This window comes from Pinus tabuliformis, chromosome 2_2 (assembly GCF_031772625.1).
Source record: "Pinus tabuliformis cultivar Carrire ecotype Pingquan chromosome 2_2, CPIR1, whole genome shotgun sequence".
NCBI classification, from domain to species: Eukaryota; Viridiplantae; Streptophyta; class Pinopsida; order Pinales; family Pinaceae; genus Pinus; species Pinus tabuliformis.
Window position 1 is genome coordinate 1,157,851,741 of NC_142300.1, and position 72,089 is coordinate 1,157,923,829.

Here is a 72,089-nt window from a genome sequence, read left to right on the forward strand (position 1 = left end):
ACGTCCTAGAGAGTTGAGCCTTTAACCTGTTGATCTCTTCCATGCTTTTGCTTGCAATAAGCATATCGTCAACATACAAAGCTAAGATAATGAACATGTCATTGAAACTTTTGAAGTACACACAATGATCATACTCACTTCTTATAAAGTTCTGGCTCACCATGAAGGAATCAAACTTCTTGTACCATTGTCTGGGAGACTGCCTCAGACCATACAATGATTTCCTGAGCTTGCAAACTAATCTTCTGCTGCGACCTCGTACAAAACCTTCTGGTTGTTCCATATATATCTCTTCGTTCAAATCACCATGTAGAAAAGCTGTTTTAACATCTAATTGTTCTAACTCAAGATTAAGCAACGCAGTTAGTGCCAACACAGTATGTATAGAGACAAGTTTTACAACTGGAGAAAAAATCTCATACCAATTGTAGAAAAAACAGCAGGAAAAATAGGAGAAGAAAAACAAAACAGAATGACCAAGAGATACAAAACTGAATTGGATCGGACTTTATTCAAGAATGATTCTACCTCTACATGAGCATTCGATATTTTTATGTCACTAACTACCGTTATATAACTAAACATTCGGTATGTAACTGTTTATTTACAATTTACCTAATTCGTTGTCAAAACTAACAAGGGTTTCCTTTGGAGACACCATTAAAATTAAATTTGATCAATCTTTGTAGAGAGGAATACCTGGGAGCTGGCAATGTTCAACATTTCTGAATATCTGTTCTTTATCAGTATCTTTGGAGGATTTGATTTTAATTAACTTCATGTGATTGATTTCTTCCTTTTGATAAAGTATCAATGTGTTCTTATCGATCTATTCAATTTTGAGCATAAATCGTACAGATTCTATTGAACTGTCGAATATCATTAGCATCATAATTCCTTATATAGCTGCTATGCAGTTCCAAACCTTTTGAATGCTTCAAATATGGTTGGCTCTTTCAATCATTCATTATATATGTAATAACATGACATTTCAAAAGGTATTTGTCGAAGGTTTAACACTACGCCCTGATAGTCTAATCACAATCGGGAATCTACTTCTACGAAGTACTTTGGGCAGTGTTTTTGCTAACTAAGATTGTTTATTTTGCAATTTGAATATCATAAAAAAAAATGGGTTTACTCTTAGAAATAGTTTTTCCAACTTAATATGTAAGTTAGGAAATTAAAACGATAAATGAATATAGAAAATTAAATAGACAAATGAATATAGTTTTATTTTTTGGTTCGGCTGAATTGTTTTTTTCTTCAAATATTTCCAACTTTATTTCTTTTAATATATACATTGATTATTATAATCAAAATCAGATATCATGTTGCTGCTAATAAAACTCTTAGTTTGATTTAATAATCCACTAGAATTATAGTTATATAATGTTGTTGTGAATACAACTTTTGGTTTGATATAATAACTCATAGAAAATAGAAACCAATGACATTATTACCACAAATTCTTATCTTAGCTAACCTACTTTATACAATATCATATGTTAATTTTATTTATTTTTTATATATGCTAATATTTATATTAAATTAAACAAAATGACAATTTTAATCAAATATTTTACCTAGCATGTTAGAAAAAACAACAGAAAAAAATGCTTTATTGGTGCTTAGATGTACATGCCATTCATTTCAAATTCAACACAATTACATGAGATAAACTTGTAATTTGAGTACTTTTAAAGATTTTAAACATATGTTTTTAAAAGATTACAGGTTTAATTAGAGAGGGAGGTGAGACATGTATATCTGCATTAACTTCAACAACCAAACTCCTTTTGGGAAGAGATGGTAGAATGCAAAGCCTCTAATTTTACTGTAATTATGATGAGTGATATTTTTAAAAAGAAAAACTGCAAATAAAATAAATGTGTTGTTGCTACACATCTCTGACACTTAGTTGATTCTTCAAAGTCTACTTTGAAGATAAGGTTGACATTATTTGCTAGAAATATCTGCCATTCATTGAATCTACTTTATTTCAATGCAATACATGTTACACCAAGTTGCATTGTCAAATGTACAATCATACATTTTATATATCTCAATTTTTTTCTCACATAATTTTTCTATAAAAAATATTTTATTAAAAATAAGAGTTCTTATATTTAGTGATTTCGATTTTCAAGATGATATTCCAAATCTCTTTCAGTGTACCTTTGTACCTTTAGGAACAATTGCTAGTTTTACAAATTGTCAATTTTATCTAAACACCAAGAGGGAAGAAATCGATAGATGTCAAAGTATGTAAATAGATCACACTTTGCCCTTCAAGAAGTATGTATGTAAATAAAGTGCAGTTTGTAATTTAAGATGATAATAACGAATGAACATTATTATGCAACAATTAAATCCAATTTAAAACAAATGTAACATTGTTGCTTAGTACCTGCCTCTTATGCAAAAAGTAATTCATGGCAAAGTGTAAATTAATCTTCAATTAAAAAATAAAAATATAGAAATCTAAATATGCATTATAATAGTTAAATATTCACACTTTTCGAATTGAAAATTTCAATTTGAAATTAAAATTGATATGCATGTAAACATAAAATAATATGTTTCCAAAAAACCAATTAATGAAATGCTATGATGGTTTAAATTGTTTAAATATCATTACTAAATATTTACTTTAAAGCTAGGCAAGCATTGTACCATAAAAAAACCATTAAAATTAAAAGATAAAGATATGTCAATAGTCTTGAGATAATGGAAGAAATGTATATAAAGGTAGAATAACAATGAATCGAAAAATAAATTAAATTGTTGTGTCATTAAATGATGTGTTTAAGGAGTGGTTTATTAAATTTTAATTTAATAGTTTTTAAAAATCTTATAGGAAAAAATATATTTTTAAAATTTTATTATCTATATATATATATATATATTATTTTCTATGTTTAATAGGTTAATTGATATTATTATGAATGGAAAATGAAGTTCATTCACACATATCAACTACTTTAATAATTTAGTTGTGTTAATTTCATTAATTTGGTGAAAATTGTTAAATCATGTATTTGGTAAAAATTGTCTAATTTAAATGGTTGATATTAAAATAATTTACTTTTAATAAATATTGAAAAATTCTTTTATTATTAATTTCTTTTAATATTATATGTAAACTCTATGTGAACATAAGAGTTATGCATCTCTTTCCCCCTGATTGGGGTGTAAGATGGCAGACATAGTCATTAAGGCTGTCATAATGATAAGGACAAGAAGGGATAGTGCCACTGCCTCCCACACGCTTGACACGCAGGGCGGGTGGCTAGTGGCAGGCTTAAGGCGACCAGGAGAATGGAAGATAGCATTTGCATGCAGTTGAGTTTACTGACTGCAAAGAGAGAGAACCGTTTGGAGAGTGTAAACACAAAGGCGACAACGACGAAAGACGAGCGACGACATCAGGAAGGCGAAGAGAGACTACATCTTCAAGCGCAAATAATCAAGTATGTTAACTGGCTTTGCCTACATTCCATTATGCTTCCCTACGCTTGGTCTGGTTTCTAGGTCTTGCATGGGGGCATAGGGTTTGTATGGGCGTGTAGCTGGGACAGGGGAATTAACCCTGAGGAGGCGGTCTACAGGAACAATTCTAGGTCCGAGGGTCTGTTTGGGTGTTTCTTAAGTTTGATACTTTGTTATCTTGCATGGGGATTATAGGGATGGGTTGGGTGGGAGTCAGCCCGAGGGAATTATTGTTTTTGGTGTGCTTGCCAAACCCAAGAGTCGAGGAGAAGAAAGCGGCAATTTTTTTTGCGGTCGACCCACCTCGTCTCCATAATAATGCCAACTCCAAGTCCCTAAGGAGCTGTAGACGAGAGAAGGTCGTTGCAGGTCGTCTTCTGAATTGGGGGAATTGGCACGTAGGGAAGGGTGGCCAAGATAGTCTAAGCCAGTCGTTGGGAAGGGGGATGGTGAGTATGCTATGGGCAGGGTGCCTTGTGGATGCCGAGGTCCAAATGTTAGGCTGCGGGGAGGCTTTTAGCCATGCTAAGCGGAGGCTAAGGAAGTGGGAATGGGGCAGAGGCAGTCATTGAGTGGAAAAGGAGAGGAGGAGTGTGGTACATGTGGGTTTGACCTCTGGGTTATAAGGTGGGTGGATGGCCATGCACCCAAAACCCAAGGCCACGGTTGCAACGCGAGCAAGGCAGGGGGAATGTAGGGGCGTTTTAAGAGTCTCAGGTGGAGGTCCCTTATGCTTGGGGGTTATACACATAAATCATGGGTGACAGATTTGCTGCATTGTCAGAACCATGGGATAAAGGCAATTCAGAATTTAACATTTTGGGAATTATGGTTTCTTGCTCACACAACAGGTTAGCCGGGAGGTAAATATCTGTGTCCAAGAAAAACACAGAGGTTTGGTTCTGAATGTAGGTTTTAACCCCGTACAGAAATTACCCGCATACGAATTATAAAATAGAAAATAAACAAAGGCGAGAGCATAACACATAAAACAAATATACACATAGATTTTCCCCTAGATCCCAAAACCAAGACTACTAGATTGATTTTTCATTATGTTCCTTTCAATGTTACAATACACACACACACACATATATATATACATGCTGAAGCATCCATAAACCCTAATCCATTAACCCTGGATTAGAACATAATTGTAGTTCCCTTGACCGGATCTACATAATACCATGGACCGAAAACCATCGCGCCCAAAACCATGTGCGAAATCCATGCACAAAACCATAGGTAATATAGGGTTCAACTTTTTTTTCCCTATGGCGCTGCCCCCTGGACCCTATGCAGGGGAGACCCCTGCATACCCCCTGAAAGGGGGGCTATCGCCCCCCCTGTGACCCCCCCTCTAGTCGTGAAAAGAATATAACACAACCAAACATCGAACAATTTTGGAGGGTGACCAGAAGGAACAGGGGAATTGAGGCTATGGATCGAGTAGCGACTACCAAGGGTCGCGGGAAGAGAGTGTGGGGAAGCAATGTCGAGGATGAGCTGAGCATTGTGGGCAAACGTCGGGGCAGGAAGCATGTGGCCAACCCGATACATGAAGGGACAACTGCATATTTGGGGGGCACGAAAGGGGAAATCAAACGACTCATAGCCAAATGGGAGGAAAATATAAATCGACAGGAAAGTGTGGAGGCCGCGGACACAGAGGATTGGAAGATCTTGATTCCGGACCCTGGACACACCAGAGGTCGAGAGACGCAATACAAACAATCCATTTATCTGTATTGGTTCATGAAGTGCCTCCTGGGCAAGGCCATGGAGCAAATCTAGATGACTGTTGTCTAGGATTTCCCAAATTATAAACAAGACTTTCAAAAATTGCAATTTCAATTTCAGAAGCAGGATGGTTGTTTGGATCGGATTGAAAAACATTTTCCTTGCATGTTTATGCCGACAGAGCTGCTCGACTCAAGCTTTAAGGATCCAGCCCCGATGGCTTCGGCTTCAGTCGAATAGGAGGATTAGAATGCTGACTCCCAATCTTTTTGTTTTGATTTGTTTTCATGCAGATAGCTTTTAATTTTCAGTATGCAGTCATATATATGTATAGACAGTTAGAATATGGTTGCAGACATGACAATCAAGTTCATATAGTTTGGATAGATAGACTAATTTTTTTTTTGCTTTTGGACAATTTATAATGCGGTTAGGTGTTCAACAGACTTGGTTTCCCGCTGTACAAGTTGAGACCACCTAAAGAGGATTTATATGTGTGTAACTTGCCTAAGACTAATTTTTTTTTTGCTTTTGGACAATTTATAATGCGGTTAGGTGTTCAACAGACTTGGTTTCCCGCTGTACAAGTTGAGACCACCTAAAGAGGATTTATATGTGTGTAACTTGCCTACTTATTTTATAATGAAAAAGAAGGATCTACCAAGCTTAACAAAAGAAAAAAGTTATACATCTTTTCCATATTGACTTGTAAAAATACATTTTGACCAAAAAAACCCAAAAACTAATTCATTTTAACTATAAAATAATTTAATGATAACATGTCAAATTTAATATTCACAATTCATAATTGAAATTTGGTGATAAATATTGACATCAATATATTAATATGTATACTATGATGACACTAGGTAGTATATCACTCTTTTTTTTCTTTATTTTTTTTCAAAATATTTGTTTTCGCTAAGCAATACTATTTATAACCTAGTAAAAATCAGTCATTTCATTTTATATAAAAAGACAAAAATTTAAAAATTTATGTTTAATTTTCAAAATATTAAATTTAATATTTATTTTTTCAAATTTTTAAAAACTATTTCAAAGTTAATTGTTTTAGACTATAAACCAATTTTTTTCTACCATAAACAAAAACTGCCATCCAAAATAACAACGCATTTAAAAGTAGAGGAGAAAAAATATTTTGAGGAAAATACACTTGGTAGCGAAGAAAATTTATTTTGAGGAAAAAGATGAGATAGAGTATTTTTAAGACGCAAAGGTAAAAGGTATGAAAGAATAGTCGTGGGCGATTTACTATTTCTCTTGTGCATCAGTGAAAGATCACAAGCTTTTTGAATGGCCACTGAGAAAATGTGCAAGGAGAAAATTAATGTAATCTGGAGAGTTAAATATTTCAAATTAATTCAAAATCAATTACTTTGACATATGAAAGTCATCATAGCATGGAATTAACTTCAACGGCAATACATTCACATTTGATGTCTACCCCAGCATTATTTCAGTCAAAGAGGTTCTGCTTTCACAAGGTACTGATTCATTACATAAGCCCCACATCCTTTTTACATATCTGCAAGAATTCATGTGGGTTGTGTGATATTAACAGTTTTCTTTTGGTTTATGCCTGTTGGATTTTTGGCATTGCAGGCAAATATTGGGGAGAAATTAACCCAATTCAATGTACTATCACGCAAACTGAGCGCAAAACCAAGTTTATGTAACAATGTGGTAGAATTATGTAAAGAAGGAATAGTGAATAAGGCTTTGAATACCTTTCTTGTCATGGAAGAGCAGGGAGTTCAAACAGGTTCTGATGTATATGTATACCTTCTTCAGAGTTGCATTAATAATAAAGATTATGTACATGGAAAATGTATACATTCCCACATGATTAAAATAGGATTTCAGCCTGAAATGTTTGTATTAAATCATCTTCTAAATATGTATGCCAAAAGTGGTAGACTTAAGGATGCACGCCAAGTGTTTGACAAAATGGCTGAACGAAATGTGGTCACGTGGACTGCAATGATCACTGCTTATGCTCAAAATGGACATGGTAAGGAGGCCTTTAAATTGTTTTCTCGAATGCAAATTTCGGGTGTCGATCCTAATCAGTTTACCTTTGCTAGTGTTCTTCGGGGTTGTATGAGCCTGGGAACCATGAGCCAGGGTAAAGAGGTCCATGGTCAGGTAGTTAAGACTGGATTTGAATCCGATGTTTGTATTAGGAGCGCCCTTGTGACAATGTATGCGAGATGTGGAAGCATAGATGATGCACAGAAGCTGTTTGAACAAATGCAAGGTCGAGATGTGGGGTCGTGGAATGCCATAATGTCAGCGTATGTGCTTAATGGTTGTCATCATGTAACACTGAAACTGTTTCATCAAATGCAAAAAGTGGACATGGAGGCTGACCAGCTTACTTTTGCATGTGTGCTTAGTGCATGTGCTGACCTACAAGCACTGCATCACGGCAGGGAATTGCATGCTAGCATAATCAGAAGTGGATTTGTGTTGCATATCATGGTGGGAAATGCGCTTATTACGATGTATGCCAAATGTGGGATTCTAGAGGATGCACTCAAGGTATTTGACCAAATGCCTGAAAAAAACATCATCACGTGGAATGCAATTATCTCTGGATGTGCACAAAATGGGCATGGAAAGGTAGCTTTGGAATTGTTTGGCCAAATGCAACTGAAATTGGTATTGCCAAACCAGGTCACCTTGGCTAGCGTTCTAACTGCATGTGCTGCCCTTGCAGCCTTGCAACAGGGTGAAGAAACCCATGCCTATATAATTCGATTTGGGTATGAGTTGGACATATCTGTAATCAATGCTTTGGTTACCATGTACTCCAAGTGTGGACATGTGGAAGATGCTTATAAAATATTCGGTAAGATGCCAGAGAGCGATGTTGTCTCATGGAATGCAATTATTGCAGGATATGCACAAAATGGAGACGGTGAAAATGCCCTGAAACTCTTTCGCCAAATGCTGCTAGCTAGCATGAAACCAAACGAATTCACTTTTCCCAGTGTTGTCAGTGGATGTGCCAGCTTAGGAGCCTTAAAAGAAGGCAAGGAGGTTCATGCCCATGTCATCAGAACAGGATTCTGCTCAGATATCTCTATATGGAATGCCCTCGTTACTTTGTATGCAAACTGTGGGATAATAAATAATGCTCTGCAACTGTTTGACATCATGCCTAAAAGGGATGAATCCTCATGGAATGCAATAATTGGGGGATGCTCCCATAATGGGCTTGCCGAAGAGGCATTGAAGTTCTTTAGCCAAATGCTACGTGCTGGCTTCAAGCCAAGTGAAATAACCTTCACAGTTGTCCTCTGTGCATGTGCCATGCATGCAGCCGTAGAACAGGGGAAGAGGATACATGCCCACATCATTAAAACTGGATTTGAACTGCCTCTTTCAGTGGGGAGTTCGCTTATTACAATGTATGCTAAATCTGGTAGCATAGAAGATGCTGTTAAGGCGTTTCAGAATATTCCAGAACAAAATGTGATTTCATGGACTGCTATGATTGTAGGATATGCACATCATGGTTATGGATATGAGGCTCTTCAACTCTTTGAGCAAATGCAAAAGGAAGCTATAAAGCCAAATTCCATAACATTCATTGGTGTTCTTTCTGCATGTAGCCATGTAGGTTTGGTAACTGAAGGCCAACTATATTTTGATTCCATGAGTGAAGATCATGGTATCATACCAAGTATAGAACATTATGCCTGCATGGTTGATCTTCTAGGGCGTGCTGGCCATCTTGACAAAGCCAAGGACTTTATCAACAGTGTACCATTTGAGCATGGTACTAAGCTATGGCGGATTTTTCTTGGTGCCTGCAAAATTCATGGGAATGTAGAGCTGGGAAAACAGGCAGCAAAATCTATTCTCAAGCTTGAACCAGAAGATGTTTCTACGTATGTCATGCTGTCAAACATCTTTGCTGCAGCTGGCAAGTGGGATGATGTAGCGATTGTAAGAAAATTGATGAAAGACAGGGGATTGAAGAAGGAACCGGGATGCAGCTGGATTGAAGTTGGGAACCGCATGCATACTTTTGTGGTGAGAGACATGTCACACCCACGAACAAAAGAGATCTATGCAAAGTTGGACGAATTAACTGGACAAATGGAGGCAGCAGGCTATGTACCAGAAACAAACTTTGTATTGCACGATCTAGACGAGACACAGAAGGAAGAACTTCTTAGCCATCATAGTGAAAAGTTGGCTGTTTCTTTTGGGCTTCTTAGCACCCCACCAGGGACAACACTTCGAGTCATCAAAAACCTTCGTGTGTGTGGTGATTGCCACACTGCAATCAAGTTGATTTCGAGGATTGTTGGCCGTGAGATTGTTGTGAGAGACGTCACTCGCTTCCATCATTTCAGGAATGGATTATGTTCCTGTGGGGATTACTGGTGACAACAAAGGGTATTTGGAGTTTTAACTGCATCTTGATAGTCCGAGACTAGTGTTTGTAGGCATTATTTGCCAGTAAATTTGTTCCCAATGTCCCAGTGTAACATGAAAGGGGATGGCACTTAAATTTAAGGTGAGTGCAATGATAGGAAGAAATTTATAAACAACAGGGTAACACAAGCCTGCCAAAAAATGCAGGGTGCTAGTGCATGGACCCTTAATACATTTGCACATAGATCTCCCGGGAGTCAGAACAACTTTGAAACTGCTTAGCTTTCCATGTTTTAAAAGGAAGTAATAACTATTGAATATCAATTGTCAGAAGGAGATAAGAATGCCACCAAAGTTTCCCAAAACCGTATAGCATACACCACAAGATGGGCAATCCTGAGTGTGATGCATCCAAGTCCAAGTATGCAACTTCTACATCTTTATTCAAAAACTCCTGTAGGTTTAACTTATTTCTTGGGTTGAGTAACCTCAGTCTCTGTATTAAGAAAATGGGATATAAGTATTCAGATGTGTTGGGATGGGAAGTATTTTTCTGATTGATACTGAGCAAATATTTCTTGTCTTTGCACTTTTGAGAGTGCCTCTAGTTGCAATTGAGTCCCCAAACAATTACCATTCTTATACCACTTTTTTGTATTCCAAATGCTACATGGAGGTTGTGTCATGAAAAATGTAACATCATGCATGCTTCCATTATGTGGGTTGAGCTGGCTAGATTTCTGTTGTATTTCAGAAAATATAAACCTTAGTTTGTCTGGACATCAGGAAACTTTATTTATATAAACTACATAGCCCATCCTAGATGTAGTGTGGATCTTTCATGGCTCTAAAGGAACTATTTCTTGATAGTGCTATATCTACCTGAACCCTAGTTTACATAGTGCACTATATGATCTGCCTAGCAATTATGTCTAGTGTCATGAAGCATTAGGAATTTTTTTAGGTCTAAAGTGTACCTCGGCATATAAGTAACAGCAACTGTTGTTATTATTTACAACCAGTAGAGGTTATTCCCGCCAAAAATTCCAGGTTCTTCTTCCCAAGAAAAAGTTGACATGAGCAGCAACTTGCCAGTTGCCAGGTATCATCCTCTTGGTTATTTAATATGTAACTACACTGCCCAACAACTTCCCTAGCATGCACACCTCATATGGATGTCAGATCCCTGCTTTGTTTTCTATGTTGATGGTGGTGGCATCTGTGGAGGATCGGTGCATTAGTCAGCGAGTCACTCATTTTGGAAAAATGTTCTTTGAAAGATAGGTGCCAAATATTGATTCCCAGTTGATTACTTTTCTCCACAAGGGGAAGATTATTTGGATATATAGAAGATAAAATCAAGTCTTCTCATTTAAGGAAAGCTCAAGTTTCTTCTCATTACCGTGTGATATACGTGGGTGGTCTTTCCTACTATAAAGAACTTTATGGAAACGGGGAGTCTTCCAGATGCTATTTTTCAGTAGCAGCAGGCAACTATGTAAAGGTTTCTTCACTTTGGCCATCAAGTGGACATCCTCCTCATCAGGTTTGATCTCTTTTTCTGGATATGTTTTCTTTTAGTCTGTATGACATGACTGCTATACCATTCCTTAAGTAAGCAAACTGAAATCCTTAGTTGCTCCAGGAAGTAATTGGACCCATTTTTTAGTTAAAATATGGAAGAGCTTATTCTAGCAGAGTGTATTTCTAAACTGTTTGGTAATTGTTGTCAGTATGAAATTTCGGAACTATTTCCCAATATCCATTAATAGCATTTTCATCTTACATTATCTCTTTTTGTGGTTCATTGTTTCCAGCTCATTATATTGTCAACGTACATGGGGGATGGACTGATTGAAATCTATCTGTATTTTCAAAGCTTGACAGCTGAAACTTTATTAAAATAGTGCAACAGACAATCTGGTGCTTGTATTTGATGAGGTACTTATGTTTTTCTCCATGCAGTAAATCTGATTGTAGTGAATAATTTTTTTTTGTATGATGATGATAAGCAACCAACACTTATCATCATTTTAGGGATGATGGTAAGCAACCAACACTTTTATAGTCATGTGTTTTGAGTTCAATAACTGGTCCAGGCTGATGGTTCCATGACTTTTATAATCCTGTGTTGGGACTGCACCCTTATATGCCTTTTTCCAATTCGTATTCTAGGGATGATGACAACCAACGAACACTTCTATAGTCATGTGTTTTGAGTTCAATAATTGGTTTAGGCTGATGGTAGGTATTCAGAATGCTTATGGTTGCATGTCTATATAATCCTTTTGAGTGTTTGAGTCGGGACTGCACCCTTACTTGTCTTGATAGAGTGTAGGAATGTTTAAGTCACAGCATAGATAGGGGAAGCAATAGGGTTTTGCCATTTGGTGTGATTTACTGTTTAACTTAAGATACTGAGAATTTGTATTGTGTATGCAGAGTTCTGTACAAGATAATCATTATTTTTTCCATATATCAGATACATGCATAGTGTAGCATCAATCCTGCAAATTGGTTTTGTTGTGTACCTTGCACTAGTTGTTTTATTTGTATGTTGTGAATGGACATTGATATCTTAAGAGAACTTCAACTATAGTTTGGGCTTTATTCACCCTTAGTGTATGCATGCCTTTTTTATATGTACTGATAAAGGTTTATATTAACTTCATAATAATATAGTGCAAAATGTCTGTTCATTCATAAACTGTGACTTCTTTCAGGAGTTCATTAAATCTGGTATTTTCCAAAGCTAAACGAAAAGGATTTTTTCTTCTGTATTACCAGAACCAAGAGAGAACACAGACGTATAACCATACTGGCTATAAGTTTTGTCAAATAAAAACTACTGCTATTGATAAACAAGTTTAGACATTTGAACCAAAAACAAGCCCGCAAGGGGCTTCTAAGACTATCAAAATAACTTGTCGGATGCTTTCCTGGAGAAAACTACTGCTGTTCGGTTCTTTGGAGCATGGACACCCAAATAAGATAAGATTATTTTATTAATGTACGACAAATGATCACAAAAGTTGGGCAATGGGATTAAAAAGTGCATCCAGTGACAGCAAGTACAATCCAGGAGTGTGAAAGCAACTCCTTGAGATATGCTAAAATCGGAAATTCTAAGCATCTATTAAAATTTGCAGATGGTATCCTATAGAGAGAATGTTAAATTATGGTATGTTATATGCTTAGAGCAGTTTACTTCAAATCTTTTTATTAACCACTGTTTAGCAATCACATAAACATAAAGTAAAGAGTAGATAGAACATTAAATGATCGACAGAAAACAAGCCAAGACAAGAGACATAAGATGTGGCGGCTAGCCAGGGACAAACCCCAATGCGGGGAAACCCTTTGATCAATTCTTCGTTAATCTTCAATAGTTCAGCAGGGAGAAATAGTAAAATTCAGAAATCCGTAATTTTATAACAGCAGCGGCAAACCCTAAATCAGCAAAGTCAAACTTGGTCAAAACAGCCCCGGATTGACTTCTAGTCAACTTGAAGAACTCGGTCTTCAACAGCCCAAAACAGTCCACAATACTCAGTCAAACAACAGTCAAAGTTCAACAATCTGCGGTCAACCCTAACCAGTCAACGCTGGTCAACTTTCAGGTCAATGCAGCACCCAAAAAGTCAGCGCAGGTCAGCCCTTGGTCAACGCTCCATAAAACAGCCCAGCACTTGGTCAACACAGCCCTAGAAAAGTCAACACTGCCCAGAAAGTCAACGCTGCCCTAATTCGTCCTTCTTCTTGCACATGTGAGAGAAGCTGCTCCTTTGCTGGCCCAATAAGATGAGGAGAGAGAAGATGAGTTGAGTTGATAATGAATCAACTTCACTTGTACTTATATGATTTGCTGGGCATGTGTGCCACACATTTAGCTGGGTTGACCTTGACAATTTGTCAAGTAAATACAAATAAATTCATATCTCCATAAATACTTGTCGGAATCGGATGATCTTTAGATCAATCCTACACCTCTCGACAAGAGGAGTGTAGGAAAAATATCAGCTGCCATAAATAAGGTGACGCACATGTAGTTTGGCTCTAGTTGCCAATTTTAGCAATCCCTCTCAACTAGGGAGAACTCCATCTGCTAATCAGTCATATCATCGGTACTCGCTCTGCCATCAAATGCACTGCCCTGCACTGCTCAGCTCTGCTTTTCTTTGCTCTGTTGAACTATGAAGAAGAAGAAATGATCGAGGATGTATCATACCATCCTCCACTGACCCGAAGTCAGTCTTAGAGTGTGTCATACCACTCTCACTGATTCTAGATCAATGGAGGTCATCCTAGCATAGGGAGTACGGTAGATACAACGATGCGTCCATCGATAGTACTACTAATGGTCCCTAACCCCATTTCCCTACTCATTGATTAGATGAGAGGTACTTCCCATGAGTCCCAGACTGCATGGGTAGGATGCCTCGACAGGAGAACTAATCATCCTATCCACAGGAGAACGAATCATCCTGTCCAACAGTTGCCAAGGGAGAACAGGAGAACTAATCATCCTATCCACAGGAGAACGAATCATCCTGTCCAACAGTTGCCAAGGGAGAACTAATCATCCTAGCCCACGGGAGAACTAATCATCCTGGCCCACAGGAGAATTAATCATCCTGTCCCACAATTGCCACGGGAGAACTAATCATCCTGGCCCACAGGAGAATTAATCATCCTGTCCCACAATTGCCACGGGAGAACTAATCATCCTGGCCCACAGGAGAACTAATCATCCTGTCCCACAGTCGCCACGGTGGAACTAATCATCCTGGCCCACAGGAGAACTAATCATCTTGTCCCACAGTTGCCATGGGGTGTCACAGGGGAAGGTTGAACCTTTCACCTTGTACATAGCGCACCACCAGGGGATGGTGAGTCGCCCTGTGGTCGCATGTCGCTCTAAGAAGTACCCTGTGCCCCCTGGAGCTCCCAGAGCTCAATGTATGCATCATATTCGACCCTCATAAGAGGGTCTCTGAACGACACCAAGTCGTTCTCGGAAAGTCAAGAATTTGACCTTTCCCAGGGGCTTCGTCAAAATGTCAGCGACCTGCTCATCTGTATCGATATGTTGGAGCCTTATTGCTCCCTGCTGTACCATATCCCGGATATAGTGGTACCTGATATCGATATGTTTGGAGCGATCATGAAATACAAGATTCTCTGATAAACGAATCCCGCTCTGGTTGTCACACAGGATCATGGTAGTATCCAATGTAAATCCAAACAACTCACTGAAGAGCTTCCGCAACCAGACCACCTCACAAGAGGCCATACTAGCAGCAATGTATTCTTGCCTCGGCGGTGGTCAAAGCCACCGACTTCTGCTTCTTGCTCATCCAGGATATCGAGGCAGATCCCAAAGAGAAACAACACCCGAAAGTGCTCTTTCGGTCCACTACACTGCCTGCCCAATCAACGTCTGTATATCCATGTAGTCTCACATCTCCGGCAGTATATCTCAACCCATGAGTGATTGTGCCATGAAGATATCTCAACAGATTTTTGGCACCAATCCAATGTGTATGGTGAGGCTCAACCATATGGTGACTGCAAACATATATTCGGACAGGAGTTCACCAAGAACATCAATGCTCCGATGAGTTGACGATACTCGGTAGCATTTTGTAAAACAGGTCCAGCAACACTACTGCTTAACTTCTTGAAGTCAAGCTCCATCGGGGTAGTCACAGGCTTGCAGTCCACCATACCGAATCTCTCCAATATCTTCACCACATATTTTCCTTTAGATAGGAAAATCTCCCCTGGCTTCTTCCAGACTTCTAGTCCTAGGAAATAGTGCATCAGTCCTAGGTCCTTCATCTCAAACTCAGAAGCCAACTCCCTCTTACATTTGTGAATGAGAGGGTTTGCACCTGTCAGAAAGAGGTCGTCAACGTACAACACTAATATGAGAGGTTTGTCATCTTCAACCTTAAAGTAAAGGTTAGGGTCGTCTTCACTCCTGGTGAATCCCAACTTCATCAAGTAGCTATCGATCCTCTCATACCACGCTCGGGGTGCTTGCTTCAGCCGATAGAGGGCTTTCTTCAACCTGCACACATGAGATTCCTGATCATGAATCTCAAATCCTTCGGGTTGTTCCACATAGACTACCTCTTTGATTGAACCATGCAAGAACGTGGTCTTGACATCCATATGATGTAGGTTCCATCCTTGCGAAGCAGCAAGGGCTATGATTGAGCGGATGGTGGTGTATCGGGCAACAGGTGCAAATATCTCGTCATAGTCCATGCTTTATCTTGTAAAGCCATTTCGACGTGACAATTGCTTTGTCCAGGGGTCTGGGGACCACATCCTAGACATCATTTTTCATGATGGACTCATATTCCTCAGTCATAGCATCCTTCCATACTTGATGCTTGACGACTTCTGCAAATGTTGAAGGCTCATTTTGGATGATCGTGCTCATGATGGTCAAGTATCCCTGATACCTGGCCGACTTCTTACTTTCCCGGAAAGTTCCCCTGGGTCCAATGTGTCCTTCAGCATCATCAAGTGTTCCCCTCAGCCATGAAGGCCTCTTCCTAGAAGAGGAAGGCTCTTGTGGAGGGGGATCAATAGGATCCATAGGTTCTTCCACATCGGACATCGTCTCATCTTCATTTCCTTTGGTTCCTTGTTGCAAACTTCTTTAGATCCCCTTAGAGTAGGAAGATTGTCAACTTTGCTAAGAGCCATATCTTCATCAAAGGTGACATCATGGCTAATCTCGACTTCCCTTTGACCAGCCACATAGATTCCATAGCCCTTAGTGTTTTCGCTATAGCCCACGAAGATTCCTTCTTTCCAGATGCACCCAATTTATTCCTTTTCTCTTTTGGCACATGAAAATATACAGGACTTCCAAAAATTCCAAAATATACGTTAGGTTTCTTACCAGTGAACATCTCTTTAGGAGTCTTGGAACCCAATGCTTGATGAGGGCATCGTTTTTGCACATATATGGCGGTATTCGCAGTTTCGGCCCATAGAAGCTTCGGAAGTCTTTGATCATGGAGCATAGCATAGACAACTTCCACAATCATACAATTCTTCTTTTCCGCCACACCATTTTGCTCAGGAGTATATGGTGTTGTGGTCTCCCTCTTAATGCCAGCCTCTTTGCAAAAGTCAAGAAACTCATTGGGTTCATACTCAGTCCCATTATCAGTCCTTAAGATCTTGATCTTCTTTTCAGTTTAATTCTCGATCAAGGCTTTGAAGTGACGAAACCAAGAGAACACTTCATCCTTCTTTTTCAAGAAGTATATCCAAGTCTACGAGAATAATCATCTGTAAAAGTGAGGTAATATAAATATCCTCCCAAGGAGTTCACAGGCATCATACTAGATATGTTTGAGTGAACCAACTACAATATATCAGAGGTCTTGCTTTGGCTTGAGGGGAATGGTCCCATTTTGACATCTCGGACATACACCTTCTTGCTCTAATCTGAACTCGGGCATCCTGGTCACCATTTTTCTCACATCGGGTAGAGCTAAGGTGAGCAAACCTCCGATGCCATAGTTCGGACTGAAGAGATGTGTCACAAGACATGACACCCAACGGACTTCCTTCGACCTGATATAATGAATCAACTTGAAACCTAAGAGTGAAAGCATCTTTAAAGTTCTTTTTCCATACACGTACCTTGCCATCGATGAAGGCCACCTTGTAGCCTTTGTCTTCCATTGCCGAAATGGACACCAGGTTCTCTTTGAGATTAGGTACATATAAGACTTCTTGTAAATGAATTGTATTTCCCTGATTCAATTGAAGAGTGACATTCCCTATGCCTTTCACGGGATATTTTGAGTTGTCCCCAAGAACAATTTCCAAGTTGGTCTCCTTCTCTATTAGATTAGAGAGAGCTTCTTTATAACTAGTGAAGTGCCTTGAGGCACCACTATCAATAAGCCAATTTCCCAGCGAGTCCGGGGGAGCAGTAGTAGAGAGGACCACTGGTAGATAATATTCATCTTGCTTATTGTTGACAACGTTAGATTCATACTTGGAGTTTCTTGCCTTCTTGAAGGGTTGACCTCTTCCTTGATTTCTGACATTCCTTTTACCTCTGCCATTGAACCTGCCATTCCTTTTATTGCCTTGAAAGTGATTTTGATCATCATCATGATGTGAGTCCCTTTTATGAGGGCACTCCTTTGCATAGTGGCCCATTTTGTTGCAATTGTAACCTCGTCCTTTTCTTCCACCCTTCGGTCTGACCTTTCCTTTGGATTTAGCCCCAAAATAGTTTCTTCTTTTAGCATGAGAAGAAAAGGCAGAGGGATTGCCTCTAAGTGCGGGCATTTCTTGCTCTTCCATCCTTGTTTCTTCTTGAATGCATCTTGCCATCAATTCCTCAAATCCAGGAATTACATTATTGTTGAGAAGAGTAGTCCTGAATATATAGCATTCAGGTGGCAATCCTCCGAGAGTTGTGATAGTCATTTCCCTGTCAGGGACTACTTCCCCAATAGATAGGAGATCATTCTTGATCTCGGTGATCCTTAAGAAATATGCTTGCATACTCTCATCTTTGCCCTTCTTAATTTCCTTCAGCTTATTTCTAAGGAACAAAACTTGATTTGCATCATTAACTTTAAATAAACTCACCAGTCTATCGTAGATTTCCTTGGAGGTGGTCAGCTCGGAAACATAGGCCACCAAGCGCTTGTCGATAGAGTCCCGGATGATCTTCCTTGCTTTGACTTCTCCCTTGGTCCACTTGCTTCTAGCAGCAATGGATGCATTTGATGGAGGCACAACAATATTGCCTCTCACATGGTCCAACACTTCCTGCTCTTCCAATGTTAGATCGAGAGACATCTTCCATCTGTGATAGTCAGACTTCTCACGGAGTTTGTCTTCAGCGGGGAAGTGTGCTGAGGACCCCATGACTTCTTTAAGATTGCTTCAACAGCCTTCAGTGATTGCTCTTGCTCTTGCTCTTGCTTGGGCTTTGTCTTCACCTCAACTTTGATACCATGTTAAATTATGGTATGTTCTATGCTTAGAGAAGTTTACTTCAAATCTTTTTATTAGCCATTGTTTAGCAATCACATAAACATAAAGTAAAGTGCAGATAGAACATTAAATGATCGACAAAAAACAAGCCAAGACAAGAGACACAAGATGTGGCAGCTAGCCAGAGACAAACCCCAATGTGGGGAAACCCTTTGATCAATTCTTCTTTAATCTTCAATAGTTCAACAGAGAGAAATAGTACAATTCAGAAATCTGTAATTTTATAACAGCAGCAGCAAACCCTAAATCAGCAAAGTCAAACTTGGTCAAAACAACCTCGGATTGACTTCTAGTCAACTTGAAGAACTCGGTCTTCAACAGCTATCTTCAGCAACCCAAAACAGTGCACAATACTCAGTCAAACAACAGTCAAAGTTCAACAATCTGTAGTCAGCCGTAACTAGTCAACGTTAGTAAACTTTCAGGTCAACGCAGTACCCAAAAAGTCAGTGCAAGTCAGCCCTTGGTCAACGCTCCATAAAATAGTGCAGCACTTGGTCAACGAAGCCCTAGAAAAGTCAACGCAGCCCAAAAAGTCAACGCTGCCCTAATTTGTCCTCCTTCTTGCACGTGTGAGAGAAGCTGCTCCTTTGCTGGCCCAATAAGATGAGGAGAGAGAAGATGAGTTGAGATGAGATGAGTTGATAATGAATCAACCTCACTTGTACTTATATGATTTGCTGGGCATGTGTGCCACACATTTAGCTGCTAGCCGACCTTCACAATTTGTCAAGTAAATACAAATAAATTCATATCTCCTTAAATACTTGTCGGAATCGGATGATCTTTAGATCAATCCTACACCTCTCGACAAGAGGAGCCTAGAAAAATATCAACTGCCATAAATAAGGTGACCAACACAGAGTTTGGCTCTAGTTGCCAATTTTAAGAGAGAATTGTGTGCTCCATCTTGTTTTGTTCTCGCATAATGGCATCTGTGTGCTCCTTGTTGAATTTTGTAGCTATGGTTGGTTTTCATAATATTCATTTGTACTTGTAATGATGAAATATAAATTATATTTGTAAAAGAAAATTTATATGAAGCATGTTCTTTATGCTTGCAAGAAAAAAAATATTTATTTGATTTTATATTCAAAAGAATAATTTGAATTTTGAAATTATGATTTTCCCTCCACAAAAAGACCAAGTCGGCCCTCCTCTTGCTCAAGTCGGCTCAACCCCTTATGGCACCCATTCGACCCTCAAGGAAGGCTATAAATATAAGTGACTTGTCCTCCCTCAAGGCACTTTGCATCTCTTATCTCTCAAATAAGATATCTCTGCAATGCAAGGTGAAAAGGAAGCTAAAAATAGTAGAAGAAGAAAGTGATGTTGAAATTTGCGAAGAAATGGATTCCTTGATTTGTGCCTTAATTCAAAGAATCAAATTTTTGATTTTAATAATGCATGAGTTCTAGTGATGTGGACGAGTTCAAGAAGCAGTTTGACTAGTGAGGACTGAGTTATCTATTCTCTAGTGTGAGTTAAATTGGGAACTGTATGCTCAAGTGGAGTTAGCCTCCTAAATCTTAGGAGGAACTAGTTATCAACTTGTATTGACTTTTGTTAACTAGAAAAGCTTCAGTTCAACTTCCTAATTTAGAAACTCACTAACAATAGCCAAATTACATTTGCTTATAAGAAGATCGAAGGCACACTTTGTAATCATTATTCTTGAGCACGAGTTGCAGAGTTTGTGAGCAAGAGAACTTGTGGAGGAACGAGCGAAGGTTTCCTTGTGCGAATTATTGCGGAGGGCAATTTCTTCTTAGAGTGCTCATAGAAATAGAGAAATTGTTAATTTTAGATAACAATGGTATTTTCTATGCTTTAACACAATTTACTTCAATGTTCCTTATCAGCGCAATGACAATTTCAAATTATTTCTAGTAACAATCACATTAACTTAATCGCATTGACAATAAATGTAGATAGAATATAAAAACAAGTGTAGAAGACAAGCCAAGACAAGAGGACACAAGATTTGGCAGATGCCAGGGAAAAACCCCAATGTGGGGAAAACCCTTTGATCAAATCTTCTTATTATTATTCAATAGTTCAGTATAGAGAGAAGAGTACATAGATCAAATTCACTTGCCTAATACATAGTCAAAACAACTTTGTCAAAATCAGTAGTCACCTGCAGCCCTAACCAGAGAATCAACACTGGTCAAATCAGCGCCAAAACATCCTCCAAACAGATCGGTCAACAACATTCCAATTCAGCCTTCAAGGAGAGTCAAAGTCATCCCAAAACAGTTCGGTCAAACCCAGTTAAAGAAGAGAGAAACACTGCTGTAATTTTCTGCAGTCAAATCTGAAGTCAATGCTGGTCAAACTGTCCCAAACACTTCGATTTATGTGCCAATAAATGTGGCCTCAAAAGATCGAAATTCTGCCCTGAAAATCGAAGTCAAAGAAGGTCAAATGAGCCCTGGTCAACGCTGGTCTGTTTCTCTGAAATTCGTCCTGCACTTAACCCTGAAATTTTCGGTCTCCTGCCACACATGCGAAGAGAGAGAGGTGCTGCCCAAGCTGTACAAACCAATCAAGAGAGGAGAGAGAGATGATTTTGATGTGATGAGTGATGCCCAAATGAGGAGAGGGTCACTCCTATCTATACAATTCGTTGAGGGTGAGGAGACACATCCATTGGGCTTCTTGAGCCTACATTTGACTAAGGCCGACCTTGACAATTTGTGTATGAGAGAAAATAAATTCAAAATTCCACTTCTGCTTGTCAGAATGAGATGATCTTTATATCAAAATTGGACTTTTCGAAAAAAGGAATCCAATGCAATAATCATCTCCATCATATGAGCTGTCCTAAGGTGGAATTTGGCCCTAGTTGCCAATTTTAACAGAAATTCCCTATTTAATAGGAGCTCAAGCAACGCTAGGAAATAAGAGGCTATTTCCTTAGGAATTGTGCTAGGAAAGTGGAGCCTCTAGTGCACAGAGAAAGAGGAAGAAGATCAGGGATCAAGCAGGGGTTTCAAGCCTAGGACAAGCATGAGAGTCATTGTATTTTCAGATTGAAACAAGCTTGTATTTATATGTGATCTATTACTTAGTTTTCCTCAATAAAATTTTGAAGCAAGTGAGGTTTTTCCCAATTGGGTTCCCTAAAAAATTGTGTTGTTTATTCTGTGAATTTGTGCAATTATTTCTGTTCTATTCTGCTGCTATTTGGTAGAGAAAGTTTGTCTCTATGTGAAAAGAAAACTTGTTTTCAGATTGTTCATATTAGTAGATCAAAATTTATTTCGTGGATTTTCTACATGGTATCAAAGTTGTGAACAAAAATCAATCAACACATAGTCTTCAAAAATGACAACTCACACATGATTAGGATTGCGAGAGTAGGTTAGACTGGATTGCTCCTCAAATTTTGGTGTTTGGAAGGTCTGCATATTGTTTTTATTGGATGAGTTTGGGTTGAAAGAATTCGTTGAGCAAGGTGTTACAAAGCCTTCAGATCTAGACGAGTTGAGACTCTTCCAAAGGTAGATGGCCAAGGCCAAGAGGATGATCTTGGATGGACTTTGGGATCATGTAGTCCCTCATGTTGCAACTAATGATACAACTAAGGAGAAGTGGGATGCTTTTGTCAAGCTCTACCAAAATTCTTCCAAGAACTGGAAGATGGTCCTCAAAGAGAAGCTGAGGACAATCAAGATGTAGAAGGGTGAGTGTGTAACTGCCTATCTCACCAGAATTTAGGAAGTCTGTGATGAGCTAGCAACTGTTGGAGAGAAGCCCATGGACACAGAGCTAGTGTGTGTGGCTCTGAATGGGTTTACCAAAGATTGGCACACTTTTGTTCAAAGCATTATTGGACGAGATAAGTTGTTGGATTGGGAATGCTTGTGGAGTGACTTCATCCAAGTGGAGCTAAGGCTTAGACTAGTTGAGACTTCTAGTAGCGGTGGCAAGGGGTCCATGGTTGAGAAGGAGGAGAAAATCTTGCTCTTGCAAGTAAAGTCAAAGGCAAGGGAATCAAAGTGAAGAGTGAGAACAGTCAAAAGGGTGACAAGAAGAAGAGAGATTTGAGTAAGATCAAAGGCTTTCATTGCCATGTTTTTGGACAATATGCTTCTAAGTGTCCTAATCAAAAGAAGGGGTCAAATAAGGAGCATATTGCTGCATTAGCCGAGGTAGATGAGTTTGCCTCTCAGTTTGAGAATGATTTCTCATTGATAGCTTGCATGGAAAGCTCAGTAGGGAGCAATACGTGGTATATTGATTCAAGAGCCTCTTTCCATATGACTGGAAATCGAGAGTATTTCAGCCAGCTAGAAGGATATGCAGGTGAATATCGAGCTTGGAGATAATGGCAAGTATGCTACCAAGGGAGTTGGTACTGTCAGCTTTGAGAGGGAGTCAAGTAATACTCTTCATCTCAAAGATGTTCTCTATGTTCCAGGGCTGAAGAAGAACTTGGTTTCAATAGCTATCCTTGAGGATAAAGGATATGATGTCATCTTCAACAGAGGTAAGGCTTACCTCCAACCTAAGTTGCACGAAGCGTTGAAACGTTTCGGAGTTTCCGAAACAGGCATGTTTAGAAGCGTTACCTCCCAAAAATGGAAATGTCGGTCAAAACGTCATATATATATATATATATATATAGAGAGAGAGAGAGAGAGAGAGAGAGAGAGAGAGAGAGATTTATAAATAAGTGCATAACACATTATCTTGCAAGAAAAAATGGAATAAGATCAAGTCTATATTAACTCTCATAGATCATTACATGATGGTTGAATTTCGGCCAAGTTTCAGCGGAGTTTCGGAGTTTTAGGTATGGGTACAACTTGAAATGTCAGGTTCTTAGAAGTTTCGTGCAACATAGCCTCCAACACTTGGCTTCTGGATGTAAGAAGCAAATAAGTGTGAGGGTGAAAAACTCTACAAGTTGCATGTAGAGACTGATGTTGCCTTGGGCGGCATGGTAGGATGTGCAGATGTAGGTGAACTTTGGCACATGCGCATGGGACACTTGCATCATGGGGCGCTGAAGATTCTTCAACAGATTGCAATAGGATTACTAGCGAGCGGTCTAGACAAGAGTGGAGTGTGCAAGGGATGCATGATTGGCAAGTATGCCAAGTCTTCTTTCCATGGTCAGGACAACAGAGCCAAAAGTATTTTGGAGTTGGTGCATTTAGATGTGTGCAGGCCCTTTTCTTCTCCATCATTGATGAGACACAGGTATTATGTTACTTTCATTGATGATTTTTCTCGGAAAACTTGGATTTATTTTATGAAAAAGAAAGATGAGGTCTTAGACAGGTTCATGGAGTTTAAGGCCTTGGTAGAGAAGCAGACCAGGAAGAAAATCAAGGCAATGAGAAGTGACAATGGTGGAGAATATATCTCCAATGCCTTCAAGGAGTTTTGTGCAAAGGAAGGTATTAGGAGAGAGTTGATAGCACCTCATAACCCTCAGCAGAATGGGGTGGCTGAGAGGAAGAACAAGAGTATTGTTGGAGCAGCTAGAGCTATGTTGCATGATCAGGATCTACTTAGGTTCTTGTGGGTAGAAGCATGCAACACTGTAGTGTTTCTGCAGAACAAGAGTCCACATAAGGTGCTTGGATGAGCTACACTGGAGGAGGTCTTCACAGGAAAGAAGCCTGGGTGTTTCACACTTTCAAATCTTTGGCACAAAGGTCTACTGTCATGTGTCCAAAGATAATTGGAAGAAGTTGGATGCCATAATAGAGAAGAGTATCTTTTGTTGGAATTTCTAAGTCTATCTGTTAGAAATTCTTCCTGTACTATCTGAGTTATTTCTTCCTACTTGTTCAGTTACTTAACAAGTTATTTACCATGTAATTACTGAAAATAAATACAAGTACAATATCAACACATATAGATCATCAACTGAAAGAAAAAACAAGCACAAGTGACACCGTTGTTTTTGGACTAATGTCCCCGGAAAAACCCAATTTGGGAAAACCGGTGCAACTATCAGAGGGTTTTATTATTAAGTAGTTTCAGAATACAATCTGGGTGCTAGAAATGACTCACCCAACAGAGAATGCCCTCGGCAGTAGTACCTCTCAGTCAGAGACAAATATTCCGGCTAAATCACTGGAGGAACGATCCCACAGCAACACTGCAGCACTTTTGCTGCTCTCTGTCACCCTGATAGGGACTGCGTCACCCTATCCAGCTCTCCAGCTCCAATCTGCCCCACGAAATCTCCCAGCGTCAGCCTCTAGGGTCTGTGTCAGCCTCTCTGGCCCAGCGTCAGCCTATTTGGCCCAGTGTCAGCCTCTCGGGGCTCTGCGTCAGCCTCTGGAGCCTCTGCGTCTCCCACGCTGGCCCTCCTTAGGCTCTGCGCAGCTCTTGGCTGCCTCTGCGTGGCCTCTAGCTGGCTCTGTGTCAACCCTCTCCCGGCTTCTGCACTGATGCTCTAGGTACTATCTCTGCCTCTCTGCCACTGTATTCACTACCCCTCAGCTGCAACTCTGATCACTTCTTCAATTTCCTCAGTAAGCCCTGCCCCAGAAAATCGAATTCTTGATCAACTCGGTGTATTCTCCAACTGACCCTCAAGCCTCTTCTTATATTTTTCTCGTTGGTTCATCAATGGCCGAGATTAAATCTCTAATCAACGACTAAGACTAGATTTGGCTTGATCCATGACTTTTGGACAAGTCTAACTCAGTTTTATATTAATACTCCATTAAAAATATTAATTATTTTAATATCTCTCAAACTGGTGAGATTCTGCCCAAACCATTTCTGGGTCTTGGAGATCTCATGTGTTATAGCCTCCCCACCAATTTTCGTGGCTAGAGCACATTCAATGCTACCCCAAATCAACACTCCCTCTTAGTGAGGATTGTGCTCTAGTAATACTCTTCACTGAGTATCACCTTGATCATCCAGCATCAGTCCCTGTGTTGATGTTAGGCCTCCCTTCTCAACATCCTCTGCATTGCTGCATCATATACTACTACCCATGGCCTTGCCACTGCCACTGTTGCATCCGTACGATAACTCCCTCTGCATCCGTGCTGCTGCCCATGGCCTTGCCACTGTTATTGCTGCATCTGCACTGCGTCCCCTCTCATCATGCTACATCGTGCTGCCTATAGCACTTGCCACTGCTAATTGTTGCATTGCAACTCAGTTACTGAGAAGTAAGTAACTGATCCTCCCAACTTTGACATCTCTGTCAGGCTAGAGACACTCCCAACGCTGAAGCTCCCTCTGTTGCTGACAAGTGCTTCCTCTCTGACCTCTGCATTGTTGCAACAACTTCATGCATCTCGCATTGTTGCCTCACGCTGTCCTGGGACTCCTGCACTGTTGCACTCTCTGTCGCTCCAACTGCATCCGTCTCTACCGACATCCACCAGTCCTGCTACTCCTCTTCGGTGCTCCCGTAGCCAGGTATAATCCAAGAGGTTGGGTACCTCAAGGATCCTGCCCCTCATCGCCTGTAGTCCATCTGACTACAGCTCGATGTCTCCCCACCTCTTCTCTCGAGGTGCATGAGCACTCATGGCACAATCGTCATCAGTCTCCACTTACTTCTCCGCCTTAGCCGACGCAGCCCTGGTCTTAGAAGCCTCTCCCTTGCTCTTCTTCCTAGGACACTGGTTCGCATAGTGACTCAGTTCCCCACAATGGAAGCACTTGACCTTGGAGAGGTCCTCCTTTCTTTTCTCCTGCTTTCCCGCAAATGCAAGTGCCGCATCTTCTTCTTCCTCCTCCTTTTTGATTCTGACCCCTTTTTCGCTACTCCCTGCCTTGGACGCCTGTTTGATATCTTCTTGACGAAGAGCTGCTAATAGTTCCTCCCAATCTGGAAGGCTCGTCCTGCCCAGTATGCTCTGGACAAATACCTTCCAATCCTTTGAGACTACGTTCAATGCGGTCCTCACCATCAGTTCCTGATCAAGTGTGGCCCCTATGGAAGTTAGTTGATCACGAATCTCCTTCAATCCACTGAGGAAGACATCTATCTGCTCTCCCTTCTGCATCTGATATGACTGCAACTGATTTTCAAGTAATATCCTCCTCTGCACAGAAGTATGCTGGAACAATTTCTTCAGGGCCTCCCTGTTGGGTCCCTATAACACTAGTGATTACCCCATTACTATTGTAGTTATACCCCTTATTTATATTGTTGTGCCCCCATTGCCCCCATATTGTTATTAATGTGCCCATAGAATCCCTCTATTGTTAGTTTTGTGGCTTTATATTATTATTGTTAGGTCGGCTGGATTATATTGTGACTCCTTAGACTCCTATATATAGAAAGGAGGTTTTGTCATTTGTATCATCCAAGAATTGTTCATTCATGTAATGTAAAGGAGGTTGCCCCCTCGAAGAGGCTGAATTCTAAGGCGTTAATCTATCTTTTCTATCTTTTCTTGAGCTGGTTTCATAACATTTGGTATCAGAGCTTTGGATTCTAGGGTTTCGCTGCTCCAAACAGGTCATCGTGGCATTTTCGCTATAACTTTTTTTCTGTGATGTTTCAAAAGTCGCAAAAAAAACCCATTTGAGAAGAAATCGCGTTGAACCTTGGGTCCGAATTTCAGAGCTTTTCGCACGATATTTTCGGAGATATGATCTGAGGAAGTTGGTCTTTTTGCAGACTCCTGAATTACACTCAAAACAGGTGACCTGGGGAAAATCGTCATAACTTTCTTTCTGAGTATCGGATTGAAATTTCGTAAGAAGGTCACTGCGGGAGATTGTGCATAACTCTTTCTTGGAGAATCCAATTTGGATCAGACTAGTGGCATTGGAAAGAGGACATAGAAGGCTACTACAGATCACAATTTCAGAACTGGATGAGTCAAAATTACAGAGATACATCAGATTCAATATCAGGCTTCTACAAAGTAAAAAAAGGTGTGTAGTTTTTTTTTTTTAATTTTTGCATAAGCTTGGTTTGAAGGAATTCAAAGGGCATAGTAAAGCATTATTATCGGTAACTGATGCCCCGAGGAAAGAAAATGCAAACACCTAGTAAGGAACCTGAAAGCTCTAGCATGACTCATGAAGAAGAGGAAGAAATGCTACATGATATATCAAAATTACAAGAACAAGTGCAACAAATGTCACGCTCACAAAAGCTAACAGATGCTAAGATAAATGGCATGGAATCTAAGATAAAGGGCATGGAAGCTAAGATGGATGATCTGAAGACATATTTGAGGACATATTTGAAGACAGACATGGCAGATTTGAAGACAGATTTGACAAATTTTCTACAAGAAATACTTACTAATGGTGAAAAGGTTGTAAAAGAAACTCATGATGTGAACAAAAGAAATGTTAATCATGATTCCATAGACTCTAATGTTGGATCGAAGACCCACCATATTCCAAAAATCGATATGAGGAAGTTTGATGGCAAGGATCCCGCCACATGGATATTACAGATGGAGCAATTCTTCGATCTCAATAATGTGCAAAACACACAAAAGGTACGTATGGCAACTTTATATTTGGAACCAAATCAGTTTGTATGGTATCAATGGCTTTGCTCTCGTAAACAATTTATCACTTGGGCAATTTTTACGGAAGAATTGATAGCACATTATGAGGATACAAAAAGCAACACTTTTTTTAGCCAATTGATAAGTCTCAAACAAAAGGGTTCAATAATGGAGCACATTGAGGAGTTCCAAAAATTGAACATAAGGGTAAAAGATATTCCAGAGGAGCATAGGATTGATGTGTTCATAGGGTCTTTAAAGGATAATATCCAACATGATGTTCGCCTTTGGGAACCTGATTCATTAGAGAAGGCATTCAGGTTAGCAAGAAAAATGGAAAGCAAAATTATGGCAACCAGGAAGCATACCACTCACAACTATAAAGATGGAAGTGTTGTTGCCCCTAGTCTTCCACAACCTATAAGGTTGACACCACAACAATTGGAAGAAAAAAGAGCAAAAGGGCTTTGTTACAGTTGTGATAGCAAATACACTAAAGGTCATAAGTGTGCTGAGAAGAAATTATTCTACATAGATTGTGAAGAGGAAGAAGAAAAGGAGCAAGAAAGGTCAAAAGAAGAGGATATACTCCAGGAACAAAGCCTAGATGAAGAACAAATAAATCCGACCATATCTTGTAATGCATTGGCAGGAATTACCACTCCTCAAACCATCAAGATAGAAGGACAAATCAAGAAGAAAAAGGTAATAGTGTTGATTGATTCAGGAAGCACCCACAATTTTATTCATTGTAGGGTAGCAAAAGAATTGAATTGCTTCCTATATCCAGCACCAGAGTGTCAAGTGATGATTGCAAATGGAGGAACAATAAATTGCTCTGGAAAGTGCCATAATATCAAGCTATCCATGGGAGAATATGTATTGACTAGCCCAATGCTTTCCATTCCAATGGGAGGTGCTGATGTTGTACTAGGAGTCCAATGGCTACAATCCTTGGGTACAATAGCTTTTAATTTTCAAGAACTTTTCATCAAATTTTCTACGGAAGGAAAGGAAGTTGAATTAAGGGGTATTGCAGGGAAACCAGGAAAGATAATCAGCTCTAATGGTATGACAAAGCTTCTAAAAAAGGAGCAAAGGGGTGTAATTGCACAATTATGTTCGCTAGATGTTTCCACATTGGAATCATCTATTTCTCCAGATCTCCAAAAAGTCCTGGACAATCATTCCAAGGTATTTGAGACTCCCAAAGGTCTCCCACCTATGCGTGATCATGATCATGCTATTCATCTGATTCCAGGAAGTGTTCCTCCAAACATCAGGCCGTACAGATATCCCTATGTCCAAAAAAGTGAAATTGAACGTATGGTTGCAGAAATGCTAGAGGCTGGTATAATTCAACCGAGTCAAAGTTCTTTCTCTGCTCCAGTAGTATTGGTGCACAAGAAGGATGGATCATGGCGCATGTGTCCGGATTATAGGGAGCTCAACAAGCTCACTATTAAAGATAAGTTCCCCATTCCTGTCATTGATGAATTACTGGATGAATTGCATGGATCAATTTACTTCACCAAGTTGGATCTTCGTTCAGGATATCATCAAATCAGAATGAAGATTGAAGACATTCCGAAAACGGCATTTAGAACTCATGAGGGTCATTATGAATTTTTGGTCATGCCTTTTGGCCTTACCAATGCACCTTCAACATTTCAAGGTTTGATGAATTCAATTTTCAAACCATTCCTTAGAAAATTTGTGTTAGTATTTTTTGATGATATACTAATCTACAGCAAGTCTTGGAAGGATCATGTTGAACATGTTGACAAGGTGCTACAACTATTGGAGGAGAAACAATTATATGCAAAAAGATCCAAATGTTTCTTTGGAGTCCAGGAGGTGGAATATTTGGGTCATATTGTATCTCATGAAGGAGTTAAGGTAGACCCTAGCAAAATTAAAGCCATTAAGGAATGGAAAATCCCCACATCCATAAAGCATCTGCGAGGATTTCTTGGGTTGACAGGGTATTATCGCAAGTTTGTTAAGAATTATGGGAGAATAGCAGCACCTCTAACAACATTATTGAAGAAAGATGCATTTTCATGGACTTCGGAAGCAACAAAGGCCTTTGAACATCTTAAAGAGGCAATGTGCCAAGCACCGGTCTTAGCTACACCGGACTTCACAAAAACCTTTATTGTGGAATGTGATGCTTCAGGAAATGGAATTGGTGCTGTTCTAATGCAAGATGAAAGACCCATTGCTTTTGAAAGTCGTCCAATCAAGGGAAAGTTTTTAAGCAAAGCTATTTATGAGAAGGAAATGTTGGCAATACTCCATGCACTTAAGAAATGGCGACCCTACCTAATGGGAAGACACTTCAAGGTAAAAACGGATCATGATAGCCTTAAATACTTTTTAGAACAAAGATTATCCTCTGAAGAGCAACAAAAGTGGGTCACAAAGATGTTGGGTTATGACTTTGAAATCATCTACAAAAAAGGGAAGCAAAATGTGGTGGCAGATGCACTCTCAAGAAAGGATGAGGATGTGGAAGCATTGTTGTGCGCCATTTCTATTATCCAACCAGATTGGATAAATGAAGCAAGGGAGGAATGGAAGAATGACGAAGAAGTGTGGGCACTTATTCGAAAGCTACAACAAGATTCCAGTACGTCTGATACATTTAGCTGGAAAAATGATTCGTTATGGTACAAAGATCGCTTATACCTCTGTAAGAATTCCCAGCTAAAACAAAAGATTCTTATGGAATTGCACACTTCTCCCTTAGGAGGGCACTCAGGATTTTTAAAAACTTACCACAGGGTTAAGAAGGAATTTTTTTGGGATGGCCTTAAATCAGATATTCAAAAGTTTGTGGCGGAATGTTTGGTTTGCCAACAAAATAAAGTTGAAACAATTAAGACACCGGGTCTATTACAACCTTTATCCATTCCAAGCCAACGTTGGGAGGAGGTTTCAATGGATTTTATCACAGGTTTACCCAAGTCTGAGGGAAAGAGTGTCATCATGGTGGTAGTTGACAGACTTACCAAGTATGCACACTTTTGTGCATTATCACATCCATTTAAAGCCAGTACAGTTTCTACTGCATTTATGGAAACAATTCAAAAGCTACATGGAAACCCAAAGATTATTGTAAGTGACAGAGATCCCATTTTCACTGGAAATTTTTGGACAGAATTATTTTCTTGTCTTGGTACTCAGTTAGCTCATAGCTCATCTTATCATCCTCAATCTGATGGGCAAACTGAGATAGTAAACAAATGTTTGGAAGGATATCTTCGTTGCTTTGTATCTGATAAACAGACACAATGGGTCAAATGGTTGCCTCTGGCTGAATGGTGGTATAACACTTCCTTTCATACAGCAACAAAAATGACCCCATTTATGGCACTTTATGGGTATCAACCACCATCCATCACATCATATTTAAGAGAAAATTCTAAGGTTCAGGCAGTGGAACATCACATCGAACATCAACAACAAGTCCTCCAACTCTTAAAGGATAACCTCGTGTTGGCACAGAATAGAATGAAACAACAGGCAGATCAACATCGCAGTGAAAGAAGTTTTGATGTAGGTGATTGGGTATTCCTACGGCTACAACCATATAAGCAAATGTCCCTCAAGCAAGCTAAGAAGGATAATAAATTATCACCAAAGTATTATGGTCCGTACAAGGTGTTGCAAAAGATTGGTACTATGGCATACAAATTGGAGCTTCCTGCAGCTTCTCGATTGCACCCAGTTTTCCATGTTTCATGTTTAAAGAAGGTTATAGGCGACAAGCTCCCAGTTCAAACAATATTGCCAGAACTTGACGAGGAAGGAAAAATTATATTGGAACCGGAAGCAGTCATAGAAACAAGAACTCGACAGCTACGAAATCGATCAATTTCAGAGTATCTTATCAAGTGGAAGAACTTATCCGCTGAAGATTCCACATGGGAGGATGAGAATTTTATGCAGAAGTATCCAAAACTACTCAAGCGTTGAGGACAACACTTTTTTGAAGGAGAGGGGCATGTTGGGTCCCTATAATACTAGTGATTACCCCATTACTATTGTAGTTATACCCCTTATTTATATTGTTGTGCCCCTATTGCCCCCATATTGTTATTAATGTGCCCATAGAATCCCTCTATTGTTATTTTTGTGGCTTTATATTATTATTGTTAGGTCGGCTGGATTATATTGTGACTCCTTAGACTCCTATATATAGAAAGGAGGTTTTGTCATTTGTATCATCCAAGAATTGTTCATTTATGTAATGTAAAGGAGGTTGCCCCCTCGAAGAGGCTGAATTCTAAGGCGTTGATCTATCTTTTCTATCTTTTCTTGAGCTGGTTTCATAACACTCCCACATCTCATTTGCCGTCTCCTTCTCGACAATGTGTGGCACCACATGATCCTTGACACCATCAAAGATGATGCACTTTGCCCTAGCCATTGCCTCCTCGTACTTGTCATTTTCAGCTGGGTCAACCGGGATCGCTATCGTTTTCAAGGCGAAGTGTTTGATGCAATACCTGTCTAGAATGGACAAGATCCTGGCCTTCCAGACTACGAAGTTTGAAGCTCTGTCCAGTCTATCCTGATCTCTTAGCCCATTCACTGCCATTTCGCTGCTCCTCTTTCGACTCTTTCAAGTCTCTCTACTTCCCGTCTGGAAGTTCTCGGTTTGACTCCCTCTGAGCCTCGATTTCCCTTTTGGAAATCCCTCTGCCAATCCTCGACAACAACTCTCTCCTCCTTGGTCTTGCCCTGTTAGGTACTGTTTTGACCACAGTACCCCACCAGCTTCGCTCCGCAACTTACCCACAGCCTCCTATGCCCCAGCAGTTTGAAGGTTAGAGCCTCTAGGCTCTGCGCAATCCCGACACCGGCACAATCTACACCTCCTGGCCACAACGTCGATCCTTCCTGGCTGAGAAAGATGATTGGGCACTGCGTAGGTCAGGTCTGCTCCTCTCTGCCTCAGCACTGATCCTCCTCCTAGCTCGAACTGATGACGTAGGCTCTCTGCGTCACCCCTTTCTTGCTGCTTTCTGCTAAGAACAACTTCTGTCACTCGGACAACTGTGTTGCTGCTGCTTTGCTCGGCTGATGCTTTCAGTTATCCTGTGATTTGCAACCACGCTCTAATACCATGTTGGAATTTCTAAGTTTATCCCTTAGAAATTCTTCCTGTACTATCTGATTTATTTCTTCCTACTTGTTCAGTTACTTAACAAGTTATTTACCATGTAAATATTGAAAATAAATACAAGTATAGTATCAACACATACAGATCATCAACTGAAAGAAAAAACAAGCACAAGTGACACCGTTGTTTTTGGACTAATGTCCCCGGAAAAACCCAACTTGGGACTGGTGCAGCTATCAGAGGGTTTTATTATTAAGCAGTTTCAGAATACAATCTGGATGTCAGAAATGGCTCACCCAACAGTGAATGCCCTTGGCAGTAGTACCTCTCAGTTTGAGACAGATATTTCGGCTAAATCACCGGAGGAATGATCCCATAGCAACACTGCAACACTTCTGTTGCTCTTTGTCACCCTGATAGGGACTGCGTCACCCTATCCAACTCTCTAGCTCCAATTTGCCCCACGAAATCTCCCAGCGTCAGCCTCTAGGGTCTGCGTCAGCCTCTCTGGCCTAGCGTCAACCTATTTGGCCCAACGTCAGCCTCTCGGGGCTCTGCGTCAGCCTCTAGAGCCTCTGCGTCTCCCACGCTGGCCCTCCTCAGGCTCTGCGCAGCTCCTAGCTGCCTCTGCGTGGCCTCTGGCTGCCTCTGCGTGGCCTCTAGCTGGCTCTGCATCAACCCTCTCTTGGCTTCTGTGCTGATGCTCCCGGTACTATCTCTGCCTCTCTGCTACTGTATTCACTGCCCCTCAGTTGCAACTCTGATCACTCCTTCGATTTTCTCAAGAAGCCCTGCCCCAGAAAATCGAATTCTTGATCAACTTGGTGTATTCTCCAACTGACCCTCAAGCCTCCTCTTATACTTTTCTCGTTGGTTCATCAACGATTGAGATCAAATCTCTAATCAACGGCTAAGATTAGATTTGGCTTGATCCATGACTTTTGGACCAGTCTAACTCAGTTTTATATTAGTTCACATGAATGTTTTATTTTTCTTAAGTTTAGACTTAGGAACTCCATTAAAAATATTAATTATTTTAATATCTCCCAAACTTGTTAGATTCTGCCCAAACCATTTATGGGTCTTGGACATCTCATGTGCTATAGCCTCTCCACCAATTTTCGTGGCTAGAGCACATCCGATGCTACCCGAAATCAACATCTTTTTCGGGTATAGTGAGACATCTCAAGCATACATGGTGTATCTTCCGGGATTCAGGACCATAGTTCTCAGGAGAGATGTGAGATTCTAGGAGGATCACGCTCTGAGAATTTCCTTAGAGCATGAACATATTGCAGTACCTGAGGAGGAGCTACTCGCTCCCAAACATGAGTCACAACCAACACCTCAGAGTCAACCACAACCATAGTCTAGTGGCAAGAGGGTAGTGCAACAGGATTTGCAGTAGGATGAGGAGGAGAAACCAGGCCAAGAGCAGACAGATTAGCCAGAGCCACCCACCATAGGGAGGAAGAAGGCCAAGTGGGCCGAGAGGTTGATTTAGGAGGCTCAGGAGCAGGTTGAGGCTCCTAGCACCATGTTTAGGTAGAGTAAACAACCACAAAGGTACACAAGTTATATGGCACTGATGATAGAGTTGGTGGACATTGAGCCTTCTTCTTATGAGGAGGCAGCTTCTCAGCAGGTTTGGCAGGATGCCATGGTGGAGGAGTATTCCTTTATCATGAAGAATGATGTCTAGGAGGTTGTTCCATGACCTGAGGGGAAATCAGTAGTTTTGGATCCAGGTGGAGTGTGGAGAAGTTCAAGGCTAGGTTTGTGGCCAAGGGCTTCTCACAAATTGAGGGCATAAACTATGAGGAGACTTTTGCCCCAGTAGCACGGTATTCATCCATCAAGACTATTCTGGCACTTGCAACACAGATGGGGTGGAAGATCCACTAGATGGACGTGAAGACAACCTTCCTTAATGGAGTTGTTGAGGAGGAGATCTATATGGAGCAACCAGAGGGGTTTGAGCAGTTCAATAGAGACACATGTGTGCAGGCTGAAGAGAACTCTTTACGGGCTCAAGTAGGCTTCGAGAGCAATGTACACTTGGATTGAGAACTACCTTTGAGGATTAGGCTTCGCTAAGAGTGAGGTGGATGCCAACATGTAATACATCATGGTTGGAGGGCTTCCACTTATTCTAGTTCTCTATGTCGATGATCTTATACTGACTGGAGATGAGAGCTTGATTCAGGATTGCAAGGAGGACTTTGCAAGGGAATTTGAGATGAAGGATATGGGGCTTATGCACTATTTCCTTCGCTTGGAGGTTTGGCAGGTGATGGTGAGATCATTGTGGGGTAGGGCAAGTACACAACAAAGATTCTCCGCAGATTTCATATGTAGGATTACAGGCCCATGGCCACACCTCTAGTCACAAATTGGAGGAAGGTGGATGCTAGCAAAGGAGAGCGAGTGGATCCTACAATATACAAGCAACTCATTGGGTTGTTGATGTACTTGGTCAACACATGACCTGATATTTGTTTTGCAGTCAACCAGTTGAGTCAGTTCATGGTGGAACCGACTAGAGTGCATTGGGTTGCTGCAAGGCATGTGTTGAGATATTGCAAAGGCACAACAGACTGTGGATTGTGGTACATACAAGTTGATGGATTGAGGCTTGAAGGCTTCATAGATGTAGATTGGGCAAGGAACTCCATAGACAAGAAGAGTAATTTATGCGGCATCTTCAACATTGGGTCAACAACAGTTTCTTGGCATAGTAGGAAGCAGAGATCAGTTGCACTTAGTTCAGTAGAGGCCGAGTACATGGCTGCTAGTTATGCAACTTGCAAGGCTATTTGGATGACGAAGTTACTTGTGGGACTTTTCAGACAGAGGATGGAGCCCACCATGATACATTGTGATGATTAGAGTTGCATTAAGCTCTCTAAGAATCTAGCGTTTCATGATCGCTCAAAGCATATCAAGATCCAGTATCACCATCTTAGAGATTGCATGTAGAAGTGGATAGTCAAGCTAACATACATTCCAACTGGGGAGCAGACAATAGACATCTTGACCAAGGCATTGGCAAGAAGTAGTTTTGTTCATCACAAAGATAAGTTGGGAGTTGTACAAAATCCCTTCCTTGCTAAGAGGGAGTGTTGAAATTAGCAAAGGAATGGATTCCTTGATTTGTGCCTTAATTCAAGGAATCAAATTTGTGATCTTCTTAATCATGCACGAGTTCTAGTGATGTGGATGAGTTCAAGAAGCAGTTTGACTAGTGCAAGTTTGTGGAGGACCGAGTTATTTGTTCTCTAGTGTGAGTTAAATTGGGAACTAAATGCTCAAGTGGAGTTAGCCTTCTAAATTTTAGGAGGAACTAGTTAACAACTTGTGTTGACTTTTGTTAACTAGAAAAGCTCTAGTTCAACTTCCTAATTTAGAAACTCACTAACAATAGCCAAATCAAATTGCTTATAAGGAGATCAAAGGCACACTTTGTAATCATTATTCTTGAGCACGAGTTTGTGAGCAAGAGAGCTTGTGGAGGAACGAGCCAAGGTTTCCTTGTGCGAATTATTGTGGAGGGCAATTTCTTCTTGGAGTGCACATAGAAATAGGGAAATTCCCTATTTAATAGGAGCTCAAGCAGCGCTAGGAAATAAGAGGCTATTTCCTTAGGAATTGCGCTAGGAAAGTGGAGCCTCTAGTGTGCATAGGAGGAAGAAGATCAGGGATCAAGCAGGGGTTTCAAGCCTAGGACAGGCAGGAGAATCATTGTATTTTCAGATTGAAACAAGCTTGTATTTGTATGTGATCTATTGCTCAATTTTCCTCAATAAAATTCTGAAGCAAGCGAGGGTTTTCCCAGTTGGGTTCCCTAGAAAATTGTGTTGTTTATTGTGTGAATTTGTGCAATTATTTCTGTTCTATTTCGCTGCTATTTGGTAGAGAAATTCTGTGTCTATGTGAAAAGAAAACTTGTTTTCAGATTGTTCATATTAGCAGATCAGAATTTCGTGGATTTCTACAAGTGATTGGTTCTGTCCTCGTTCAAGCAAGGAAAGAAGGCCGAGATCAAGTGCAAGTCTGCGGTATCTGTCTGAGGCAAGGATCAAACTTTTGTGGTATCTTTCTGAGGTATATACGACCCATTTCTGTGGTACAGGACCAAACTCTTATGAGTTATAGGCTGAATTTTGACCCTTGGAGCAGACCTAGTTCAGACTTGATCGAATTCTTCAAGAGGCATTTTGTAGACAGTTTTGAGGGCTAACTTGGTTTCTTGGTGAGAGGTTGAACTTATGCTGGTCAGTTGTCTATCATCTTGGCTTTGATGTATCTCTTGTTGAATTGTTCTCTAAAGGAAAAGGTTGGCTGGGTTTTTCCCCCTTAGTGGGTTTTCCCAGGGTAAAATCTTCTTGTCTCTTTGTGCATTTGTGATCTCTATTGTTCTACTGTTTATGGTGTTGCATTTCTGAAGTATAATTACTCAATGATCATACTGCTGCACTAAATAACATCTATATCATTGGAAGTAATTGTCATAGTTCAGAAATAAAGTACTTGCATTTATTGTACTGGAAAAATCAATGCTTCTGATGCTTCAGATGCCCTCCAGCAGCTCCCCTATTTTACCCAGAAACTTTGATTTGGATTTTAAGATGTCAGTGCAGAGTGAAAGATTTATTTTGATCAAACTTCAGCAGGTCAGATGCAAACTCCTTTGCTACAGTATGCACATTCCTGCGGGCTCTGGTTGAGCCTTAATAAGGAATTAATTTGGTTAACCCTCTCGCTTCTTGCAGCTCCTTCTCTTTCAAATGTTTCTCCAATGCTTCACCACCTTGGACACTACAGTAAGCAACCCAGTTCATTATGACAGGTGTCTGAATCCTCCCTCTGAGCCGTCTTTCAAAATCAGCTCTAACCACTTTTGCTGACAGTCGCTCTGCTTTCTGGGGGACAAAAGGCCATGCTACTTTAGGAGTCTTCATTTCTTGGGTGGTTGCTCCTGCATAGACTGGAGCTTCCTTTGTCTTCTCCTCTCTTCCCCTTTCTCTCCAACATGTCATTCACCACTTTGGCCTGAAACTCCTCATAGTCCTCAATCAGAGTGTAATCTGCCATTTCTCTAAGGCGAAGACAAAAACCAGGGATGGATATGCTGAGAGGAGAAATCTGAAGACAGAGCGCTGCAGGGCAGAGTCCAAATAGAACAATGAGAATCTCTGTACACACTTCCTGCTAAAGCAGGGTACCAAGTCAATCCCTGCATTTTTTTGATGAACAAAAGCATGGAAAGATGCTCGATAATAGTGCTATTTAGAATTTTAAGGGGATGTGTAATCTTTAATCATTATATTGATCTAGCTTGTCATCAATAATAAATTCTATTCCCTCCATTAGACTAGCATTCTCACCATGGAGGAAGGAGTTGGGACATTCCTTCCTTTTCCAGTAAGTCTATCCCTTTATTAGCCAACCAATCAACTGCCCTCTTCTTGTAACATGGGCAATGGGTAAATTTTATTGATGTGAAACTATTCTTAATTTTGAGAGCTTCCTAAATGATTCCATTCAACCTTCAATGCACCAAAACCCCTTTGTCTGATGCTTTCATGATTATTTCCAGTGAATTGTTTTCTAGAAACTGTTGATGGTTTCCAAAACTTCCCAATGACTGGAAACTATTATTACTTAGTAGTACCTGAAAGATGCTCAACAGTTTTTTATGGTTTTCAGTAGTTTCAAGAAACATCTAGGGAAATTCCCAAGTTTTCTGAAACGACTGGCTGTTTCCAGCAGCTTTTCAATTTTTTGAAAGCTCCAAAATGAAGAAAAAACAAAAAAAGACCCCCAACACTAAACTAAGAGTGCTGCCAGAGTGTAACCATACATGTAAGATAAAGGTCATTTGACATGGAAAAAGTTAAAAACCTCTTCTTAGTTCCAATTTTTCAAAAGAGAGTGGTAGACAGGTTAAAAGAAGAGCACTATAGCAGAGGTTTTAGGCAGACATTGCTTGAAAAATGTTGTCCCTGTTTCTGAAAACTGTTTTCTAGTGTTTCCCAATTTCCTGCAGTTTCCTACAGACTACACCAAAGTTTCCAATACTTTTGGATGCTCGTCATACCCATTTCTGGAGACCTGTTTCCTGTCATTTCCCATTCCCAAAACTCAGGGACACATAGATTCTTCCTGAGTTCCCTTGCACTTCAAGGGTGGTAAAACCTCTTTCAAGGGCCAGTTTTAACCCCTTGATCATTCTTCTGCTTCAGTTACATTATCGGAGTTTTCCCCTAAACCTATATAGTAGAAGTAAAATCTTCCCCGTCTCTTTGCATTCCTTCTCCTCAAGAATTGCCCAGATTCCCTTCAGAAGCTCCATTGAAGATCAGCTTGACTATATTCTTAAGGGTGAGTCTCATTTTCCCTTTACAAACTAACACCAGGTCTGTAAGACCTCTCATGGCATCTCATCCCAGAGCTGATCTGGCCTTTCACACCGGAGCTTAGCACGCTTGTTCTCTGCACAGTTGACAGATTGGATTGATACCCAGCCTGAACTAGAGTCGCATCATGAGATTCCTTTCATTGGCCTTGACTTTTAGGGGAAGATCTGGTCATGTTTCCGAGATGCCTCCTAGGATCATCTAGCTAGGTCCTACCAGCCCAGGTCCCTCCCCAACTGACATCATTAAACAGTGCATCAGGTCCCTCTTCGTAGTTGACTTTGTTGGATACCCCTCCACCTCACCTTCTTCCTCTTCATCCGGTCTTACAGATTTCTAGATACTTTCTTGCACTCTTGGATGTAACATTTAATTCATGTTTTCTTTGGTCATGTTATTTTTTCTTTATGTTTTCAGAGTAATTTAGGGCACCCCTACAAATGGTATCACTGATTGTTTCTTCTAGTCCCATTGACCTTTCTTTTGGTCATTTACTGGACATTAATAAAATTATCTTTTCTTTATCTTATCTATCTTTCTAAATTATGTTGCTCACATTCCCTTTATCAAGGAAATAGTGTATGCATGCTTACTGTTTGCTCCAATGTCTTATTTCTTTGCATGTATTGAGGCATCAGTTTGACTGGCATATTTCCAGGATGGTCAGCATTATTCTCAGTTTCTGCCTGTGGTTGAAACATCTATGACTAAGTAGACACCTACAAACGGTGCTGGGAGAGGGAGAGAACGAAGGGATGTGAAGTTGTCTGTTAAGAAACAGAAACAAGGAGGAGCAATACTGAAGAGAAAACAAGTCAGCATTGCAGAGATTAACAAGACATTTTTGAATTTGCTATGTTAGCCTTGTAGTTCTCTAGACTTGTGACAACTATAATCATCACAGCTCATAAGGTTAGAAAAACTGAAAGTTGAAGTTTGTTGCACGCAGGAACTTTACATTGATTCCTGCTTTAGAATGCTTTTACTGCCGATTTTGAATTTGCAGGGTATATTATTAGCAAATGTGAGAATATCAAGGATGTCTTCTCTAGTTCATTTTTGCCAGCAATTCTAGTCCTTATGGAAGGTTGGCATGCAGACCAGATACTGCAACCAGTAATGATATTGAAGAGAAGCAAGCTGGCACAAGATCATTTTTTCTAGAAGGACTGGTGTTTTTCTGAACAAACTTTTGGACTCTAGAAATGTTCACTAAGAAGACTCCCACGCAGATAGTTTGAGAGGTGAGATTGCATATGTCCCTTTTAAGGAAAATGAGAAATGTCATGAGGTGGAAGTGGGGGTATTGCATTGGGGGAGGATTTTGAACTGGGGATTTCTGTGATTTTCCCCAGCACAACTTGCTTCATATTTCTCTAAGTTGCATTCTGACAATGTGCTTGGTAGAAAGTAAAAAAAGAACACAGGTCCACAGGATTCTGGCAGCTGGGAAGGATGTTGCAGATTCAATAGAAGATGGAAGGTATGGAATATATTTTGATGCAGACTTGATTGAGTTTGGTGTTGCAGGAGAGGTTCTTGGAAAATGGAGGTAAACTCTGAAGTTGTCGTGTCCAAAGTCTCTAATGCTATTAAATAAACTTGATAATGTTCTACAACAGATTGGACCAAACTGTGCAAAGGAAGAGGCTCCTTCATTAGAAAATCTAGTGTCCCATGCTGCAGGAGTTGCCACTGTGAAAGGCAAAGAAGAAGATGAAGTAATTGCCTTTAGTCCCACTGTAATAGAAAAGCATTCAGGATCAACTGCTTCAAATTCACTGCAGAACACTACTGCATCTGCAAGAATTCATAATCTGATTTCACCAGCTGCACCTCAAGAGCCCCAGCAAAAATTCTTCACTTTGCCTCTATTGGAGTTGCCTTTGCAGATTTATGGGTATTCTACATCGTCGGCTGCAAGAACCTCCATTCTTTGTTGGCATATTCAACTCCACATAATGTTTCTAATTTTTTTGGGAGTTTTGCGAGTTCTGTTGATTACTCATCAACTGGTATAGGAATGTCTGTTGTTGGCCTAACCAATTGTCTTAAAAGTTTGGGTATGAAAGGCTACAACATGTTATTTGTGAATTATCATGCAAGTATAACCAGATTTGCATATTTCTATCTATAGAGTGTGTACTCGGCAGATAAAACAACTCAAACCCTATGGTACAGAGACCATAAAGCACTCATTTGAATGGGATGATGAAATTGAAACTTGATCATCATTTTCAAGAGAATGGATCTATGTTCAATTCAGATCTTCCAGCTAGTACTACGAAAAAAGTCAATTTGTTTCCACACATTCAAATTATATTCCTTCTCAATGTTTCTATTTGTAAACTCTGCTTATGAGTGGAGTCTTTGTCAGTACTGCTGTCATTGGCATCCTCAAGTTGCCAGTTTGAGATGATATTTCTTTTACCAAAGTTCAGGGAAACTCCAATCAACCAAAAATATCAGTAGAACCTTGTGATATATTTTGAATTATCATCATGGTCAGTGACTGATATGTTAGGGTACAACAACATCAACATCGACAACCACTAGTATAAATTCCAAGAAGACCATCCCTAAACCAAGCTTTAAAAGGAGACTTGTGAGTAAACCTGTTTGACACTTTGGCTCTCCACCTGGGTTTGATCCTGAACCTTCAAGCCTGCCAGATAGTTCCAATGTTGGGTCAGCATTTTGTACTGCTGGTCCCGGAGCTCCCTTGGTAAGTGAACATATGGTTCAGGGGAATGAACAATCCTAAATAGGTAGATGAATACAGTTGTTTAGATGGATACACACCGTCAAGTGATGATAGAGAAAAGAGTCTCATATATCTCATCCAGGCGATTTTCTTTTGTCCACAATGGATAGTCTAAACTTCTACAAAGTTTCGAGTTCCAGATACCAGGTTCCCAGTATGCAAATGTGACAAGAACAACAGAAGTTGCATTTGAAGCAGCAACAACTAGATGACAAAGCACAATAACAGCCCCAACATCAGAGTCGGTGGCATTTTCCTAAACAACAACAGTCTGTCATCTGGGCAGTTCTTTAGCCGAGATCTGTAGGTTTCTCAAGGTCAGTTTTAATATCAAAATGGTATGTGCTTCAAAAGGATGATAGGATAACCAGGTTCCCAGTATGCAGATGTGACAAGAACAGCAGAAGTTCCATTTGAAGCAGCAGCAACTAGATGACAAAGCACAATAACAGCTGCAACATCAGAGTCGGTGGCGTTTTCCTAACCAACAACAGTCTTTGTCATCTGGGCAGTTCTTTAGCCAAGATCGGTAGGTTTCACAAGGCCAGTTCTAATAACAAAATGTATGTGCTTCAGAAGGATGATAGTTTTGTTGGTTTACTTCATCTGCATTTATACCATGTGTAAATAATATTTATTATATTTGCAACTTTGTTGTTTCCCTTTTCTGAAATTACAAGTAGGCATTGTATTTCTATTTCTTATTAGATTTTTAACTTCTTGCAGCATTTACTAGGCCTTGTTGGCCCTAATTTGTTCTTAGGTTTCCGTACCTAGATTTTAATATTTTCTTTAGGAAAGGGTAGACAGTTCGAGTATCAAATGATAATTGACTGTGTCTTGTTTTGACAGGATGGCATCAGGAGATATTTATTGTGCTGATGAGTACTCAGATAGCTTTGGGCTTGACTCTTGTCTCCTACGAAAACCACATGGCTTGCTTTTGTAGCCTTACTCGAGCTACGGATTTCCATCAATGCCCTATAGTGTTATATCACCACTTCAGTATTAGAATCCAAAATGTAGTAAAGTCACCTTCATATTAAGTGACTTAATAATAAAATGTTATTAATTATAATTTTCATTAATACGAAGTAATTATATCAAGTAGTAGAACTACATGGTGGATGAATAATATAAGGTGATCTACAAATCAGTGGAGATCCATATTAATTCTGGTTCTATTAAGTGCTGAGAGGAATCAAATATCTTTAACTGCAAACCTCTTTTAAAGTGTAAAATTTGAAGAAAGGTTTGCACCTTGAGAGACTTGATCCCTCTCGGTGCTTGATAGGCCCTAGGTTAACATAACTCTATGTTGGTTATCTACATATATCCCGTGTGTCAGTTCCATGCTAAGCATGAAATGAATTACACATAGCCTTCACCTTGAGCAATACGCTAATAAAATGTTCCTTCACCTTGAGCAATACGCTAATAAAATGTTATTAATACAATTTTTCTTTTCATTTGCTTTATACAATATAGACATAGTGTCTCTCTATAAATAAATAGATATTTACATGATTTCTTTGCTATTAATATATATTTTTAAATGTTACATGTGAATTCATTCAAAAAACGCGTATCATGGGAAGGAATTACATGTTTCATTCTTGAACAACACTAATAAAATGTTTTAACCATCATTTTTTTTTTCATTTACTTTATATATTATGTCTCTAATTTTTTTAAATGTTACATGTCAATTCATTCAAAAAATACCTATCATTGGAAAGAATTACACATTTCATTCTTGAACAACACACTAATGAAATGTTTTAACCATCAATTATTTTTTATTTTCATTTACTTGACATATTCTATCGGAATTTACATTGAGTTTTTTTTGTTATTATTATTTTTTTAAATGTTACATAAAACTCCATATTAAACATTGAATGTATTACTAAATCCCCCTCGTACTGTGAATTAGAAAGGACACATTAATGGAATAAGAGCACTCTCTTTCTATATATATGATATTGAAATATTTTATTTACAATGTATCTTGATATTTTAAATTAATTTATTCAAATGGCACATACCAACTCCATATTAAAAAAAATTATTTTTGATTATTTTATATCTCTATATAAAATGTTATATAATTTTTTTTTATTTAATATGACCATTGAAATGATTTATTTATGAGCAACATTAAAAAAATTTGTTATTAATATGATTTTGTCAACTGAACATAAAATGAGTTACAAAGATATAATATCCATATTATTTTAGATATCATATTATGAGTTACAAAAGTATTCTAGTAAGGAAAGAATCACACATCTCCCTCATACTAAAAAGCAATTATTTATCTATATATATATATATACACACACATATACTTTAAAGTTATATAAAATTAAGATGAAAATTGATGTATTATATTTGTGGTTATTTTTGGTTGAATTGAAGTTTTTGTATTACTCAGCAAAACATGGATACATAAATTTTCTAGACTACTGGAGTTTGTGTCTCTTTGCTTATATATATATACATACTTTAAAGTTATATAAAATTAAGATGAAAATTGATGTATTATATTTGTGGTTATTTTTGGTTGAATTGAAGTTTTTGTATTACTCAGCAAAACATGGATACATAAATTTTCTAGACTACTTCTGGAGTTCGTGTCTCTTTGCTCAACATCTCCAATAAAAAAACAGACTCTAAAGCCTTCCTATAAACCCCACCACAAAGGAGACCCACTATAACTAAGTGCCCAGGCTGACGACAAGATTTTTTTACCCCCATCCGGTGCATTGCCAACCAACAAAATATTACAGAATACCCAAATTGACCGACACCTTGCAAATACATAACATAAACGCCAAAGTCGGCACCAAAGGCATTTAGTCAGCATACATTGAAATGCCCACAGGGACATAAATAACCTAGCAGACCCATGAACACACCAGGAAAGGTCAGCCATGATAGAATAGACCATAAACAAAATAAATTGCCCCACAAAAGATAGATAGAAAGACATACATTGGGACAAGACATAGCAACATCAATATTCTGGGCCTTAAAACAAATGCATCAGCGTGTGACAACAAGAAGTAGAAGCAAACCACCAAAAGTTAAAAAAACACAACCTGAGACTCATGCCGTACAGTGAAGCAAAAAAATTCCACAATGAAAAGCCATCCAACTTGATCATTGAACATCATCTGAGGAGAGTGTTGCAGAGACCCTCAAACTAGAACCTAGAGGGTCCATCAAATCTCCACTGTTTGATTCACAAGTGATATGGCCTTCTACATGCGCCAAGCGGGAATCAATCATGTCCAAGCAGAATCATTGGTTTTTGAGCATCTTTTTAACGTCTTCCAAAGATGTGAAGACATTGTATCTCTCTACTTGCTTGCTTTTCAGAGACCCTCAAACTAGAACCTAGAGGGTCCATCAAATCTTCACTATTTGATTCACAAGTGATATGGCCTTCTACATGCGCCAAGCGGGAATCAATCATGTCCAGGGAGAATCATTGGTTTTTGAGCATCTTTTTAATGTCTTCCAAAGATGTGAAGACATTGTATCTCTCTACTTGCTTGTCCGTCAGGACCAGACCCAAGAGGGTTTTTATCTGCCAATGCAAAGCAACTAAGTTCAAGTATTGCTTCTACCTACCCCTAGTGTGACCAAGGTTAAGAACCCATGCTCATTTGTGGTTGATTTTGAAAAAAATTATTATTACTATTTTTTAATTTATTAATATAAATATTAACTTATTATTTTTAAATGTGACCACATCTCCCCATACAAAATGTGACATTTCTCTGCAGAATTGTAAGATATCTCTGTAAACAATAATCATTTTTGATATATATTTTATAATAATATCATATCTTAATATCCTGATTTTAAACAAGATGAAAAAACAAAATTACAGTGAAAAGCGAGTTTCAAAATTTAATTCCAACCAATATTTTTGGAAGGTTTATGTTTATGAGTTTACGGTCGAGAAAAGTTTCACACGGCGAGAAAATATTATGACTATTGTGAAAGAAGAAGAGGCTGCACAGGTAAAATGAAAGACACACAGAGGAAACATTCACAACACACAATAGATGCCCCCCACTAAAACAACAAAAAAATTGTTCACCCCAAGCGGATACTCATGCATTCTGGATACGATTTTCAAAACCTTCGAAGAATTGTTTTCTGTCAGAAACAAATTTGTACTAGTACTTTCCTTGAGCGTGAACGAAACCTATAGACGCAACTCCTCAAATCAAAGAGATCATAGAATATAATGAATTGTTTTGTATATCTACAAAACAATTTTGATGAACACTTGAAGGGTACCATACAACTTAGAGAGCAAATCAAACTTGATAGCTCTAAACTAATATTTATATATGTTAAAAATTGATATGATTCTAACGTTGAATATAATATACAAATCATTCACGTTGAATATAGTATACAAATCATTCAAATATGTTCATGTGTTTTAGAGTGTTGTTGCATTCTCTCTTTTCTATGTTCCACTATTCTAGGTTATTTTTATTGCTATCTTTCATTTGGTTAACAACAATTGATTGGGCTTCTGAACCAGCGGATACTGAACAATGATACAGTATTATTAGTCCCTGCTTAGGGACTATTAGCGATCGATAGAGCGTTGATGGCCTATTAATCTTTTCGTCGACTAAAAATATTTATGTGCATCAAAATTTTAACCAATTTTAACATTAGAAAATAATATAAAATATATTATGTAATTTTTTATTCGTCAATAAGGTTTGGAGTCTTATTGCAAGACTCACGTATCTCAATGCATTTATTTTACAATATCTTTAAGTTTGCATTCATTCAGTAATTGAAAACTTTGGATATCTACACTTTGCCATATCTTAAGTTTCCGTCCATGCCGGTAATTGCAAACTTTGCATATCTTGACTTTGGCCAGAGGTAACTCTAAACTTTGGATAAGACATCCAAACTGTTTTATATAAATTTTAAAAATTACAAAGTTGGAATATTTAGATAAATAGTTTTATATAGTTTTATCTAAAGCCACGTTGTTGGCACTGCTTCCACAATGTTCCAAGCTAGCTAGCTGTCTGTTTTATTGCTGGATTGTTTTTGGCACCTGGCCTGCATTATTGATCCCACTAAAACTCTAGAACCCTTCCTGGTAATGCAATGATATATTTCCTGATAATGCAATGATATATTTTATTCCTGTAAACATGGAAGTCTATCAGGCTTCCCATTTAGACGTGGATTTGCAAACTAAAGGTATGCCGTTGCTGCATGCAGACTGAAGATATGCTTTTACATATATCTTCCCATTTAAACGTTGTTGGATCATTTTGTTTGCAGTTGCTGGATCAGTTTGTTGCTGCTGCAAACAAACTGAAGGTATGCTTTTACATATATCTTCCCCTTTAAAGGTTGTTGGATCACTTTGTTGCTGTTGCAAACTGAACACTGAAATCCTCTGATTTTTCTAGATATAGACTTCTTGATAATGCTCCTCTGAGCAGTTCTCCTTAATGTGAGTTCTTTGTTCTTTCTTCAGGTTGTAAAAGGAAGGCAAAACCAACCTAGCTTCTCCACCTAACTAGCTTTTCATGGTTGTTGGCGGGTGCGAGTGAGCTACACTTTCCCATGGTGGGTTGGGAAATTTCTGTTGGTGGTTTGTTTCAGGGTTTTGTGCGAATAATAACGATTTTCCATATGAGTCTATCCGTGCACAATTAATTCGATGCCTTGGATTGCTCATGAAAATGAGAATGGCATGTTTACTTGCACAGATAGCAAGTACGGGTGATTGTCTGCTCGTTTTGACATCCTACGGGCCATGATATAGCAAGCATGGATTAACCTTCATTACAGGACTTCCATTGAAAATGTTGTTGGTTGGGTTTGCACTCGAATAACTTTCCTTGTTCATGAATTCTAGAAGATTGTCCAAGGATTCGAACGCTGGACATGTTCCCATGTCTACTTTAGGATCAAGATGACGGCTGGGATATGGGGATATAACTTTGGGATGATCAGTTGCTTTGGGTGTGTAGAATAGAACTATGCAGAAAATATATATTTGCAGGAGTGTTAATTTTACTTCCATTACATGTCTATGTGATTCTGTAATTATTTTTTTTTAAACATCAACTTTTTTACAATTCATGTGCAGAATGACAGAGAGGAAGATAATTTTTTTTAGCTTCCAACTTCACTAACCCTTAGAAAAGTTACCTGATGTGTAGAATACAAGAGTTCCTCAGTCACTAAATGAGGGTGCTAGCAGTTCAAGCGCTTAGAGTACGAGTAGTGAAGAAGAATTTGTTCTGATTCATTTCGAGAACCACCAGCATAAGAGGAATTGGGTATTGAGTCGGAAGAAGATTAATCTATAAGTACTCATTATTTTCCTGTTAATATAAATGGTAAAATACCTATGATCATCAATCGTAGGAGCATGGACGAGAAACTCATCCATGGTTTTCCCTACCTAGATTTTTTCGGAGCTTGAGTTGTGCTATCTTTTTTTTACCACCCATTGACTAAGTGGTTGGAAACAAGGGTCGTGACTCGAACTCACCTTATTGATCCAGCAGAAGCAAAGGCGCTTGGTCACCCAGCAACTCCTCCACCACAAACTTCCATTGCAAGCATCCACCCAAATGGTTGAATCTCCTTCTAGAGTCTTTCTAAAATTGTCCTGAAGAAATGATTCAAGGTAGTGGGGGCACGTGGATTGTATCCAAGGCCATATGTCACCAAATGTTTGTTTATTTTTATTTCAATTATTTTATTTCTAACAAATAAATAACTAATATAAAAACATATGCAAATTTATATAAAATAAAAATTAATATGATTAAATAAATTGAAGTAATTTCTTTTTAGTTGTCGTAGATGGTGCATGGCTGGATGTTCAAATATGGTATGGTGGTTTTATGAGGTATAAATGTCGATGGGGTTAGTTTCAGGCGAGCGAGCTCAAAGGTATCGCTGGTATCGCTTTCCATAGCCAAGGAGGAATGGTCATATACTTTCGGTGCTATGGAGCTGGACTTGCTACTATAACTGGTACTTTGGAACAACAACAATGAACAATCTTCCTTATTGTTTCAAAGCTTGCGGAAGATTAGAAATATGGACAATATGTAAATCCACCACTCTCATATATAGGTACAACATTATCTTGTATAAATTCCTAAGCCCTCTAGACATGAAATAGACGCGTAAACGTTGAGCTATGGCAGGTGATGAGATAAAATGATTAGATGGCCATTGTAGCCCGCTCCCGTTGTATCAACACTTTGTGACCTTAGATTATCTGTTCTCATTGTTGCGAGTAAACTTCAATGGCTTTTCAAACCTTCTTACTCTGCTTTTGCAGGCTATGACTCAGATTCTGTATTTATTTTTAGTAACCATCGATATTTTATTGTGTACTTTCTTTTTCAATTTTTTTTTGAATATGTGTGGAAGAAAAATAGTGTTATGTAAGGCTTTTGAATGTGTAAAATAATATCATGCGAACTTTTCGTGATGCAAAGTGTAGATTGTTTATATTTCAATTCAGAAGTAGATTGTTTATATTTCACATATTTTTTTTGTTTTCGTATGCAAAGTGTAGATTGTTTATATTTCAATTCAAAAATATAAACAATCTACACTTAATCATCCTCTTTTTTTTTTCAGTGTCTTCTCAATTTAGAAAGGTTCCAGCCATGAAGATTTTTAGAATGCATTCATCAATCCAATTCATCCTAAATCTTCTTAAATGTGATTTTGTGATTTTTTATTTTTGTTGTGACAAGCCTTGCATTCGTCTAGTTAGTTGAATACATATACCTCAAGTTCTGGCAAGGGATTTCAATCATCAAACCATGAATCGTAATGGAAGTGGAGACTATGGAGATTATGTGCATAAAGTTGTAGTGGGTCAATTTGCATAAAATACAATAAAGTTGTAGTGGGTCAATTTACATCAAATACAAAAACAATTATTAGTAATTAAATAATTACATGGTAAGAAGTGAAATTAAATACTTCGTCACTTTCAAACTATGAATTGTAATGGAAATTCATGGAGACTATAGAGATTATGTCCATTGAATAGTAATAGAAATGGAGACTATGGAGATTATGTGCATAATGTTTTAGTAAATCAATTTATAATATTAGAAATTAAATAGTTGCATGGCAAGAATTGAAATTAAATAATTAAATTCTTGTTTCAATAGCGAGAATTGCCACATAAATACTAAAATAAAAAACTTAATCATCAAAACTTATTAATACATACTAAATACTAAAATAAAAAACTTAATCATCAAAACCTTATTAATACATACCTCATATATTGGATACGTCAGTCTAAGATTAACATAAATTAATATTATATATAGTTAATTGATTCTATTGTCTTTGAATCTATTAAATAATTTTATTGTCTTTAAATCAATGAAGATTAACATATAACATAAATTAATACTATATATAGTTAATTGATTCTATTGTCTTTGAATCTATTAAATAATTCTATTGTCTTTAAATCAATGAATTATATGTACAGGGAAAAGGAAAGAGGCAACGAAAGAGTCATTCTTGCAATATTCCAGGCAAGGGAATGAATGGTTTATATGTACAGAGAAAAGGAAAGAGGCAATGAAAGAGTCATTCTTGCAATATTCCAGGCAAGGGAATGAATGGTTGAGAGTTATTAAGAGTTTCTACTTAGAACATTTGCATTTAAAATTTGTATCAAGGGTTTGTTATTGCATGTAGATATGTATCCGTACGGCTATATATCATTTCTGGAGCATTGGATTTAAACGGTTATATATCATATTTATCATTTCTAGACCTTTGGATTTAAACGGTTATATATTATATTTATTTCTGGAGCCTGGGACTTAAATGGCTATATATCATATTTATTTCTGGAGCATTGGATTTAAATGGCTATATATCACATCTATTTTTGGAGCACTAGATTCAAATGGCATTGGATTTTTCTAACTGAAACTCTTTTGCGTTTGGTTTTTTTCTCCATAAAATATGGAGAAGAGCAATACATGCATTCATTCCATGCAGGATGCAAGCTTATATAAGACACGGTCGAGTGTTGGAAGCATTTCTCAATTCCAAAATAGAGCTTGAATGGAATATCGTATGCATATTATTGCATGGTTTCCCGTGATATCATTGAGTGATTATAAAGTTGCATGCTTGCCCGTGATATCATTGAGTGATTATAAAGATGGCAACAGTTTTGTTTTCAACTTTCCATCATCATAAAAGTTTTAGAGATAGGAATGCAAAATAGTGCCCCAGTTTACTTTCAATGATTTTAAAGATAGATTGTTGTTTCCAGGATCTCAGCATCAGTGCTTGACGATCTCCGTTGCTTCAGTTTGGCCCTTCATTGCTTGGTTGTTTAGATTGGTTCGATGGATTGGCAGACGAGATTATTTTAGGGTAGGCTTATTCTCAATGTATCATTAACACCTTGAGGGAATTAGAGCAGTCCTATATAGAGGGTTTTGAACCCAGGTCTTCACATTAATACAAGCTCGATCACCTCGATATTGTGATGGATTGTGAGATATCAGTGATCAGTGTAAGGAGGATCTAGAATTAGCTGCTTAAAAAAAAAAATCCATGTTGTTGAGATGATATGAGAGCGCATTGTTGCCAGTGATTTGTGATTAAACTTAGATTTTTTTTTTCTTTAATCCATTGATTTGATTTGAGATTAAACTTAATTAATTTTTTCACTTGATCCAGTGATTTGACGGAGGGCCATGTTTGAAATTTGAATCCCAGTTGTTAGCATTGTAGTGTGATGATTTTGGCAAACTTTACGAAGGGATATTTTTAGATGATAAATACTACAGATGTCACAGTTAAGAAACTTAATGGAAGGGCCCAGATGCATTGGTTTAAAATTACGAATACATTACTCAACTATTCATACAGTGTCATTAATCATACAACATGTCGCATTTAGATTGTTGTGCTGAAGGGCAACCCCTGCACACACCCACCTGCATAGACCCGGAATACATTAAAGCTTTGAATACATTACGAAACTATTCATACAATGTCAGCAAATTTCTTTCAAACTTATCATTAAACAGACAAACATTTTTAATGACATAACTAAATATAAAGATTTCAGACCCGACAGGGACTACCCCGGCCTACAACACTTGTTTAACTAGGCATCTTCTAGGTTTAGGTCGAGTGTTTGGAAAAACGTTTTGTTATTCTTTTAATTTTCATAAGAGGATATGGATATGTAGTTCATTATGATAAGTTTGAAGAATATATATCTGTTCATTATTATTTTACTCTACATTATCTAAATTTGTGCAATATTAAAATTTTACTTCAATTCACATTATTTTACTTCACACAATTATTATTAGTATAATTATATAAATTAAATGACTAATAAATATGTACATTTATCAAAATACTTATGTGCCATCCATTAGGTTGAGTTGAGAATTTGTTACACTAGGATAGGAGTGAAGGTTAGGTAAAGCTGAGAATTTGTAAAGCAAGTACAAGAGTGGAGGTCAAAAACTTAAAGACAATTTAGAAATCCTTAATTTCAAGCATTGGATTATGTATAGGTGAATAATTTATTATTAAGTCTACACCATCCATAATTTTTCATTTTTTAAACATTGAAAATTTTGAAAGACCTTTTCTTAAAAATATTGAATCTTTCTACAAGAGCATAATAGAAACTATTTTCTGCCAGATAATTAATATTTAATGATTTTCACTCAATATACTTAGGCCACTAATATCATTGAGCAATTACACTACAAAAAATATCAACAATTAATGCGATAGAAACAATAAAGATCATAGAAAGACAACCGTGCACAATAGTGACAATATTTTTCCCCTAGTAAACCCAACATTGGGAGAAAACCCAATAACTTTTCTTTAGGAGAAATTATTCTTGAACAAGGTTTACAAAATCAACAATTTTATTTTGAAATCTACGCAATGTACAAATTCAAATACCAACCAATACCTGGTCAAAGTAGTAGCAAGTCAACATTGGTCAAACCAACCAAAATGCTTAGAAGTAAACTTTAGTCAAATAGTCAACTTGCGGTCAACTGTAGTCAAATTCATGTGCATGTGCAACCCTCCTATAGCCTAGTCAATTCTGGTCAAACTCGACCCAAATTAGTTCAACCAATTTGGGTCAAACTCAATCAAAACAAAGAGAGAAACAACTAAGTCAAACAGTAAAAGAAATAGAGAATGTTTGTAATCTAGTCATCTATGGATATGTACTGGTGCTTTACTGCTCCCTTCTACACGATGTCTAAGATGAAATGACTCGATCAAAGAGTCTTGCAAAAAGCTTCCAAAGCCACACTACTTCACGACTTGCAACACTGTTCGCGATATACTCCATCTTTGTTGTACTAAGTGCAACAGAAATCTGCTTCTTGCTAAACTAGAAAATCATAGCCAATTCCATGCTGAAGCAACACCCTAAGGAGCTCTTTTTGTCCTCCATACTCCTAGCTCACTCTGAATCAATAAATCCCTGCAACCTCACTTCACCGCCTGACATGTCTCAAATCATGTCCAATTGTAACATGCATGTGCCTCAACACATGCCTTGGCTCAACCATAAATTGACTATCTTCCTTCACCGGATCCATCACCACAAGTGCTTTCATGTCACCCCGACTGGGGTGCTCTCTCTAACATTGAAGCAAATCCTCCTGTGGCAATTCTAACTGCCCCACTCTACCAATTCTCTTCCTTTGTCACTAAAGCGTATCCTACTGTATGGCATGGTTTCCTAATAGAAGGCATACTACCCCTAGAGACCTCCGGTCTTTGAGCATCTAGTGAAGGGAATTTAATGAATACACACACTAAATGATAAGATACATAAATGTAGATATGGCGGAAAAGGCATAAGAGGCTTTTCTGTAGTCTCTCATTCTCATGAATTTCCTTTTTTTAAATAATGTTTATGGTACATATAAATAAATGAGAAAGTTGTCTCAAGATAGTGCATCTATCTTGAATAAACTTGGTTGAGATACATTCTCAACAAAACACTAATCTAGGAGAACTAGTTGGAGAGAATCTCTCATCCTAACTAAACTCCCTAGTTTGAGGAACTAACTCCTAATTCTCAAGATTTGATTTTTTTAATTATAATTTTGGATTTATAATTGTTTTATTATGAGAGTGAGGCTAACATTCCCCCCTCAATGATAAATCCAAAATAAGAACAAGGAACCGTCTTCCAATTTCTCAAGTTGATACTCAAAAAACATTTTCCTTAAAAACCGCCAAAGCTAGATGCTGAAGAAACTGCAATATGAGTTGGAGAGAATCTCTCATCCTAACTAAACTCCCTAGTTTGAGGAACTAACTCCTAATTCTCAAGATTTGATTTATTTAATTATAATTTTGGATTTATAATTGTTTTATTATGAGAGTGAGGCTAACATTCCCCCCTCAATGATAAATCCAAAATAAGAACAAGGAACCGTCTTCCAAGTTCTCAAGTTGATCCTCAAAAAACATTTGCCTGAAAAACCGCCAAAGCTGGATGCTGAAGAAACTGCAATATGAAGAGACCATGAGTCAATTGCATGTTTGATTCATCTCTGAATGTCGCTTGACAACTCCATCATGTGCCAAGCTGCAAAAGGATCCAACTGTCCTTTGCTTGAAATCAGCATCCTGTGTCCACTGAAAAAAATTTGATGAACGCCCACTGGCGTATTTGTTTGTCCACTGACAAAAGTTGATGAACGCCCATTGGCGAATTTGCTGATGATGATCGCCCACTGGATGATGACGTTGAAAAACAACTCACTGTTGCTTTTGCTGTGTTTGAAAACTGCTCACTGCTGACTTTGTTGTCGATCGCCCACTGGCGAATTTGTTGATGCTCACTCGCTGATGAAAATGCCCACTGGCTACTTTGCTGATGTTGTCAAGACTTTCAGTCTAACAACCACTATCAATTTCATTGACATTTCCCCCCCTTTTTCAGCTGAAAGGAGAGACAATCTTCTTCAAATTATTTCTGAACTCCCCCCCTTCAGGTGTAGGAGTGTTTCACTGGTGTACTCCCCCATTCAACTGCACGAGAGTACCATATTCATTTTTACTGTTGGCTGCAATATGTGTGAGTGAATTCGATTGTAAAACTTATACAATCTTCTGACCGTGGATGACCATTCCCAGGGATCAATCCATGAATAATTGATCTTCAATCTGGTTGATTGTTGTTGTTTGTTGCATTGCGCCGATGAATGATTTGACTTGCCACAATGGTGACAAGGATGGAGATCAAAACACTGATCTTCCAAATGACCAGTTCTTTGATAATGAAGGCATTTTGGTTTGACTGCAACTTCAGTTTGCATGTATTTATGTTTGTCTTCAACTTTCTCAGAACTAGCCAATGTGATTTGTGCAAGAAACCCTGCACTGACAAACTTAATGGGCCTTGAATAATCTGGGATATGCAAGTTGGTGTCATCTTTGACATATCCTAAGCCTCATCGATTTCTGTTACTTTGGATTTCTTCCCATGGCTTGATGATGTCGAAAATGGCAACAAGAAATGCTAAAAATAGAAGTGCTAAAAATAGCACTGCTATAAATAGCAGTTCAGGTACCAGTGTTGGACATAGCAGCAAGGAATGAAAAATGGAAGTGCTATAAATAACATTGCTAAAAATAGCAGTTCGGGATAGATTCCTATTTTAGTTAGTCCCTGAACTAAAATAGTGAAGTAAAATTCGAATTTGATCTTAGCAGTTGTTTGTAAAATAATTAATTAATTCACCATGAGTTAATTAGTTGTAGAAAATCAAACTTGAAGTCTATGTGGGGACATGCAACAGTTTCTCCATTGATTGAGGAATTTATCCATCAGTTAAAGAGATAAAGATGAGTCGTAATTAGTTGGCTCAGTTAACTAAGTCAAGTCCAGTTAGATTAATTCAAACAGTTTGTTGAATTAAGTGTGAGTTTAGTTAGTTAATGCTTGCATGCATGTAACTGCTGCTCTCCAGATAACTAAATATTCTCTCATAAATAACTCATGCATGTCAGTTCAGTCAGACACCCAGTTGAGATCAGAGGAAGGGATAATGTACTATCAATTGGAAGATTTTCCCTATAAAGGAAACTCATCCATGCAGAAGGAATTATCTCCTTCAAGTTTGTGCAGTTATTTCTCAGCCAAGTGAGCAGTGTGAGGTGGGAGTTCACACAAGTGGAAGCACTAAACCCCAGGAAAAATCGCGCAAGGAAATAAGAGGCTTGGAGGGCAGAGGAGAAGGTTGTGAGAGCCTTTGACTGTCTATGAGCAATATTTTTTTATTGCAGATAGAGCAAGATAGCTTGAGAGTTGATTCATTTTGTAACTTGAACAAGATTTCCACTTGTATGATAATACAGAGATTGGGGTGTTAGGCTGAAGCTTTCCCCGGGTTATTTCTTATGTGTTATGTGTGATTTATATCTCATTCTCAGTTATATGTGTTCTCTTGGTCTTTCTCAATTCGATTAAGCTTCCGCAAAGTGTTGTAGAAGTATATCTTATATTGTGTTTTAGTATATTGCATAATCTATTGATCTATAGTGGGAATTTCTATAGATGATTGGTTTGGAAGAAAGTTGAACTGGATCAGGGACCACTTCAACACTTGAAGTTGGTTGGATCAGTGACTTGGAATCATCAGCTGTATTTGTATTGTTCAAAGACTTGGAAGCATCACTCTTCTCTAGCAACTCATTTCTTTGTAGTTGCGACTCCAGTTGAAGGAACTCAATCATTTCATGTGCATGTTGAAGATGCACTTGAATATCAACAAGAGTTGTTTTGCTGATGTTCACCATGTCGCCAGCTGATGATAAAATCAAATTGTTAAGAATTTGGGACAGTTGAATGTGTGTCACCATGTTAGCTTGCTCACTTTGAATTCAGGCTCGCTTATACTATTGCTTATTACTGATGCTTTAAACACTTGCTAGAGTTTTATAACTTGGTTGCTTGAACTCTTGATTTCACGCTCGCTTGATGACGATTGCTTTGCTTGAATGCTTCACTGACACTTTGTGAATGCTTCAATCAACTTCACACTGGCTCGTTTGTTGTAGATGTCGTGCTTTGAACTTTCACACTTGATTTTGACATGCTCACTTTCTTGGTTGTTTGAATGACACGCTCGCTTGCTTTGTTGTTTGAATGACACACTCCCTTGATTTATTGCTTATTGCACTTGCATTAAACACTGACTTGATTTGATGCTCACTTGAAGAATAGAATACTAGAAGTCACACTCGTTTGATGATGATTGCTTGCTATATGGTTTGCTTGAATTTGCTGATACTTTGTGCTTTCTTGAATGTACTCACTGAATGTGCTAATTTTTTAAAAAGGAAGGGTGTTGAACACTGTCGAAAATGCACCCAAGAGACAAATGAAAAATTCAATCTTGATGACTTAGTTGAAGACTTACTTGACTTAATATATTCACCTTAACAATTCAAATTAGGGCATCTGTTACAACTGAGAATGCACCCGTACAATTCAGTTAAAAAATATTTATCTGCAAGTGATAAAAAAAGTGTTGATGTTGTTGATGTCGTCTTGGCTTGAAATGCTTGATTTTGTAGTGTCCTTAACTTGATTGCTTTGATTACATGATGTGAAATGTGCTTGCTTGGAAGATCATCTTATCAAGTTGATGACGTGACGCTTCGTGCTTGTGTACTTAAGCTTGATTAAGCATTCTTATACTTAAGCTTGCTTATGTGCATGTATTTGGCTAAGCATAACACAAAGAAAGCATTTTGATAATTTGAACATAAGTCATGCGCATGCATTCATTACACACGGTGTACCTAAGATCCCCTTATTCAATTTCGGGCGGATCTAGGACACAAGCACCACAAAAATTATTATTTTATTAATTACTAGAGTACATCATTCTTCAATGTCACAACTTTGTTGCAGAAACTTCTCAATGAGAATGTCACACTTGCAAACTTTGAAAGCAAATTGTCTTAAAAAACTGCCTGCACTGACTCAATCACTCTCAAAGTAAAATATTACTTTGTATTACAATAATGACTTTCACTTATCACTCCAAATACAAAAATTCACTTATGACTTCAAATATGACTAAATGAAGTTCACCTTACCATTCCAAAAAAAAATTACAAACTTCACCCTTTATGACTCCCAAAAACACTTCAAAGAGATTGACACTTATATCTCAACCAAAGTTTGTCCAATCTACCCGCATTAGCTATTCGTTTGAGGCATACTACAAAATCCACTGTGGATATCACCTTATCTAGACATTGGAGTCTGATGGGATTGCTGGTCTCTACCGCAAGTGTTGGAAGCATGATATGAAGGAAAACATTACCCTGACTCTTATCTCACAAAGACTTTGGTGCTGCTTATAACAATGCAAATCCTAGAGTTCTGTTTACAACATTATATTGAGGCAAGTATGGTTGACCTGTTAATTTTGGCCCCTGGTAGTGAGGTTTACGGATGATATCTTGCAACATCCACCAGTCTTGGAATATGATCAATGCAACTAGATTTCTATATGAAGAAATTCATACTCCATCAAAAGACGAGAAAATTTTATGAACCCATCTTTATAAAAACAACGTTGTAACCAATGTCCATCAACATATCATGCATATTGTTTTAACAATTGAAGAAATTCCAACAGATGCATGACTATGATTGTCCAATTTATACAAACTGTGTGTACCCATTTCCACTGAATGCTCCATACGTTCCCACTGAAAATCCTATTGGTTGCTATCGGAAATCCTTCCTTCTTCCAGAAGAATGGACAGGTCGTCGTGTATTTTTGCACTTCGAGGCAGTCGATTCAACATTCTATGCTTGGATAAATGGGGTATTTGTGGGATACAGCCAGGATAGCAAGCTTCCTACGGAATTTGATATAACTGAACGTTGCTACCAACCTAGTTCTTGCAAAGAAAATATATTGGATGTTCAAGTGATGAGGTGGAGTGATGGGTCCTATCTTGAAGATCAAGATCACTGGCGGCTATCTGGTATTCACCGTGATGTAATTCTTCTATCCAAGCCACATGTGTTTATATCTAATTACTTTTTCAAGTCACATATGGTTGAAGATTTTTCATGCGCAAACATCCACGTTGAACTTCCAGTTGAAGCACAATGTCAGACAGTGGCAAGTGGTGACCTTGCTCTTTATTCTACAGAAGCCTTTGTTTGTGAGATAGGAAAATGTTGTACTGATAGATATCAGTCTAATTTACGTTCAATTTCATCAGCTTGGCTACATCCCTCGCATATAATTGGTACTAATATAGGTAAACAAGGTTGTGGACTACTGTATGGAAATATTGAAAGGCCAAGTCAGAGATGGACAGATGCAAGCACTCTGAGCAAGACTGGTACAAATACATTAAACTCAACAGCTTGGCAGTTGCCTGGAAAGTAGAGAGAACATTTTTTTCTTTCGATTTTGCATGGACAGTGAGTGATTTCAACCATATTTAACCATACAATAACTGCTATTTTAAATTCGATAGAACCAAATTGAGATAAATCCACTTGATTGAGAACCAAATAGATATACCAAGCTAGAACAGACCTTTTTAATTCCCCAAAAAATCATAAAATTGGACAAATTACTTATCACTGCTTCTGTCCTGAATCTACAGACAGGTACTGAAAGCTCCTTAGTGAATCCTCAGGCGTGCCCTTCATCGATTCATTTCGAATACTAAATATCCTTCTCGGCTCAGATGCAATTGGCGTTGAACTGTGTTGTGCACTTTAAGAGCGAAGACTCCTGGGAAATCTACTTGTTAGGGAATGGGAGCGCTCACTATTATGAACAGTTGTAGTCAGCTTGCTTGAAGCAAATGCTTAAGCACATGCTTAGCTATCACAAAAATCACCATTGCTCTGATACCACATGAAGGGAATTTAATAAATACACACACTAAATGATAAGATACATAAATGTAGATATGGCGGAAAAGGCATGAGAGACTTTCCTATAGTCTCTCATTCTCATGAATTTCCTTTTTTTAAATAATGTTTATGATACATATAAATACATGAGCAAGTTGTCTCAAGATAGTGCATTTATCTTGACTAAACTTGGTTGAGATACATTCTCAACAAAACACTAATCTAAGAGAACTAGTTGTAGAGAATCTCTCATCCTAACTAAACTCCCTAGTTTGAGGAACTAACTCCTAATTCTCAAGATTTGATTTTTTTAATTATAATTTTGGATTTATAATTGTTTTATTATGAGAGTGAGGCTAACATCCAGTTTGACAATCTCAACCCATGACATCCTTTTGGAAGGCTGTTCCTTCCATTTTTCCTGATTGTATGCTTCCTTGGAATTGGAAGCTCTTCAAGTATTTTGGCACAATCTTGGATGTCCTAACAATCCATACAATCCTTCCTCTCAAACATCAATCACTCTTGTTGAGTCCATGCTCAAGCTCTTAGGCCATACAAGAACTTGACCATCTGGTGACTCGAGCAAAAATATCCTCATAGTCCTCTTCCTTTTTCTAGGAGAACATTCTCGCCACAAACTTTTCTTTGCACTTCTTGATGTTTCCGGCTACTACATAAGTCATTGCATTGGTAGTCTCATTAATTCTTCCTTTTTGCAAAACTCCACTAAGGTGGCCATGGAAGAAAAAAATATAACTAAGCAAAGGACAAGAGGCTGACCAAATAATAATAATAATAATAATAAAGAAAAATATGAAGTATTTGTCTCTTGATTAAGGAAGAAAATACTTGACGATTGTCAACTCCCTCTGACAAATCTGTAAGAGAAACTCAAAAACTTGTCATGTGCCTAGAGGCACAACTATCCACAAACATTACTGGTAGTAGATCCTAAAGGAAGAATTCCTTTGACTTCTTCTGAGGTGGATGCTCATCATCATCATCATCAACATTGGCTGTTGATGCATGTTGATTTTTCTTCCTTTTCTTCTCATGACACTGGAAGGCATAGTGTCCAAAATCATGACAAATGAAGCACTTGACCTTTGACATATCCTTCTTCTTCTAATACCGAGCAGGTCTTCTACTTGTATTATTCTTATTATATTTTCCAAAGTTTTGTCTTCCTTTTTCGCTCCTTATATGAGCTGCAAGGGCTTGAGATTCTTCATTCTACATATTTTGCAAGTTGTTTCTGAACAAAAATCTGGCCTCCTCTTGGACACAATTAGTCCATAGTTTATCAAACTTGGAAATTTTTTCTCGTGTACAAATTCCCTGGATAAAATGGCTCCCAAGAGAAAGAAAATCTATTTATAGTCACTGTAACAAGCTATGTATCATCAATGGTGTCTCCAGTGGCTACACGCTCATCTCTAACCTTGGAAACACTCATAAGATAAGGGACTACAAAATATGATCTGATCATCATGATAGTACGAAGGCAATTTATCAAGGTTAACTTTCTGATAGTGTTGTTGCATTCAAACAATGTTACCACTTCCTTGGCAATATTCAATGCAACAATATGAGGAATCAACTGATCCTTTATAAAATCTACTAAGATTCTCTTAGCCTTGGCTTCATTCTTCTTGTACTTGGCTTTTTCCTCAGCTACATTTGGCTCTAGAATGACTTTCTCCACATGATTTTGAAGTTTATTCTCTTCCAAGATAAGGAGTATCCCGGTCATCCAAGATGTGAAGTTGATGGCACTATATAACATGTATTCAACTCTAAGACTTGGTGCCATTTTGGCAAGAGATCCAAAAAACTAATCAAGTTTCTGAACACTTGTCTCTAATGGCTGCTCTTTCAACAAAGCTCTGAAACCATGTTGAATTTTTCTATAAGAGCACAATAGAATACCATCTTTTTCCAAATAATTACTACCTAATGGTTTTCACATAGTATTCTTATGCCATTGATATCATTGAGCAATTAGAATTCAAAAAATATCAATAGTAAATGTGACGGAAATATTAAAGATCATAGAAAGGTAACCATGCACAATAGAGACAATACCTTTACCTTGGGAAACCCAATTTTGGGAGAAAACCCAACAAATTTTCTTGACGAGAAATTATTCTTCAACAAAGTATACAAGATAAACAATTTTGTTTGGAAATTTATGCCATGTACAAATCCAAATACCAATCAAAATCTGGCCAAAGTAGTAGCAAGTCATCCTTGGTCAAACCATCTAAAATGCTTAGAAGTCTGTTGGTCAAACAATCAACATGTGATCAAACTTCAACCCTACGAATCCTGTAGTCAACTGCAATCAAATTCCTACACATGTGCGGCCCTCCTATAGCTCGGTCAACTTTGGTCAAACATGGCACAAAACAATTTAGTCAAACTTGGTCAAATAGAGAGAGAAACATCTCAGTCAAATAGACAACTCACCCTCATTTTCTCCACACGCCGCCAAAATACCTAAAAAATATGAAAAATCTCAGTTTATTGGTGGTGAAAATGAGAGGTCACATCCTCCATATATACTAGTTGAATGGGGTAAATTAAACCAAAGGATACACCCTTTCATGGGCTAGGCTCAGTTGGTGCCCCAAAAATAATTTTAATTTTAATTTTCTTAGGTTGACTTGGAGACCTCTTGGGCATATGGAAATACCACCTGATGCTACACAAAAATCAATAAAAAAAAACCACAAAAATCAATAAAAAAAAGACCACGTCTATCGACATGAAAATTTAATTTCATCTATAATTAACATTCTCTTATTTGACACAACTAATAAAATTTCACCTATAAATATTAATTTAATTAAGTTGATTGAGAGTATAAGGTGATAGAGAAAGGAATTAAGTTGATTGAGAGTATAAGGTGATAGACAAAGGAATAACACACAATAGTATGAAGTGCATTGTTGGAGAAGGGTATGTCGAATGAATTATATCAGCACAAACCATTTTATTTGATGAGGGTCATGGAGGATGGAATAGATGTAAAAGTTAATATTGTTTTTTTACTTAAGTAAGAGAAATTTAATTTCAAAGTGGGAGAAAATTGGAAATATTTAAATAAATTAAGCGCATAAGTATGTTTAAGCACATGTTTAAAGATGGATTTTTGGTTTTTAAAATTCAACTTTTCAGTTGATTGAAATCCAAAATTCTTATTGTTATGTCATTGCGAGTGACATATAGTATCGGTGAGGTGGTATTAGTTTAAGGCCATACAAAAAAATTATGCAATTGACAAATTTCACTTTAGTTTTTAATTTTTCTATGAAATGATGTTAACGACCCCACTGCATAAGGGCTCCAAAGTTCGATGTGGTGGCAGACTGATGTACTTGCAGTAAACGATATTCAAAATTGGAGATACCTGTAGTAAATGATAGTGGGTTTCGAACCGATCGCATCCACAGAAAACACTGCATTCACGCATGATATTCACAGGTAGGTTGTCGAATATATTAGACGCTGTAAATATTAAACAATAATTACACATAAAAGCACAAATAATCAATCATCGAATTGACAGATCACGCGTAATTTACAATGTTTGAGGATTGCACGCAGATTACAATGTTTTAGATTCTTTGCAATAGTTGTAGAAATAGTCATGTACGTACGTTGTTATAACCGTACTGCCGTCTCTGGTTTACCTGTCTTGATTTTATCAATCCCCATGTTGTAGTTGAGTTTTGCACAGTTGAATTGCGAAGGCTTTCAGAAGCGAACTCTGGCACAAGACTCAATACCCCTTTCACCAACACCGTTCACACCATTCATGCATAACTGCTTGGGGCGTTATTACAGTAGTTAAAAGATAATAATGCCTGAGCACTAAAACATCAACATAGTTGTTTCAATTGGTGTTTCATGCACTCAGAGTCTTACACTAACTACATTGGGTCATTTGGTACACTATTGAATTCAATATTGTATTGGGAAATTATGACCTCTAGGAGTGAAATGAAAACCATGTTCGTCACTTGCTGTTATAAAAATATTAATAGGATGTTTTCTTTAAATCTCTAATTTTTTTTGGAAGATAAGTAAGTATTGTGTTGAAATGGCAATAAGAAAATTTTGATTTAATTTTCCCTTGAATTAAATTAAGAGAAAATTGTAATTCCACATTACAAGACAACAAGAATGAGTTAATTAAGTTAATTTCACTTAATTGGTTCAGTTAATTCGAGTTGAGGGCCTAAGTTGAATCATGTAGAGTGCTTCCTAAATTTTAGGAGCCTAGTTTGAGTATAATTTGAGTTGTAATAATTTAATTTAGATAAACCGAGTTAAAGTTAGTTAACCTAGTTCCAATTAGATATCATTTTGGGATTCAATTGCATTAAGTAAGTCATTCATATATGACCATTTCCATGAGAGGTAGTCATAACTGACTAATTTCTCATGATTATTGAATAGTTTTAATTGTTTGAGGAACTAGTAGGAGGTCTAGCAATGGGGTGCAACTTCAGTGTTCACCCAGTTAACTGATAAATCAACCATAATTAAGTCAATCATGCATGAAATTTGAGTTACCCATCTCAGATTGGAGTTCTAGGGCAGTGTTCTATAAGTTGTATAATTTTCCGAGTTGTACAAGCGGTGCATGCAGTTAGAGAAGGGACTATAGGGATTGCGCAATTCTAATTAGGAATTTCCCTAATTAATTGGGGGATAATTTCCAAGGAAACAATGCAAAGAAATAGGGGCTTGGCTAGTAGAATAATTGGCTAGGTATTGGCCAAAGTTAGCTTGTGAAGCAATGATATAGATTATACTTGTGCAAAAATTGTTTAGACTTGAAAAAGCATTGTATTTCGTCTCTATTTTCTGACTAATGCAATACAGATAGGAAGGGGTTTTGAGAAGTTTCTTTCCCCTTAGATAAGTCTTTGAGCATATGTGGTTGAATTTTGTCTCATATTTATACAGTTGTGATTTCTCGATCGATTAATTGTTTCCGATGATGAATAAAGTATTTTCAAGTATTTTGTTTTAGAAAATTACATAAGTAGTTTGAATCTACAAGGAATTTATACATGGCATCAGAGCATGGATCACAATAGAAGATAAGAGAATTCAAAGTTTGTGCAAGAGGTTCGAATTACAGAATCAATGTTACAGGTTTTACCCAAGATTGAGAAGATGACTTCCACCAGACTCAGGCTCGAGTATACTTTGGAAGGAACTACAAATTTTGTGGCATGGAAGATCCATATGGAGGCTGTTATACGCGATTTACGATTGTGGACAAAAGTATCTCCCCTAGGTTGATGGCTAACCTAGAACAACAAAGAGACAAGGAATACAATGCTTTTCCTTAAAGTAAATAGAGACAGAGTGAAGCCTACCTAGAATCCTTCACACACTTCGCTCCTTTAGCTTGGAAACTCCAATTCCATCTTCGAATGCCAAAATTAGAACCTACATAGTCAGATAACACAAGCCAAGAAAATACGAGATCTATGCAATATCATCTAAGTACTTCATTCAATAAATCAACATGGTATTGAAATAAGTGAAATAACAACATCACATATATGAAAACACTGAGTTCTTTGCATTAATATAAATGGAAAGAGATTACAACCATAAGTAGCAATTAATCTTGTAGAAGAGCTCCTCCAAGTTGTTAACTTGTCCTTTACTTGTCACAATATGCACCTCCAACCACCCTAAATGCATGAGATGATGACCACTCATTACAAAAGCATAAGGGTAGAATTACTCTCCAAAAGCTAACCTCCAACCACATAGAAGGCTGGGAATATATAGAGAAGTAAGGTAAGTTGAGTGTTCTTATCCAATTACTAATCTAGGGTAAGAGATCCACCTTTGATGGAGGGATAGGATCAAAGGATAAGTGGTGAAAAATCCAAAGTAGGGAAGGATATGATACAAATGTTTTATCCAAGGTAAGTAGGTAAAACAACTTCTGGAAACTCCTAGAAGGGGAAACGTCCGGAATCCCGATCATTCTCCTAGATTTCTATAACCAACACAGGTGCAAAGGGGAGGAACCTGCTGGTGACCAACATAGGCCACAATGGAGCAACGTGTAGGTGATTGCACCCTAGTAGGCATATAGGGAGCGTTGGTTTTCAAACTGGCTCAGATGATGCAATTTAGGGATGAAATTCTGGGGGATGAAGGGAACATGCTTAGGCCTTTGTGCAATATGGTGACAAGGGGGGAATAAGATGTTGATTGATCCCATTAGAAGGCTCACTGATCAGATGAGACAAAATGGCCTATAAAAGAATGATCCCTAAAGCACAAAGTCAAAGATGATGGATGATGACTGAAGTGCTTTACCCTGTGACAAGTCAGGATCAAGGATAACTGACGAGCTTCATCTGTTACAATACTTTTACAACATGACATTTTTGTTTGCTAAGGGAGGCATACCCACACTTAGCGCATAAGCTAACATAACATGTACAATGATCAAGCAATGAGTCCACAGATGCAATCGGTGGACCCATGACTAGATGACTGTATATGTGATTACGACCATCATACATTCAATCTTTTATAACTCCTAAAATTGCAACCGGATGGATGAAACTAGATCCAGGGTCTTCTATCAAATTCACACGACCAACCAATGTACGAGTCTAACCATGTGAATCAATTAGTTGGAGTTGAACATGGTAGACACCATCTGATTATTGACACAAGATAAACCATTGATGATGTTAATGGCTCTCAAGATACTATAGTACAATATGTATGGTGTGAATAAATGAGTTGATGTCGAACACTAGACATGATATTTTGTTCTAAGGCCAATGATGTAAACCTGTCACCGAGAGTGAGGAAACTTTCCAATGATGCATGCAAGCATCAATGTACCAAAGGTGTGTTTCTAAGTCAACTTTCGAGATAATGTGTTGATGTCAATAGGAAGCGACCTGTCACAAGAGGACCTTGATGTATCCCCCCATCAATGAAATGAAACGAATATCTTGATTGAGATAGAATGATTAGAATGATGTTGATATGGAACTGGATCCAAAAATGCAGACATGAAATGAAAGCTTAAGAATATTTTAGCAGAGATCAACTGAATGACTTCTCTTGAATACACCAACGACACTAAATGGAGTTGGCAACATTGACCCAAAACCAAAATGGAGGCTTTGAAAACAGTATGATAACCAAAATACAAGCATATTACCCAACCCAACAATCACGAAGATGAAGTGGAAGAGTTTCACATTCAAGAGTGACTCACTGCCATTAGAAAAATGGAATCCCTTGTTTTCCTAATTTCCCCAACCATACTGGTAAGCACCTCTTTATTTCTTAGCAAGCTTGAGGAGGATAACATATGCTTGATTTGTAAGTTCATCCTTTCGATGAATCCCTCTGATTATATTTAATGAACCCTGAGAAGGAGTGTTTCAACTTCATCACGTTCGACGAGTCCATCGCTGTTTGATGTTTTTATGATTCCAACGAATGTAAAACTCGACATCTTTTTCATGTTTAGAGAGTTTGAAAAAGAGGCAAAAAAGAAAACTCCAAATGTCCATTTTCGTAGGTAATCCCTTAAGTACAAAAAGGTAGAAACAATACCCAAGAGATCCTCTTAGCCATGTCAACTAAGGCATTCCTTTTTCGTAGCTAGTCTATCTCATTCCAGAAAAGGGTTAAACTTACACTGAGTAGACTTCTTTTCATTTACTTTTACAAGTTTGAAAAGACAAGTGCTCGATAATATTTTCATATTTTGGGAGTCTGAAAAGAGCTGAAAGATGACTCCTCCTGGAGGAACGAGTGGTATAAAGGGTAGCAACTGGTTCTGGTTATGATGGAATTACTCAAAACATGCAAAGGTCAAGAGGCTGGCTAATAAGCCACTCATTGCAGTGGTTTCTCAGGAAATGGTAAAACAACCAAGTGAAAGTGTATGACTGGCCAAGTAAATGGTGACGATGGAATGAAAAAAATACAAGGCTCATCTGGAAAAAATAGGCTGATAAAAATGGAAATCATGAGGGATAAAATGGAAATGGTTTCATTTTTACAAAAGCTTGAAACATGGGAAACTATGCCTGAAAGTGGTTTCATTTTTACACAATCTTGAAACATGGGAAACTATGCTTGAAATTGGTTTTATTTTTACACAAGCTTGAAACAGAGAAAAAACTATGCTTGAAATAAGGTTGCATGCTCCCAGCATAATGACTCAATTCGAGGTACATACCCCCAAGCTTCATTTCATGCACATAAGTAGACTACTGGATGCTAACAGGTGGATGGAATGAAAGTTCATTTATGAGATCAAGGGAAAGATTCGACTGGGAATTTATGAGATCTAATCAAAGACTCTAATTTGAAGGGGATTTGTTTAATTTTTTAACGAGTTTGACACATGAAAATAACTATGCTCATATGAACCTATTTCATTTTTCAACGAGGTTGACATAGTAAAATAATTATCTTCATGAAACCTTGTTTCATTTTTTAACAATGTTGACACAAGACAAGAAACTTTGCTCAGGGAACCTTATTTCAGTTTTTAAGGAGCTTGACACAAGAAAATGAATTCTTCTCTAGGACCTTGTCTCATTTTTTAAGGAGATTGAAACAAGACAAGGAACTCTCCTCCAACACATTATTTCATTTTTTAAGGAGCTTGACACAAGAAAATGAACTCTGCTCCAGGACTTTGTTTCATTTTTTAAGGAGCTTGACACAAGACAACGAACTCTGCTCCAAAAAATTTGTTCATAACCACTAGGAGGCCATGGCTTCCAAGAGGTTCTCATCAGATGGGAGAACAATGCTCTAGAAGGGATCAAAGGATCCAATGGAAAGATAAAATTCCAATGCCCCCAGTAAATGATGCACTTCATCACCAACTAGATCATCAGTAGATATGGGCATGGAACAAGTTGCCACATAATTACCCTGTGGCGGGGAGGATACCACTTGCATATAAGGACCATTTAGGGATGCTGGTTGATTAGGAGTCAAATTAGGACCAATGAATGAAAGCTGGTCAATGGTCATGATTCTTTCTTCATGCATGAAAGACATCACACGAAAGAGTGAAGAAACAAAGCTCCCATGACATAAACTGTAGAAATTTCACTGTAGATTAAACTGATTATGTAATGTACTAAAGCATAATACTTAATCTACTTCTACAATCAAACTTGCGGAAGCTTAATCAATTTTTTTAAGAAAGATCAAATAGAACACATATAAAAGAGAATAAGATTCAATCACACATGAAACACAGAAGAATACTCTGGGGAAAGCCTCAGCTAAAAACCCTGCTATCTGTATTATTATACAAGTGGAAATATCTCAGAATCACACAAAGCTTTATCTCACAAGCTATCCAGCTCTCAATATAATCCCTCGCTGCTGCTCATAGATAGAATAGTCAACACATATGCCTTCCTTCAGTCCTCCAAGCCTCCTATTTCCTTGCACAGTTTCTCCTGGGTCCTCAAGCTGCCACCTGTGTGTAATAATTCCTCACACGCTGCTCAGACCTCTGAAATAACTGCGCAATCCTCAAGGAATGAATTCCTTCTTCATGCAAGAGATATTCACATGGGAATATTCTAACAACTGATAGTACACTATCCCTTCCTTTAATCTCAACTGGGTCTTTGTCTGAACTGACATGCATGAGTTATTTATGAGAGAATATTCAGTTATCTGGAGAACACTAGTTGCATGCATGCATGCATTAACTGACTGAACTCACAATTAGTTCCACAAACTGTTTAGAACTAATTTAACTGGACTTAACTCAGTTAACTGAGCTAACTAATTACAACTCATCCTTATCTCCTTAATTAAGGGATAACTTCCTCAATCAAAGGGATAACTGTTGCATGTCTTCACATAGACTTCATGTTTGATTTTCTCCAACTAATTAACTCAAGATGAATTAATTAATTGCTAAGACCAAATTCGAATTTTAATTCTCAATTTTAATTCAAGGACTAATTAAAATTGGAATATATCCTGAAATGCTATCTAGAGCAATGCTATTTATAACATTTCTTGTTGCTATTTTCAACATAAACATAGTCACGCCCAAGGAGTAGATTAAAATCCAAAGGGCCTTGGAATATGTTGAGGGTGTTAAACCCGCCAACATGTCAGGGGATCTCCCCGGTAAGAAGTCCCAACTAGACCTCAGACCGTTTGAAGTAGGAGCCCCAACAGTGGGTAGTAAAGTAATGCCTTGACTGCGATAGTGTGCAAAGGTCAGTGTGATATATTTTTTGGAAACAAGTGTGTGACCTTGCAGTGACTCAAGTGAGATGCATTGGGTTCTAACACATAGAGGAGGAAAAGGAAGTGTGTCCCTTAGAATCCTGTAATAGTACACAGCCTTAAAGGAACACACGAGATGAATGACATCACAAGCTGGAAAGTAGAATAGTCCAAAATCCAAAGTGATGGGTTAAACCAACAACACGACTTCAACAAGATTCATACAATCGTATACAAAGTAGTTCATACACAAATGCGTAAGTTAAACAACATACATTGCTAAAGTAACTAGAATAATCGAACTACAATAACAACATATGTATGAAGACGTGTTGGCTCTGTTTTATATATATATATATATAAAGTGAAAGTTACATCCATACATACACCAATGAAAACCACTAGCCCCAATAGTGGAACATTACAGTCAACATCGCCTGCTCCTCCAAATAGATGTACTCGCTCTGCACTGTGGAGAAGCCAAGGCTCATCAGAATACTCTCCAAGCCTCATCTAAGCAATGACTAGCCAAAAGCTTGGCTCCCAAAAGTTTGTTCTATGAGTTATGAGGTTCTATTTATAACAAAGGGTGGGGTGACCCTTGACATTCCCCTTTGTAACTCTTGGACTACCCTCATGGCTCTTCAAATTCATTACATATAAATCTTTACATTACATATGACTGTTTGCATTCCACTAATGACACAACAATGTAAACTTTGAAACGGGAACTATAAACTCAAAACAGGAACTCTGGCCAAAAAACCCCGAAAAAACATCAAAAACAGTGCTAAAAACGAAAAGTGTTGATGCTGGAATAACACTTTTTTTTTCCAAGCTAAATTTTCAACATGTTTTAAAAATGACGGTGAAAACCAATTTTTGGTGCAAAAATTGTCCAAAAAACGCCCTCAAAACGAAGTGCTGATGTTCGAATAACATTTTTTTTTTCTCAATGGTAAATTTTGTGCAAAAAACACCCTCAAAACGAAAAGTGTTGATGCTGGAATAACAATTTTTTTTCAAGGGTGAAATTTCAACATTTCAAAATAATAGCATAAAATATTTTATCATAACCCCGAAAAACATTAAAATTTCAAAAAATTAAAATTAAAACAATGAAAAAACACAAATAAAAAAAAAAAAAATAACAAAACATAAATATAAATATATACTGAAAACAAAACATAAAATAAAAAACAAAAAACAAAAAAAATCAAACATAAAAAATAAAATCAATCATAAAAATGTAAAATTAAAAAAAATAAATAAATAAATAAAAATAAAAAATTAACCTATAAAAAATAAGAATTAAAAACTA

The 72,089-nt window shown here is 38.0% G+C and overlaps 1 protein-coding gene across 3 annotated transcripts; it reads left to right on the forward strand.

The window, feature by feature from the left end:
- The first annotated feature begins 6,449 nt into the window (after window positions 1–6,449).
- On the forward strand, window positions 6,450–42,263 carry LOC149197534 (pentatricopeptide repeat-containing protein At2g27610-like). 3 transcript variants are annotated; one of them, XM_089405873.1, is made up of 5 exons: window positions 6,450–6,737; window positions 6,856–11,188; window positions 11,460–11,583; window positions 40,369–40,622; window positions 40,717–42,263. In XM_089405873.1, exons 1-2 carry the CDS (start codon window positions 6,654–6,656, stop codon window positions 9,652–9,654), a joined length of 2,883 nt encoding a protein of 960 aa, XP_089261999.1. In that variant the 5' UTR covers window positions 6,450–6,653; the 3' UTR covers window positions 9,655–11,188; window positions 11,460–11,583; window positions 40,369–40,622; window positions 40,717–42,263. The 3 variants fall into 3 exon arrangements, with proteins under 3 accessions (XP_089261999.1, XP_089262000.1, XP_089261998.1); XM_089405874.1 differs by having other exon boundaries at window positions 40,810–42,263; XM_089405872.1 differs by having other exon boundaries at window positions 40,369–42,263.
- The last annotated feature ends 29,826 nt before the right edge of the window (window positions 42,264–72,089 follow it).

What these genes read in the sequence shown, in the direction of transcription:
- LOC149197534 (XM_089405872.1), top strand. Translation starts at nt 6,654, where the DNA reads ATGGAATTAACTTCAACGGCAATACATTCACATTTGATGTCTACCCCA. An exon ending in AGAGGTTCTGCTTTCACAAG is followed by an intron (nt 6,738 to 6,855) that starts GTACTGATTCAT and finishes TTGGCATTGCAG; the next exon opens with GCAAATATTGGGGAGAAATT.